The sequence below is a fragment of the Ostrea edulis genome, chromosome 1 (assembly GCF_947568905.1).
Source record: "Ostrea edulis chromosome 1, xbOstEdul1.1, whole genome shotgun sequence".
NCBI classification, from domain to species: domain Eukaryota; kingdom Metazoa; phylum Mollusca; class Bivalvia; order Ostreida; family Ostreidae; genus Ostrea; species Ostrea edulis.
In genome coordinates, this window is record NC_079164.1 from 91737147 (window position 1) to 91799888 (window position 62742).

At 35.6% G+C, this 62742-nt stretch overlaps 4 protein-coding genes across 12 annotated transcripts in view; 2 read left to right on the forward strand and 2 right to left on the reverse strand.

Moving 5' to 3' along the window:
• The window catches only part of LOC125674504 (bicaudal D-related protein homolog), a 16133-nt gene extending 9300 nt beyond the window's left edge, over nt 1-6833 (forward strand). For 3 of the 6 annotated variants that reach the window (XM_048911654.2, XM_048911685.2, XM_056165925.1), the window contains 5 exons: nt 1399-1599; nt 3076-3090; nt 4402-4541; nt 5035-5155; nt 6325-6833. In XM_048911654.2, coding sequence (XP_048767611.2) covers nt 1399-1599; nt 3076-3090; nt 4402-4541; nt 5035-5155; nt 6325-6471 — 624 coding nt within the window. In that variant the 3' untranslated portion in view covers nt 6472-6833. The remainder of the gene's footprint in view (nt 1-1398; nt 1600-3075; nt 3091-4401; nt 4542-5034; nt 5156-6324) is intronic. The other 3 variants (XM_048911661.2, XM_048911671.2, XM_048911678.2) reach the window with 3 other exon arrangements.
• An 11301-nt stretch (nt 6834-18134) lies between these two features.
• On the reverse strand, nt 18135-24102 carry LOC125664800 (uncharacterized). The gene is made up of 3 exons (XM_048897608.2): nt 24018-24102; nt 20894-21021; nt 18135-20699 (listed from the first exon to the last, which is right to left on the reverse strand). The coding sequence occupies exons 1-3, from the start codon at nt 24023-24025 to the stop codon at nt 19225-19227; spliced, it is 1611 nt and encodes a 536-aa protein (XP_048753565.2). The 5' UTR covers nt 24026-24102; the 3' UTR covers nt 18135-19224.
• A 2771-nt stretch (nt 24103-26873) lies between these two features.
• Nucleotides 26874-40621, forward strand: LOC125674456 (vacuolar protein sorting-associated protein 37B-like). 4 transcript variants are annotated; one of them, XM_056165930.1, is made up of 5 exons: nt 26874-26931; nt 32052-32255; nt 36285-36456; nt 37927-38009; nt 38856-40621. In XM_056165930.1, exons 2-5 carry the CDS (start codon nt 32100-32102, stop codon nt 39123-39125), a joined length of 681 nt encoding a protein of 226 aa, XP_056021905.1. In that variant the 5' UTR covers nt 26874-26931; nt 32052-32099; the 3' UTR covers nt 39126-40621. The 4 variants fall into 4 exon arrangements, with proteins under 4 accessions (XP_056021905.1, XP_056021906.1, XP_048767604.2 ...); XM_056165931.1 differs by having other exon boundaries at nt 26900-27020; XM_048911647.2 differs by having other exon boundaries at nt 26919-27200.
• A 5669-nt stretch (nt 40622-46290) lies between these two features.
• Nucleotides 46291-57360, reverse strand: LOC125674388 (mitochondrial 2-oxoglutarate/malate carrier protein-like). Its single transcript, XM_048911526.2, has 10 exons — nt 57086-57360; nt 54809-54870; nt 52342-52432; nt 50409-50492; nt 49476-49595; nt 48822-48912; nt 48192-48279; nt 47735-47834; nt 47557-47608; nt 46291-47246 (listed from the first exon to the last, which is right to left on the reverse strand). Exons 1-10 carry the CDS (start codon nt 57160-57162, stop codon nt 47070-47072), a joined length of 942 nt encoding a protein of 313 aa, XP_048767483.1. The 5' UTR covers nt 57163-57360; the 3' UTR covers nt 46291-47069.
• Between the last annotated feature and the right edge of the window lie 5382 nt (nt 57361-62742).

The following is a 62742-nucleotide window of genomic DNA, read 5'->3' on the forward strand; positions in this document are numbered from 1 at the left end:
AACAACATAACAAGAGTACCATAAATGGTACAACATATGCCCGTTAGACCTTCAGTGCAATATCTGTATCCATGATGAAAAAAGGTACAGAAAACTATTTGACCTACATGTACTTTTAGCCCTAAAGTAGATCACAGTGCAGCTATCAAGTTGAAATGTGAACTGAATGCATATTTTTCTAAGAGGGAGGTAGTGACAAAATTTTAAGGCAATTCCTGTATTCATAACAAAAAAAGATTTGGAAAACTGTTTGACCTACTTTTACCCCTAATGTAGGCCATGGTGCACAAATCCAGCTGAAATGCAAACTGAACTTATATTTTTCCGAGAGGAAGCTTGTGACTAAATTCAGGGCAATATCTGCATCTATAATGAAAACATGGTTTTTCTACTAAGTGATACTCTGATCTTGACCTTTGACCCCGAGAAACATTAGGCATCCTCTGCTTGGCATAAGGTGTATGTGTACCACTGGCAAGTTGGAAAGTCCTAGCCCCAACGGTTCGGTCTGTATCCTTCCTACAAGATTTTCCTACTAAATAATACTTCAACCTTATTCTTTGGCCTTGAAGAGCAAAAGGCCTCCTCCACTTGGCACGAGGAGTATGTGTACCAAGTTTGATAGTCCTAACCCCAATAGTTTGGTCTGTATTCTGCCTACAAGGTTTTCCTATTAACTGATACTATAACCTTGACCTTTGACCTTGAGAAACAATAGACATCTTCCTCTTATTATTGTGATCAAATATACCAAATGTAAGATCCTGGATCTTACGGTTCTGTCTGTATCCTGCCTATAAGATTTTCCTACGAAGTGATACTATGACCTTGACCTTCAATCTTGAAGATCATAAAGTGTCCTCCACTTGGCATGAGGAGTATGTGTACCAAGTTTGATTTTTTTTATGCCCCCTGGTGAGAATCAAAGATTCGGGGGCATATAGTTTTTGGCCTGTCCGTCTGTGGCAAATTTATGAAAAAACTTAAACTTTGGTCATATTTTTTACACCATAAGCACATGTGATATGTGTATTCCTTGTGGCAAGACCTTTCCATTGACACCAAAATCTTTGACCTGGTGACCATAACTTTGACCTTTGACCTACTTTTAAAAATTCTAATATAAGCTACTATATCTTTCAAATCGTAAGAGGTACTGCTTTTATATTTAGCATGTGCATTTCATGTGAGAAGACCTTTCCAACTATACCAGAATTGTTCACCTTGTGACCTTGACCTAGTTTCTGCAAATTTTCAACAAAACTACAATGTCTTACAGTTCCACTTTGTTGTAATCTGGGGGGATCAGTGTTTCACAAACACATCTTGTTTTCAATTGCATAAAGTGGGAAAAAAATGTTTATGCATAATTAGAATTTTTGTTTTCATTTTTATAAGATAATGGAAGAATCTCAGGTGTGCTTGGATGGAGAGGATCTTATTTGTGTATCAGAGCTCAGTAAACACATCTCTGATCTGAAGGATGAGCTGAGGGGTGCCCAGGGTGATCTCGATCATCTAAAACAGGAGCTGACTCGAAGGGACTCCCAACTGGAGCAGAAAACTCAAGAGCTTAAGAATCTCACAGGAAAGGTAAAGGTAATTCTTTTTCTTTTCTCAGGGTGTGACAGTGAGTGTCAGGGTGTGACAGTGAGTGTCATGTTTTTCACTATATTACATTCACACAAATCAATGCAGGTAACTAAAGTGTCATTTTGTCGTAATTTGAAAGTGACTCGGGGCCACAATGTGCACCAGAATACACTATACATGCAACTCAACTGTATGACAAACGGGATGATTTCAGCTTCTCCATCGTCAACTTCCCACATTTATGTAGCAATATTCCATTATCACCTGCATATGGTGTTTATATATCTCAACTGATTCGATATGCAAGAGCTTGTTCTGGGTATAGTCAGTTTTTAAATCGAGGTAAGCTACTGACAAACAAGTTGATGGTACAGGGATTTCAACAGTCTCGATTGAAGTCAGCATTTCGCAAATTCTATGGTCGTTATAACGATCTAGTTCGTCAATACAACCTCGCATTGGGTCAAATGCTGTCTGACGTGTTTCCTACCGATTGTTAAGCCGTTCTTGTCACACTGATTTTGACTGCAGATAACTCCGTTTACCTGATCAAGATATGGGGCTCACGGCGGGTGTGACCGGTCAACAGGGGATGCTTACTCCTCCTAGGCACCTGATCCCACCTCTGGTGTGTCCAGGGGTCCGTGTTTGCCCAACTATCTATTTTGTATTGCTTGTAGGAGTTATGAGATTGATCACTGTTCGTTATCTTCACCTTGCATGCAATACATCCTAGCGATCAGAACCATTAGAAGACAATTTTACCAAATATTGAAAGTATCCCTGTAGTTTAGCCAGCCACTTCCACCAATTTTGAATTTGATCATAGCAAATACTAGTAATCTCTGAACTGTCAGAGGCAACATGGCCATCTTTCAGATTAATTTTAAAATTTGGTTACTGAACATAATGTTTTAGAGAAGAGGCGAAATAGCAAAGTCAGTTTGAGTCTTCCTCAGGATGACTTGAAAACATTTTTGATCAGTTTGGTGTGATTGCATACTAGTACATGAACTGATAAAACATTTTTGGACACAAATATAACATTTGATCCAGGCTAGACATGAAGCTAATATGAATGAAAATGTTTTGATTTTGTCCATGGGCTATTCAGAAGCCATGATGACCAGTTTGAAAAAAAATAGCATCACTAGAAAAATATTTGTGCCAAGTTGGCATGCGGAAGTTGGATATAAGAGAAGATTTTCAAACAGACAGACAGGGAGTACATTAAATATCCAATCTAATTAAAATCTTCAATTGTGAGCGTATTCTAGGATCTGATTTTAATTAGATTGATTAAATATCAAGAAAAGCTTGCTTTTATATTAGTCTGGGAAGATAATTAAGCTGAAAACTGAATGAAGGACTGGGTTTCAAAAATGTTTGAACCAATTCCTTGTGGCCTATATTACATGTATTTGTAATTGAAATTGATTGTTTGAGGTATATAGGATTGTGAGGTCCTACTTGTTGTTATAGGTCACCATTTTAGAGGTAAGCATACACACCCTGTGTTGTAATCCATGTTTAAAATTTTGAGTTGTAGCCATATGTTGCATAGATCAATTGACAGATGGAACTATTAGTTATTTGCACTCTTATCGTTAACTCTGTGTCATACTTGAGATTTTTAATGTGTACATGTGTATTTCTTTTTAGTTTTGTGACTATTGTTCTCTTGTCATTTTTCAACTTATCTTACCTTTTGTATTCGCAATTTTTACATTCAGTGTACATGTATTATGATTCAAGAATGCTATTTAGAAAAAGGATCGGGGGTAACTAGTTTTGCCATACTAGAATTAACTTAAAATCATATAACAAATATATACATATTTTTGGCATGCACCACATAAAATTTGAAACTCATTTTTGTGAAAGACACAAGTCTTATCATGCACCTCTTACAAAGACAATATACAAAAGGCACAAATGAAGTCTCAGTGGATTTTTAGATAAATACCATTTAGAAAACGCAGTATTAAGTCTTCCCCGGAAGACATGTGTCGCCTGCTAGTTCATTCTATATGTAATATATCACGTATAATGTTGAAAAAGTAAATTATTGAAATGGTTTTTGTCACTAAACAGGAAGTTGATAAGCGACAGATTCAAAAATGTCTTACACAATACAGTTGGCCACAGTGATGCTCTGTGCCAAATATCAGGGAGTTGCCCCATGTGGTTCTTGAGAAAACTGTGACAGAAATTTTTTTGCTATAAAAAATTCTAAGTCCCGGCAAACAGGAAGTTGATAAGCGACAGATTCGAAAATGTCTTACACAATACAGTTGGCCACAGTGATGCTCTGTGCCAAATATCAGGGAGTTGCCCCATGTGGTTCTTGAGAAAACTGTGACAGAAATTTTTTGTGACGACGCCAGACGACGACGCAGGACGACGCAAGACGACGGATAGTGATCCCTATATGTCGCCACTGTGTAACGCAGGCGACACAATTATTGGTTCCTCAAATCAATAGTATATATATCTCTTTCAACTGGGCCCTTGCTATCTGGTCAGTTTAATAGTTTATTTGGATGTGTTTCCTTTGTCTGTATTAAGGAGGAACAGTACCGCAGCATTATATATAGTTGATGTTCTTCTATTTATAGATTAAAACTGAAACTGCTTTGGGAATAAAAAATTAAATTAAAATACAATCACGAAAAAATCGTTGGATGATTTCTGTATTTGAAATATAGAGACACGTACTGATAATTATGAAGTAAACCTGTAGTACAGTAGAATCTTTTTATGTTTTTGTGAGTGATATAATATACCGTTAGTGTTTCTCAATTTCAGTTGTCCATGCAGCACGATATGCTCGCTGATGTTCAGATGGAGCGGGATCGCCTACATAGGGCACTGCTACAAAGTGGACACACAACTGAACAAGAAATTGTTCAACAAGCTCAACAGGAAAGGGACTTTGCAATAGAAAAGTATGAAGCCTTACTGTTTCAGTAATGTCATTATAAACGAGGGAGGCTTTCCCTAACAACAATTAACGTGTTCTGTATCTCTTCCATCCATTTACCAGGGCTTAGTTCAAAATCACAGTGGCTACATAGTGCTAGATAATGAGTTAGTGGATGGACATTTACCAGAGCTTAAGTTCAAAATCACAGTGACTATACATGGTGCTAGATAGTGCTATGAAGTTGAACAAACATCTAGACTACCCCTATGTATGATAACAATTTTAGCGTCAATTTATAAGTGCGTTCAAAAGAATTAGATATCTATCCTAGCAGCTAGGGTTGCTGCTATAATCTTGAACGCCAACCTGATATATATATATAACTTTTCAGTATTCACATTTCAATGTGATACAAGGCATTAGTAGACTTGTTTTTCTGGTGTAAAGATATTTAAATCTGAAGATTGACAGTCTTTCCATGAGTGGATTATGATTTAATTCTTGGCTCTTTTCAGGAAAAACAAAATGGAAATAGAATTGGCAGAATCTAAGTTTGAACTGATGGAGTTAAAGTCTCAGTTAATGGAAGCTATTCAGCAGAAGATGGCATTAAGTCAGGAATTAGAACAATGGCAGGTATGATAATGATTATTGCAACTTTAGTGATTTATAGTTGTTATGCGGTTGCTAATCTTAGGAGCTGCAGCTTATTAATATCCCCGAAAAAAGTGGAGTGACCAGGTTGTTCAGCCATCCATCTGTAGATGGATTGGTTTCTAGGCTTTCACCTGGAGTCACTGTACTTAACATGCAGACTCACCAGATGAGGATAGTCCCTATTCATTTTGGGATTAAGGTCAAAGGTCTAGCATACTGTACAATAATATATAGATAAACAGTTTCCCAGCATCAAGTGATTTCCCTTTTCACCTGACATCACCATATTTGCTTTGGGATAAGGATGACCCCAATTGATTTGAGGGGGAAATGTTTAAGGTCACGCAAGTGGACATTGATATAGGGAAACTGGTTCATGTCCTAATCACCAAACTTCACACCCAGACTCCCCATGGAATGAGGAAGACCTCATCCACTTTAGGGTCAAAAGATCAAAGTTACAAACTTAACCTTAAGATAGGTTCACAGTACATACCTGTCAATAAGGCATAATCCATCTTCCATCACCACTAGTGCTTAATTAATGGGGGATATATCGGTCCAACTCAAAGTGCTCTAGTTTTAGAATTGGACATTAACGAAAAATTCTATCTTTGAGGATTGAGGACTTTTCATCTCTCCAGTAATTCACTTGCACATAACTTAGCATTTACTTGCCAATTCAATCTATTCATTGTTGATATTCAGATTTATTTGGAATGTATGTGTGTATATATATATATATATATATATATATATATATATATATATATTTGGTTACCGTAAAACAGCAGGCCATAGGGAGCAAATTAGGGACCAAAAGAGGGGGAGGGGTAAATCATAAAATCATACATTTTACACTTGTAAGTTATATAATAATACAAGAAGCAAATATACAGTATACAGCTTAAATTTCACTCCTGCTTATTTTCGTGGTTTCTAAAAACAGTTGTCATTATATACACCTTAAATGTAAATCAAAAATTCTCTGGGAAAAGAACTGGGTTGAAAGTTAATACATGAATCTACTGGGAGGTCCTTTGAGACTTAATCATGTGACAAATCTTGTTCATTGCCTGTGAATTTTTTAATCATATCTAATTTCTTAAAAGCTATGTGTAATTAACTTAATTTGTTTTCATTTTCAGAATGATATGGAACAATTGTTTGATGTTCATATTGAAAAAAACTTTCAAAGGGATGCTAAGGGGCAAGAACTTTGTCAAGAATTAAAGAAAAGTATACATGGCATGAGGAAATCCAAATCTGCATTAAATTTCTCCACCTACCATTAGCAGTGACTGAATCTGCTCAAGTACGATTTTAATTGAAGCTCAATACTTTGGTCCACCATTGATCTCTGGACTATTGTTATAAGAGAACCAAATGTCTTTCATCCAAAAAAGAAAAGAAAAATATAAAAATGTCAATGCATTTCCAAACTTTGTGAACTACAGAATTTTTAAAACCCAATAGAATCTGTATTGAAGTACTGGTATTTCCATATACTTTTTAGCATAGATCTGTCTGGAATGACGAAGTTGCAATGCCCAATATTGTTTTTATTGTGGTGAAAACTAATTTTGTTTTTATCATATACATGTACTTTTGCTTGCCATTTGTTTTGTTGCAATAATAAAAGTTAACATATCACAAATACCCCTTTGTTTTATATACATGTATGTATGAATAGCATATATATATATATATATATATATATATATATATATATATATATATCCAAAATTGAAATAGAGTCTCAGTAATCGGATAATAATATTAAAACAAGAGGCCCACAGGCCTTATCCGATCACTCACCAGAATAGTGAAAAAGTATCACTACTTCCATGGGCTATGAAATCTAGAAAAAATTTCCTGTTCTGAATATCTAAGCTAAATTCTAATCTTCAGCAACAGTATAAAACAAGATGTGTTCTTAAAACTTCACTGCCCTCAAAAGTGCATACACTGATGAAAGGTGTATTAACATTAAAACATCTGTAAGTATGCATTTAGATTTTATACAGTATCAGCAAACTTACACATAAATACTGTCACATTTCTGGGTTTGAAGATTCGGTTGCTCTGTCTGAGCAATTTGAGGAATAATGAAATAAATGATAAAGCTCTCAATCAAGTATTTTAATTAAAAATATGTACAAATATCCTATTCAGTCCTGGAGCACGTGCGCTTCCTAACTAAGTGAAACAGCATTCACACCTCTCATAATAAAAACAACAAAGTCTCGAAAGCCTTATACAGGCACGTAAGACTTGTTAACTAAGTTTGATTTCTCACCTAAGCTGTACACAGGACTAACTCTGGTCGACTTCAGTCTGGAACTGACTAAGAGCTCTGATGTCGCTGCTTTTATACCCTAATTAATCACGTGATCCCCGGGGATCTAAAGGGTGCAACAAACAGGAAGTACTTGCTCCACAGGCAGAATGGGATAAATTGATTTCGATTCCTACTTTTGTTTCATTACCCACGCCTCCAGGAATGCGTCCCGCATTTCAAATCATTAACAACCTGGGCTAAGAATATAATGCGTGGTATCTGACCAAAAATACAACAACAAGCTTAAGCTACTTGGCTTTCATTTCTATATGATTAAATAATGACGTACAGAGTATGCACTAAAGAAAAATCACTAACAATGCTCATTATTAATTTTCAAGGAAAAATAAAGTCAGAAAACAATCAACCAATGATTCAGAAATGGTGCAATCACCACCGATATCAAACATAATAATTACAAAAATACAATGGCAGAAAAATGATTGGCATGAGATTCTTCCTAAAACCAGTTTTCCTCCTCGTGCACTTCAACAACTGTTCTCCCGTCTTTCTGGTATGTCTCCTGCACCCTGTCTAGTCTACGCCGTTTCTCTCCCTCAGTTTGTGTACACATCTCTGCACAATCCGTAACTATCAGGGTACTGGCATCAACTAGCTGACGATATGTCTGTGTACTTGCTTCCTGAGATATACATGAAAATTATGCGGAAGGCACATTCAACTGAATTGAAGCGCGTTTCCTGGGAGTAGTCATCGGATGTTGGAATGGTGCTGGAACACATGGCGTCCGGGGGTCTTGGCATGCTATGGATTTTAAAACTGGCGCTGAGACCGGAGCTGGTCTTGTTGGCTTCCTCTGGCAGACTTCGTCAGCAGGACAGTTCTGAGATGTGCTCCCAACCACATCAGATAGGTTCCCTGGGTCCAACTGCTCCCAGTCATCTGTGCCGCTATCAGCTGCCGTCAAAACCATCTCACCATGTCGAGTGCGGCGATGTCTTCCCAAATCACTTTTCTTGTTTGTGGCATAGTCACAATCGACACATTCAAATTTCTTCTGCCTCCGCTGTCTACCACATTCCACCACATGTCTCTCCCACTCAGCCTCATTCAATATCCTTAGGTTACACATCGGACATCGATGGCCTTCTTTTCTAAAAGTCGTCTTGGTATTTACCATGCTCTAACAAAATATAAGGAACACTTCAGTTACTCTTATTTCAGTATTCATACGGCAGGTTTATATATACATATATACACATATATTTACACATAAGCACAAGTTAATCTTAAAGCTCTAAGCGCTGTAATCAATTTCATAATCCTGAAGCCATTTGGGCGGGATTTTACCGCGATGCGGTCTACTGTTTTCGCTTGTGTCAGTTTCCGAGCTTATTGTCCAAGGTATTTCGAATTCAGCCACTGGAACATCAATGGGAGACTGCTGGTCTCCATCTGGAGATTCATGCCTGTCACATACGTCTCTATCTGTTTCTCCTTGAAGTATTTGAGCATGGCTTTTTCTCATCCTATCACAATGTATGACAGTGTTTTTCCCTCGAGAACCGCATGCAACTGTATACAGTACATCTGATAGTTTTTTCTCGACTTTGTAGGGTCCCTTCCAAAACGAAGTCAGTTTAGGGGAGCAGCCACTCTTCTTGACTGGAAAGTATACATATACAATTTCTCCTGGTTTAAAGGACGACCATGACAATTTGACATGGTATTTCATTTGTCGCAGCATCTCCCCAGGCATGTTTTCTCTTACAATTGCATGTGCTTGCTCCAGGCGCTTGCGCAACATCCAGATCCACTGGTGTGCTGGAGTGTCTTTCATCTCTGAAGGCATTTCGTACATTAAATCAAGAGGCGTTGTTGCCTCTCTTCCAAGCATTAACATGTTGGGAGAAAACCCGGTGCTCTCATGTACTGTGGAGCGATATGCCATGAGTATGTAGGGAAGGTGCAAGTCCCAATCTCTCTGATTCTCTTGAATATAGGCGCTCAGCATTGATATTAAAGTGCGGTTGAAGCGCTCAACCATACCATCCGATTTTGGATGGTAGGGTGTAGTCCTTGTTTTAGTGATTCCCAGCAGCCAACACATTTCCAAAAATACTTTGCTCTCATACTGTCACCCTTGATCTGAATGGATAACGAAAGGAACGCCAAATCTTACTATTATCTGTTCCATAATCGTTCGAGCTATAGTTTCCGCCTCCATATTTGGAAGAGCAAAAGCCTTCGTCCATTTCGTGAAATAATCTGACACGACGAGAATATGACGATTCCCACTGTCGGTTTCTGGTAGTTCACATAAAATATATGGGGCTATCCTTTCCATAGGTACACCTGATGCTGTGATCTGCATTGGAGCCCGTCGCTTTGGGATAGGATTCTTTCTTCTTGTACAGATATCACATCCTTCTATGTACTGGTGGACATCCCTTTGTAATCCCGGCCAGTAATATCTCTGTCTAATTCTGGCTAGTGTCTTTGTTACACCAAAATGTCCTGATGTCTTGTTATCATGGCTCATCTTTAATACATTTCGCCTCTCTGAACTTGGAATGATAATCTGAAATGTCTCTCGATTTGAGGGGAGCAAAATCCATCGTCGTACTAAGAAGCCATCTCGAATGCTCAATCTTTCAAATTGTTTCCATAGTGACTTAATCACGTAACCATACTGTGAGACATTGGAAAATACTGGTCGTTTGCCTTCCTCAACCCACTGAAGCACTAAATGAATATCTCTGTCATCCTCCTGTGCTTCTAATAAATTTCTATTGTCTCTATCAGACTCCTCTTGATTTACTTTTGGGGACGATTGCACAATTCTCACTGACTGATTAGGTTGTTCTTCCCAGTTGGGGTCAAATCCACATTGTGTGCACGGAATTCTGCTGAGAGCATCCGCATTTCCAGGCTTCCTACCTGGACGGTGCTCTATCTTCATGTCGTAGGTGCTGATGACCTCAAGCCACCTAGCTAACTGGCCCTCTGGATTCTTGAATTTGAGAAGCCATTTCAGTGATCTGTGGTCTGTTCTAAGAAGAAATTGTCTCCCGTACAGATAATGCCGGAAGTGTTTTATAAAATGCACGACAGCCAACAATTCTTTTCTCGTCACACAATATCGTTTTTCTGCTTTGGTTAATGTGCGACTGGCATAAGCTATCACGCGCTCTTTTCCACCTACTTCTTGTGAAAGCACGGCACCAATAGAGTGGTTGCTCGCGTCTGTGTCAAGTATAAATGGCAAAGATACGTCTGGTAGTGCCAATATCGGTGCAGAAACCAATCTGTTACGAAGAGTCTCAAAAGTCTGTTACGAAGAGTCTCAAAAGTATCTTGTGTCTCTCTTGTCCATTGGAATTTACGTCCCTTTTCCGTCAAGCGGTGCAATGGCTTTGCTCCCAAAGCAAAATCTTTAATAAATCGCCTATAATAACTGCACAACCCGAGGAAGGAGCGGACATCAGAGACACTTGACGGGACTGGCCATTCAGCAACTGTTTTAATCTTTTCTGGATCTGTCGCAATGCCTTCGTTTGAAATAATATGTCCCAAGTATGATACTTCAGTGGCAAACAAGTTACACTTCCTTGCTTTTAATTTCAGACCCGCTTTTTGCAGTCTATCAAAAACTTTTTCGAGGTTGCTAAGCATATCTTCAAATGATTTCCCAATAACTATTATATCGTCAAGATATACCAGGCACAAATCCCACTGGAGACCTGCAAGGACTGTCTCCATTAGACGTTCAAAGGTCGCAGGCGCACAGGTTAGACCAAATGGCATCACCTTGAATTGAAATAGGCCTTTGCGTGTTACAAACGCTGTTTTACTCTTGTCCTCGTCGTCCATGGCCACTTGTCAATATCCGCTGTTGAGGTCTAGCGTGGAGAATAAAGCATGTCCAGACAGGTGATAAAATGCTTCATCTATATTTGGGAGGGGATACGTGTCCTTAATTGTTACTGCCTTCGGTTGCCTATAATCAATGCAGAAGCGCATCGACCCATCTTTCTTGCGCACTAGAACCACAGGTGAAGCCCAGGGGCTGTTTGATGGTTCTATTACATCTTTTTCCATCATTTCGTTGACTTGTTTATCAACTTCCTGTAAAAGATGCAATGGGATTCTCCGTGCTCTTTGCTTAATCGGTTTCTCAGTAGGACGAGTATTGATTTTGTGCTTTACAACTGTAGTTCGGCCAAGATCAAAATTCGAGGTAGCAAACAAAGTTTGATATTTATGCAGAAATTTTTCTGCTTGTGCAGCTTGTGCACACGACAGATTTTTCATACATCGATCTAATAATTTTTGCACATCAGATCGGAGTCCTACACCATGTTCTCGTACTGTTTCTGGTGTGTTCTCTTCATCAGCAGCTGTCATTTTAGCTATCATCGTTCCCTTGTATATCTGTTGGATTTCATCTGTAATATTCATAAGTCGCACAGGCACTGTTTCGCCACCTTTTACCAATGTTCTCCCAACCAATGCACAGCCCTTCTCCAGAAATTTTGCTTCTGGCTCAATTATGTAATCTGAGCTTCCGAATGTATTTTGGCCTGTAATTCTAGCCTCGGTAACTAATTCACTTCTAGGGGGAATAGAAATGTCATTAGCTGCAACGACACGGTAACAGCCCATGACTCCTTCACATGAAATGTGATATTCCCTGTTGTTTAGTCTCAAAGTGTTAGAGTTGAGATCTATAACGCCATTCCCTTTCTTCAAAAAGTCTAAGCCAAGGATACCTTCGACTGTGATGTCTGTTACCATAGCTGGAATAATTGTTTCAAACTTTCCTATTCGGATCTGATACTCTGCTTTTCCATAATGCGATAGTGCGTTTCCACTTGCGTTGAAAACTTTCTGCGCACTCTCTTTTAATTCAGGTCGATTTTCCTGCTCTATCATATTGTGCAGTCTCCTTGAAAGTAATGTTAATGAAGCCGCTGTATTAATTAACAGTTTTGTGTGTGTACCATTAACCACAGTCTCAATAAATATACCAGCCTCATTACTCATGGAGCTTCCACCCATGTGTCCTTGCATGCGTTGATTTCTTCGGCGCTTACTACGAATTCACAGGCGCACTCCCACTATTTGATTTCTCCGTTGGGCAATTACTGGTTTTATTTGTGTCTTTATTCCTTAGTTTCGGACAATACCGACGAATATGCCCCTTAATAACAAATCACCACATCGCTAGTTTTCTTTTCTTTCAATTGCGATGTGTGTTTTCTTTGCCTCCAACTCTGATCTTGGACCTGTTTTTCCAATTCATCTAGTTGAGTTTGCATCTTTGTCATCAGGTCTATCAGTTCTAATGGCTGTGCGGTTTTTACATGATCGCGTTCTGTACTCTCAACCATCCGCAAATCGCCTCGCCTCTCTGTTTTAGGCATCCAACTCTACCGCAAGCCGTATTGCATCATTAAGAGTTACGGGTCTACTCTGTTCAATGCGTAAGCGCATATCCGAATTAACTAACGCATCAATGAACGCATCTTTCCCCAATGTTTTCCAAACTTCCGACGGCGCTGTAGGGTAAGCTAGACAAGTTAGTCTACGGATAGCCTGTCCCAGTTCAGACAATGTCTCAAATGCCCTTTGTTTTCATTCTTTTAATTGCGCATGGTATAGCTCAGTCTGATTGGGTGGCGCAAAGCGTTCTTCTAGCGCCTTGACCAGCAACTCATACTGGTGTCCTGCTTTTTTTTTTAAACATTCCCAAGTACGCCCTGTGCCGTTCCTATTAGTGAAACAGCCAAGTAAAGACCTTTCTCTTTCTCTGACCAGTTGTTTATGGTAGCGCATGCGTCAAAATGGGATTTATAGTCCAGCCAAGAATGACTGTCATCAAATGTTGCAGGTTTGATATTGCACTTTGAACTTTTATTGGTTCGATCTATTTCATCCGTCTGCCGTTCAACATTCAGCGAGTTTCTGACACCTGCATCCAAACTCTGTGCCTGCTCGATTCCCTGTCTTGTATTTGGCGCACTCAGTAGTGGAGCATTGTAATCAATCGGTGCACTCGCAATCAACGGCGCATTTGCAATTATCGGCGCCCTCTCAATCGACGGCGCACTTGCAAATATCGGCGCACTCGCAGTCGGTGGCATGCGCGCAGTCTGCTGTGCTTCTACCATTAATCTATGCTCATTATCGTCAACAGAATAATTATGCAGTGTATCTGCAATTTCGGCTTCATTTCTGCAAGCTTTCTTTTGCGCTTTGGCAAGCCTCATTGTAACACGAGTCTTGTTTGTACTTTCCTCGATAGCGCATCCGCTTCGCTCATTCCTCTGCAATATTACTGTATCATCCGCTGTAGATGACTGTAAGTGACCCTGGCCTCCACTTGCACCAACCATAGTAGCTATTCCCGAATCGCGTGCTTGCGCACGTTTATCTAAAGAGGTAGAATACCTCTTTAATTCTTTGCGCAGTTGCTCGCAACTTTTCTCCAGGAATGAAATTTCCTCATTCACCATATCGTCCATTGTAGTTGTTTAAATGTATAAAACAAATATTCCTCACCGAATCTCGACGCTGCCACCAAATTTATGTAACGTTTCTGGGTTCGAAGATTCGGTTGCTCTGTCTGAGCAATTTGAGGAATAATGAAATAAATGATAAAGCTCTCAATCAAGTATTATAATTAAAAATATGTACAAATATCCTATTCAGTCCTGGAGCACGTGCGCTTCCTAACTAAGTGAAATAGCATTTACACCTTTCGTAATAAAAACAACAAAGTCTCGAAAGCCTTATACAGGCACAAAAATCTTGTTAACTAAGTTTGATTTCTCACCTAAGCTGTACACAGGACTAACTCTGGTCGACTTCAGTCTGGAACTGACTATAAGAGCTCTGATGTCGCTGCTTTTATACCCTAACTAATCACGTGATCCCGGGGGATCTACAGGGTGCAGGAAGTACTTGCTCCACAGGCAGAATGGGATAAATTGATTTCGATTCCTATTTTTGTTTCAATACTATATACATGTACCAATTTTGGTCCTACCCTTATGGATCGCCAAATTAACATAAACTCAAATAATTGAAGATATCTTCAATTATTTCAAGATATCATCAATTCAATTATTGCTCTCTTTAATTGAATTGTAGCGCGCATCAATTCAATTGTTGATATAATTAATTCATTTGAAGAGATCATTAATTCAATTAAAGCGCGCATCAATTCAGCTGAAGAATTAATGCTATCATCAATTCAATTAATGCACGCAATAATTCAGAATTGAAGATATCATTAATTATTTGAAGAGATCTTTAATTAAATTGTTGCGCGCATCAAATGAATTGATGATATCTTCAAATAATTGAAGATATCTTCAATTATTTGAGTTTATGTTAATTTGGCGCTACATAGAATTCAGTATTTAATTGATACAGTGAATATATCCAATAATAAAGTCAAGAAACACAAAACTCGAATAACATTTCACTGTAAGCACTTTTGGCTTTGCGCCACAACTGAAATATATCCAACACAGTGAATAGGCCCATGGGACACATCGCTCACATGAGCCACCTTGGCTCTACTGTTGTTCAGCTATTGTGATTTTTAAAAAGATTTTTTGCAATCTTTATTCCCATCAAAAATTTTGATTATGGCCCCAACCTATCCCATACAGTCATGGTTTAACTATCATGGTACAATTTCACAAGATAAAAAAAGACATGATATGAAATGTAATGTCTTGCCATAAGGAGAAAAATATTGTCACAAGGAATTTCAAATACGAAATGAGAGCCCTATTATTTGTACTCACCAATCAAAATTAGCTATGACCGAGGACTTGGGAACATTAGTTGAAAGGTTGTCATATACCATGTGATTAAACAAGATCAAAACCCTCCATTCATACTATCTTGCACACATGTAGACGATTGACTATGCACACCGATAGTATTTAAAAATAGCACTTAATTACTGCAATACACTTTATAAATAACAACTGTGACATATTACCATATAAAACTTTGATCCCATATTGTAGCCCCATCCTATTCCCAGGGGTCATGATATGAACAAACTTCAACCTACACTGCCTGGGAATGATTGCATATCAATATGATTAATCATGGCCCTGTTCATCTTCGCTAGCCAAGGGTTTGCGAACCACTTCTTGTAGATTAGTGGAGCAGATCGTAAATCCTTGGCTAGCGTAGACGGGCCCTGTTGGTCTTGAGAAGATTTTTCCTATATATCCCCATGTAAAACTTTGATCCCCTGCTGTGGCTCCACCCTTCTCCCTGAAGGCCATGATTTGAACAAACTTAAATTTGCACTATGTAAGGAAGCTTTTAATGTAAGTTTCAACTTTTTTGGCCCAGTGGTTCTTGAGAAGTTTTTTTTAAAATGAACCCACCTTATTTTTGCCCTTTCTTGATTATCTCCCCTTTGGAGAGAGCACGGCCCTTCATTTAAATAAATTTGAATCCCCTTTACCTAAGGATGATTTGTGCCAAGTTTGTTTGAAATTGGCCCTGTGGTTCTTGAGAAGATTTTCAAATGATGCCACAAAATATTACTAATTCTTAATTATCTCCATTTCAAAAAGGGCATGGCACTTCATTTGAACAAACTTGAATCCTCTTTACCCAAGCATGTTTTAATGTGGCAAGTTTGGCTGAAATTAGCTTTGTGGTTCTTTAGAAGAAATCGAAAATGTAAAGTTTAAGAACAGACAAACGGAGGCCAGACAAAAAATGATCAGAAAAGCTCACTCGAGCTTTCAGCTCATGTGAGCTAATTAAATATATGTACCATGATTGTATGTTCATCAGATGAAATTGACATGATTACAAAATTACGACAAGTCCTGTCTAGTGACGGGTCTACCATTACGTCAATAAAAGAGAGGACTCGTGAACTGGTGAAAAGATGATGGGTATTGTCTCCCACCTTAAAGTATGTAGAAAAAGATTCAAGATGAAATGGTACTCTGTACAATTCGTTGTGTCTACATGACGTTTTGGTCACTAATGCCTCGTTCACACTGATGCGCATTAAATTTTACTTCCCATTAAATTTGAAGCAAAGTAAAAATAATGTGCATTAAAATAATTTGAATCAAATAGCTTTCACACAGCAGCAATATTTAATGCAAAGTAAACTGATGCACATTAAATTCGTATGCAATTTTACCCAAAATTTTGTTTTTCACTTTTAATGATCAAAATCTACTGTCTAATGTGTTTGAAAGATTTCACATGAAAATTAAGGTGTTACATCATCACAGAATCTCATTTTAGAGAGTTTATTATTTGTTTTGTAAACAAAGATTGCGGTATGTTATTGTTTACCGAATTTTCAAAAGAAATGGATATCGATCTAAGTATTATCATATCCTTCACATTTCAAGCATTTTTGGGGTGAAATGTTTCATCTAAAAGTTGAAATTTGTTACTATGCAAAATTAAGATAAATCAATATTTTACTTGTTTGTTTGTTTACATAAAAAGACTCGAGTCTTTGTTTACATAACACATATTTAAGGCTAAAATATTACTTTTATTCTTGCATTCAGGTCAAAATTTTGGCTGTCAACATTAAATGAGCTATATCTCTAATGTTTAACATCAAAAATGAAAAATATTTTTATCAAAAATCGTGAACCAGTCCCTTTAATAAATATTGTGTGGATATACAGAATACACTATATATAGGACTACATGTTTACAATGTACATGTAACTGATCTACACACAAGGAATTTTATCTTGGTTTTTTTATGTTCCCAAGAAATTTGTCATTTCCTCTTTTGAAGTAAACTAATGCGCAATGAAATCTCTTTGTGAATGCGGTTCAGATTTAATTCACATTAACTTTATTTAATATGTTATATACTGATATAGAGGAAAAATCTTTAGTTTGACCTACTTTTAATGAAATCTTACTAATACAATATGTCCTGAACTATTTAAGATAGATCATTCATATCTTGTATATACATTTCTTATGACAAGACCTTTCACTTCATATGCTCTTATAACCTCTAACCTTGAAAAACAATAGGCATCTTCCTCTCAAGGTGATGAAAAATACTACGTTGCAAGATCCTGGAGCTTACAGGGGACGGACAGATGACAGTATAGTGTACCAGAATATATCCCTTCTTTGACCAGTGTATAAAAATGAAATTCATATCTTGAATATTAAATACTGTGACCGCACAGATATTTTTAATGATCACCCGTTTTCACAGTTGTGTCAGACTGTAAATCACATGATTAATGAAGTAGGCTTCTTGTTTAACAAGGAAGAACATGAAGCTTTTGTATATAAATGAAACTATTTTTCATCAGTCCATGAATCTAATATTCCAATACCCATGGAAGTTGACTAAGGTTTGAACTAGCTGCCCGCTTTACTAGCATGATGTTCCAATCACTTATCTGGTTTACTCAGGCAGAAGTATAAAATTACTTATACACATTTTTAATCCAATATCAGGTCATTGAAATCACAAACCATCATTACCCAATCTTCCTTCCATGAAATTTTACTGACATTCAAGAAACTGCATTGACTGTGAACAAACGGATTGTATTCAGCATCACCTGAGTGTAGGTAAAATTTATCATAATTAAAAATACACAGGTGCAATTTTCCAATACTATTTATTGAAAATAAAAATTCACTAGTCGTCAACTATCACTAATTCGCTATATAAAACTTAAAAGTCACAGTAAAAAGTTTTAAATTTATCAATAAATACACAAATGTATAGTGTAACCAATATTTAAAATCATTCTGATAACAGAATACATGTCGTGCATAAACAAACTTGAAGCATTTCTATTTTAAAATGTCCATCGACTTTAACAGCCACTTGACTATAACTAAAAGCCAATATTGTTTTTCATGACAGAAAATGAATGATTGTTGTATTCTGTCACATTCCTCAGACTTTTATTGAATATCAATTTATGTCCTACATCCCTGAAGTGACTATCATCAATTTCAACCCCATCACACAAAACCTACTCAATGATGCATCGTAGGACCACCTTCCAACAATTCTTTGTTTTGCAACATTTGTTGTTGTAACCATGACCCACCCCCGTTCCCAATTTTTAGATTCTACAATTTAATACTTTTCAAATAATATATCACATGAACACCTTTCTACTTTGATTTTGCACTCTGTGAAGTATCCTAACACCCACCCCTGGGATGACAATTTTTAAAGATATTTCCAATGACCCCCCCCCCCCCCCCCAAAAAAAACAACCCAACAATTTTCACATGGTAAAAAAAAAAATTAAAACAATTTGCACTCAATAAAGACAAGTCACAACATACACTTGGTTGATGAGTAGTGAATGGGACAGATCTCTATGCTCAGAATTGCTAAAGATGTTGTAAAAGTAAGATACCCTTATATTTCAATATTATTAGAATTTGCCACCCCATTCTCCTAGTCCAAAAAGGTCAAAGGCCATTAAATCTCACTATCTAGCCTCCCTCCACAAAAGATACTAATTAACAATTTTGTTTAACTATTGAACACATAGTTTTTAAGGAGTTAAACTTTAACATACACAAGATAGAGGCTTTGATAGAAATACGTGTTGGTCATCTGAGTGACTTTGATTTAGAACCTACAGTCATAAACTTAAAGCCTAAACAGCCACTTATGTGTATTCATGAGATCAAGAAAGATATTACAGTCAACTTGTCATTTCCTGTCTTAATTTCCTTCAAAAATCATCTTGACTGGTGAAATAAAGTAAGTATCCAAGGTTTCCCACAGACTTTTTCCAAAGCTGAGTCTCTGTGAACCTGATTTTGTACCACTGGAATCAGCTTTTGACATCTCCTGTAGTTTAATGTCCTCGGCAATCTCTTCCCTTTCAATGAAATGCCTGTCTTTGACAGGAAAATCTACTCTTTTTTTCTTTTCATGCATTTCTCCCCCTTTCTGACTTCTGTTGAATCTACTCAGAGGAGTGAAAGATGTATACAAATCTAATTTCTTTCCATTTCTGAATTCCTTGTCTGAGCCAACACATGGACTCAGAAAGGAATCTTTGAAGTTTAATTGCTGAGTTACATTACTAGATGGATCAACAAGAGAATTGTCTAAACTTGGTAAGTTTATGAGAGGAGCATCCGTGCCCTTGTACAAGTTAAGACCCCTTTTACGCTTGCATGATTGATCTACTACAGACACATTATCCATAGCTGTGGTGCAGTTTCTATCTGACTTCTTTAATGTGGTGCCCAAGATATCGGCAACTTGACCCTCTTCTTCCTCCAATGTATCTAATGCTTCTTGGTAGGATTTGCCCACTACCATTGTCTGATCTCTTTTTCTGGTGCAAGTTTTCTCAAGAAGACTCTCATTATCTCTCTTTCTTTTTTTGACCGATACTTCTGTGAGTACTCTAAGAGGAATATCCCCTGATGTGTTAAAATGGGTGTCCGGTGACTCTACAAGGACATTTCTAGTTCTATCCAACCAGTCTCGACTTGATTTGGCTTTTGCCCTTCTGTTTTTCCTTCTCGAACACTTTTCCTCATTCTCAGATTCATTGTTTTCATCCTCAGAAGATGAAGAGATCTCATTCTTATCAAAACTCAACACTGACAACCCTTCGTCACAAGAAAAATTTCTTTGCATTCTATGCGGTTTCTTTTCTCTAGATGGGAGTCTTTTCAGAGGCCTCTTTTGTTTTCTTGATACTGAAGAATACCTTGTTTCATTTGCAACTTTGGTGTCTCTTGCATGTTTGTTCTGCTCTTCAGAAGGCTGGTTAGATCCATTCTGGACTCTCTGAGAGGAAGACCTTGTTTCAAGCCGCGAGGAAGATCTTGTTTCACGCTGTGAGGAAGACCTTGTTTCACGCTGTGAGGAAGACCTTGTTTCGCACCTTTCTGTTGTGTTGGATTTTTCTGTCATGATGTTCCCTTCCAATGCACTATTATTTTTATCTTGCTGTTTTGTACAGTAGCTTTTCTTACATGTCAAAATTACTTCAAAGAAAAACGGACACACCTTCATGATTTTCCCATTCTTCTTGAATGTGATTTTCCGAGATATTTTCCATGGCTTTCTGTTAAATTTTACCACAAAACGATCACTGCAAACAGTCTTGAGGATCTGATTTCGCTGAGACAGATATATTAATCCTCTAATAATTTTGTCAATGTCTTCTGCAGCATCTGAAAAATAGAATACTCCAGCTGTTCAGAATTCTTCATTTGCATACTTTTGAAATTGAACACTCTTCTTTAGTATTTGGGGGAGAAAACACATTGGTTATACATGTATTACTAACCTTTATCAATCAGAAGTTGTTTATACATGTATTACTAACCTTTATCAATCAGAAGTTGTTTATACATGTATTACTAACCTTTATCAATCAGAAGTTGTTCTAAATTTGATTCACAACAGCCAGAGTCATGATGATGAAAGAATTTAATTTTGTACAAATGATCCACATGTAAAATCAACTTTGTTTTATTGTCGGCAGTCATGTTCCTAAAAAGAAATACAAAAACAACCTTTAATCTTAAGACAATATACCATATACAGCTTGCATAATTAGCTTTCCAGTTTCATTCAACTTCTTTCAAATATAGTATTTGCCCCCAATAAATTCCCAAACAATCAAATAAAAAAATGAAAAAATGATCGGTTTGCATCTTTGTGTGAATGTGTTGATTTGCAGAAAATCAGTGAATTCCACTATGTTACAATTCCAAATATAACTACCTTGGGCATGTTCCATGGTCACAGTTTGTTGTACAAGGACATCAATAAATACCAAACTGCTAAAATTCTAAGCTGTAAACACTTACTACAGGCCATCTAACATTAGACAGAAAGTGACTTAGAACTAGAGAGTGCTTGCATAAATAAAAGTACAAATTTCAGGTTGTTTGAATATACTGAGCAATCACCCTCCTTAGTTTTGAAAAAGTTGGATAGATTTAAAAACTTGGAAGGGCTTTAAAACAGTACTTTGGTTGAACTATCATTTCCTACTTTAATGTTCAAAATCATTTCGGGAAATGCACAGATTTTTTCTGTATTTATTTTTTTAATTTGAAATATATATATATTATATATATATATAAGAATTGTCAAAACTAGGCTGATCCCTATCAATTTTGATAGGTATATATCACACCATATACAATGGTCCATGCATGGTACATGTGTTTCCATCTAAATCTATCATTAAAATAAATTGTATATATTATATATATAGTATGCGCCAGTGATTTTGATAGTATAGTCTATAAGTCACCGAAATCGCTCCTACATGTACGCAAATTGCATCTAGGCATATAGAAAAAGAAAGTCAATCGTGCGTATATAATGACTCGGTGCAAGTGTAAGATGAGGGTCATTTGTTGATATTTACTATAGTATGGTGCTTTTATAATCAATCACTCTGTGCAAAAAAATACTGAAACCCAACAATATGACAAAGGTTGATACTTTTGGTCAAATATTAACGTCCATGCTAGGAATGTTTAATTTCCTCAAGCATTTTCATGTAAATCTAAGTATGCTTTATATCTCTCTAACTATTTTATACGATTTCAAATCATTTTTACTAACTATACGAAACATTGCTGCGGAAATGGTAACTAATGTAAAAAATATGACACACGTCGGAATGTATGCGAAAAAGAAAAAGGTGCAAAGTCACAACGTGTGCGACATATAAATTCCTTGAAAAATAGCATGGAGACGATCAAGTTAAGCGACACTAGCTACCATGGCAGCAGAAGTGCTGTTGATCTTGTTAACAAAGTAGTAGATCATATTGACGTTAACTAGATCTAACCCCGTGGTTTGAAGGAAGACGAATTGTAGAGCTAGATGTTTTGTCCGAAGCCATGTAGTGTATACTATATGCATGTATATCTAAAAAAGAATATTAAAATTTTAATTTTTTTCATTAACTCAATTTTTGTTCAATAATCATGAAAATTCTAAATATTTCAATAGGTTCAAAGTAAATATAGTTTCTAACTATGTATTCCAAAACAGGCACGAAGTATTAGTCCCCACCCCCCCCCACCCCCCCACCTTTGACAATGAGCTTTTTTTTTTTAATATTTTGTAGTGCAAATAAATTGAGACTGTCCCCTTCCCCATTACTTTTTACAGTAGTTGTAGATGAATAGAATATAAGCTTGAAAGTTATTAATAAAAAATATTTCGCCAACCCTAAGTGAACATATCAATGTATAACTTTGAGGACGCCTACCTCAAAATCAACATTAGCTTCATCCCTTCATACTTCTACAGGAAGTTATTTATATGAATAGCTTTTAATTGCAGTGTTTGCAAAAAAAAAATTATTGACAGGTTTTTGAGCAGTGCTTCATTTAGTATCTGGACTACCCTGTTTTTGAGTACTAATTTCCACCCCAAATACTTAAATTTTCCCAATTTCTTATTATGTGGTTAATGTTATTATTTATTTTATATTCTGCATGTATTCTAAAGATTATTGTAATATATATATATATATATATATATATATATATATATATATATAAATATAAATTCCGTCAAATTATTTTCATGAATTGAAAATCGGAATGTTTTTGTAAAATTCATCAATTTTCGAAAGGGGGGAGATTCAAAGCTTATTACCTCCCTTGTATATACTTAGAAAGTTGCCATGAAATTTAAACACATTGTAAAGGACATCCTGATGGTGCTTCATGAGAAAAAGAAAAAATATTTATTGACTAGTTATTTTTGGTCACATCGTCCCGCATGTCCTTAATTCAGTTATTTCAAATCTTTTATCAACTTAAATTTATAAAAGCATAAAAATCAAATTTCTGACTGAAAACATCCTTGAAGTCTGTACAACACATTGTAAACAAAAATATCTAAAACTACATCCGAATTTTGATTAACAATTGTTAAATGTTTAGGATAATTAAGTTGATGAGCAACAGTTATCCAATCTTCAGAATAGACTGATTCAATGAGGATCAACAGAAAAATGGATTGGCAATCAGGTTATCCATTGTAAAGTCATCATACTTTTCTATGCTTCAATGAACTCAGGGTATTGGACAGTTAAGAACACAAAAGAAATCCTCTTTTCATGAAAAATCTTAAAACGACGTAGAATTATGAACTCATAATTTATTTTTAATTAGAATAGTGTTGTGGTTAGTTAGTATAAACACATTAAAAAATTATGAAAGTTTTTGGCTATACTAGCCACTGCACTTAGGAAATTCAATCTAATTCAGTCTAAACTATTTTCATCAAGCTATTTCAAATAGCTTCATAAAGCTACATAGGCTAGCTAACTCGAGAGATTGTGCTAGACCAGGTATGACCTAATGAAAAGATGTCCGAGATGAACTTTGTATTCCTTGCATGCCATCTAGGCCCAAAATTGGAAATAAATTACTTACTAACTGTACCCACATCATAATCTATATTTACTTGAACACAATTTTTACCATTTTATCAATTCACTTGTTACTTACGAAGCCATTTCTCAATGTTAGGCTATTTCATTTTTCATATATTCAGCGCGTCTCCTCCATAATAACACGGATCCGGAAAAATGATAATTTCCTGATCCGGCAAAAATTGAATATTTGATAACTCGCGTTATTTTTACCACAGTACCAGTACACCTTTCATGAGTAATTTATATGTAAAATAATCATGAAAAGTTTTTTTGTCTGTTGCTGATAGTGTTACAACACAGTACAATTACAGATGTATATGAAATTATCCCATACATTTGATGTGGTTTACTATGGGTACATTTTTTGTATCTCAACTGTATGACAAACGGGATGATTTCAGCTTTTCCATCGTCAACTTCCCATATTTATGTAGCAATATTCCATTATCACCTGCATATGGTGTTTATATATCTCAACTGATTCGATATGCAAGAGCTTGTTCTGCGTATAGTAGGTTTTTAATTCGAGGTAAGCTACTGACAAACAAGTTGATGGTACAGGGGTTTCAACAGTCTCGATTGAAGTCAGCATTTCCCAAATTCTATGGTCGTTATAACGATCTAGTTCGTCAATACAACCTATCATTGGGTGAAATGCTGTCTGACGTGTTTCCTACCGATTGTTAAGCCGATCTTGGCACACTGATTTTGACTGCGGATAGCTCCGTTTACCTGAACAGGATATAGGGCTCACGGCGGGTGTGACCGGTCAACAGGGGATGCTTACTCCTCCTAGGCACCTGATCCCACCTCTGGTGTGTCCAGGGGTCCGTGTTTGCCCAACTATCTATTTTGTATTGCTTACAGGAGTTATGAGATTGATCACTGTTCGTTATCTTCACCTTGCATCTATGAGTATATATGGGTATCGAGATGATACTGAGGTATCTTTTACTAAGGCGTTTTAACCTTCTAGCAAAATAACTCATTTTTACGATTTACTTAATAATTTTTCTTGGATCAATATTGGATTTATATAATAAAAAAATTAAGAATAATTTCGATCCACGGGTAATAGTACTCGTGGCTGTAATTCTCCCCCCCCCCCCCTAACAAATCAATATAGCAGGAAAACTAAAGTTAAATTATACAACAGCAATGTAAAATCAGTACTAATGTATGGAAGTGAATGCTGGAGAGTCACCAAAACAGACATGAGATCATTATCAAGTTTCCACCACAACTGCCTGAGACAAATATGCAGAATAGTTTGGCCAAATACCGTCTTAAATACAACCTCCTGAAATTGACAGATTCCTCCTGCATTATCAAAGAAATGCGACAAAAACGACTCCGATGGCTTGGACACGTCTTGAGAATGGATGGAACAACAATACAAAAAAGGGCTCTACACTACCAGGCAAAAGACCAAGGGGAAGACCAAAATCAACCTGGCGAAAGACGGTCGAAAATGAGCGAAAAACAGAGCTGAGTGGCGAAGTCTTGTATTGACCTTATGCTCCGACTGGAGCGAAGAGGATAGGTAAGGTAAGGTATATAAGAAATCAGAACCCTCTTAAGTTTAATGTTCCATTAGCTGAATCCGCCTCATATATGAATAGCTTTATACCGATTTCCTAACTCGTAGAAAAGATTTATTTCATTTTCTCCACTAGGTTAATAGCACGAATACACCGTCGCAACAAGCAGTTTGCACTGAAACGAGTTTGTGAAAGAGGAAAATATGTAAATGCGGATCAACACTGGGTCACGATTTTGTTTTCTTTCGATCTGTTAAATGTTCCGTCACGTCTGAAAAAGGCATCCTCCAGCCAAAAGTAACACAACACCTAGCTGCGGATCTGTACACCAGAGATTTGATCCGTCCCAATATCCCTCCAGAGAGCTACAGATACACCCCCTCCTACCCACACCCAAAAAAGTCAAGTTAGGCTTATAATCCATAATTTGTATAATGCTTCATGATCAAAATAAAGCTGTTAAACCCCTAAATCAACAGCTGTTTCGCTTTGCTGTCTATGCTAAAGACAAAGGCCTCAGTATGCTGAAAAAAGAATAAATTTCGAGGAGGGGGGGGTTCAGTTTTTCCATTTTCGCATACATGTTTTCACCGCCTTCAGTTTATGGGATTGAGTTTTTCTGAAAAAAAATAACGAACTTTGGAAATAAGAAATAACGCAGTTTTGTGTTTGGGTTTTTTTTCCCCTTGAAATTTTTGTAGAGAGGTAGTCTGGATCATTCCAATGTTTGTGCATGCATACTGCCCATAAAAAAAAGGGGGGGGGGGGTTACACATCGAGACTAGTAGAGAAATACCGGTCGGTGGAAACGCCATACGTCAGAATTAAAAGGACAACTAACGGTACTTATACATATGTCATGTTTTAATTTGTTATGTGTGAAAAGGGGTTAATTACGATGCGATCACCACAAGTCCGGGAATTGACAATATGTGAAAAGAGTTCTTTTTACCGGTTTATAATCAGGGTACGTAACACTTTAGCATCTTGTACTATGAATAGTATTATATCGTTATAACCAGTTTTTGTGAAATTTTTATAATGCTGTTTAAGGAAAATTGCAATTTTCGGACGTTGCTTATGTATGTCTCATGCGATGACCTAATATATTTTATTTGATGATTTATTAGTTTGAACTCTAATTTTTTTTAATACGTTTATTAGATAACAATGCGAGTATGGAGTTGCCTTTTTCTTTTTACCGGTTTATAATCAGGGTACGTAATACTTTAGCATCTTGTACTATGAATTGACATTGCACTCTTTTCTACAATGGGCTGTGAATTCCATGTGATTTTTATTTATTTAATTTTTATAAATATAATAAAATATATTAGGTCATCGCATGAGACTTAACACCCCCCACTCCCCAAAATCATAAATTCCAAGTTTATCCGTCTCTGGTATTTTCAACAATTTCAGTCCGATTTATTATGACAGGTCTGTGTAAGTACTAAAGTAGGAAATATTCTCAGTGGTGTCATTTCCATTTACTTAGCATTTGAAGAAAATGATAACAAGTGATATTTATTAATGTAATTATACTTCTAAATATCTGATGAATTTCATAATATATAAATATCATTGACTCGTCTCGGACGGTGGATCATACTCAGATAGTCCTAGTAACATTGATCATGGGACTGCCGGGTTATTCTCTGGATATATCCATGAAGGTTACGTCTGTCAATTTCTCTAAAGAAAATAGGGACTGGGTAATATTGTAAATTCAATGTCATATTACGTCTGTAGAATCTCGTACATGTATGCAGTGTGACGCAGATTGTTATGTTTACTTTGACTCATTTCAAAATGACTTCACGCTGTAATAGATCTTAGACACTTACAAAATTGAGATGCTAGGTTGGTAATCCTTAGAGTTCTTGGAGTGGATAGCAGATTCATTTATAACTAATTAAAAAAAAACAATTCACTATAAACTGTTAAATTTGGATTGACTGTGTGTGGTACTTTGGCTGATGCTTCAAGATATCACAACTATTTTTGTATAAACTGAATTTCACTAGCACTCAGCTTGTTTCAGAAAGAAAGTATTTAAGAATTTTGTCTATAGTAGCGAGGTCTTTACCATACCACCCTCTAATAAAAAACACATGTTTTTTCGTAGGGAGTAGTATTGTTTAGACCCCTGCTATTATTACATTCATTTATAACTAATTAAAAAAACAATTCACTATAAACTCAGTGAAATTATTACACTACAGACAAAATTACTGATTCCTGTGTTTATATTTTTACAATTGTAATTTTGTTGTTGTTGTATATATTAATATTTAATTGAGTCTCGTTTCATTTAACATATGATATTCAATAACGTAGTATTGATATCTTTATTAGCAGTGGCGGATTTAGAGGGGGGCTGCAAGCCCCCTCTAAAATTTTCAAATTTAAGGTAAATCGTGGTATCTTGTTTCAGAAAATGTACTAAACGATAAAAGAAGCAATGATTTCTTCACTCCCGGAGAAATAAATGACAAAATCCTTTGATTTCTTGAATTACTTTATTGGAAGAACTTAATTTTTTCCAAAAACCCCTTAAAATTTGGGTCACTTTATTAATTTCACCTGGAACACCCCCCCCCCCCCCCCCCCCCCAGGGCTTTGCCCTGGACCCACTGCCTCATAAAGTGGCGCCCCCCGTAACCACAATTCCTGGATTTGCCCCTGACTAGAATCTTAAACATAAGAATTGGAGCATATGTACCATTAAAGTTTAACATTGGTACATGTATATATAGGAAAAATCTTTAAAAATATCTTCTCAAGAACATACTTAATATGATATACAAGCATATTAAGGTAATGCAAATTCATAGAGGATCAAAGATTTACATGGGGGTATATTGGGGAAAATATTTTAAAATCTTCTTTTCAAGAACAAGGCTTTGATCAGTCCAATTAATTAAATATGCAAGCATCCTCAGAAAGTGCAGATTAAAGTTTGTTCAAATCATGGATGGGGGTTGTGGGTGGGGCACAATAGGGGATCAAAGTTTTGTGTGAGAATTTATAGGGACAAATCTTCTCAAGACCAGCATAGCTTTGCATGGTTAGTCATATCAATTATGAATTCTAACCATTCTCAGTTATTGCAGATTTCATTTTATTCAAATCATGGTACTGAGGGTAGGATTGGTCCCTAATAGGGATAAAATTTATGCATGGTAATAATTTTATGTAAAAATCTTCTCGAGACCAGAAACACCATGATTTATCATCATTATTATGCAAGCATCCATGGGTACTGCAGATTCGATTTACTTCAAATCTTGGGAAGGATGGGGCCTCAGTAAGGGATCAAAGTTTTACATTGGAATATTTGTAATGTTTGAAAATTTTCCTATCAAGGACCATTGATCAGATATATATTAATATGCAAGCATTGCAATGTAGTGTAGATTCATGTTTGCCTAGGGTTGTTTTAATTAGGGAATCAAAGTTTTACATGAGAATATATAGGAAATTTGAAGAAGAAAAAATATTTTTCACTGGTAGCAGGGCCACACTATTGACCAACTTGGACTCGAAGTTCAAAAGTCACAACCCCTTGCAGCTGGGGTCATGGGATTAAAGAGGGAAAAGATCTTTAAAAACCTTCCTCTGAAGTTGACTCAGGTGAGCATTGTGGCTCATGGGCCTCTTGTTTAACAATGCTCACACATGTGAGTGGTGCAAACTGCAGCTGTCATTTGGGTCAATGTTTTGCCAATTATTATCAGTCATTGCCAATCCAGCTGGTCCTGCTGGCATGACCAACACTTTTCCACAGCTCTGTGAACACAGATTGCAATCAAGTGCCACAAATTTGACTAATTCATCATTCCCCTCTCTATTTCTCTCTATAAAATAATTAGGGCGAAAGCGGTTGCTCCTGCTCCAACGACCTTTCTTATATTGGTGTGCCAGGCCTTGGTAGCACATTATCGAACTTTTCAAGAAAAATTTTAAAACTTACTTCTTCAGACTTGCTTATCACGATTTTATGTAAGCCATTTCCAGTGACAGTATTAATATTCTTTTTTATGAAACCTTTTTGTATGTATTTTCTGTAGTTTAATCATGATTTTGTGTAAGCCAGTGCTAGAATTCATATTATTTTAATAAAATGACTATTTTTTTTTTTACACTGTTTTAGATATGTTCAATTTTTAATTGTAGTTTATTGTTGTTTTAATGTAAAGCGCTCAGAGTAATTTTTTTTATTATATAATGCGCTATATAAATACTGTAAATAATAATAATAATGATAATATTTGAGAACTCATACGCAGCTCAGTTAAGGTTATTTGAGAATCATACGCAGCTCAGTTAAGGCTATTTGAGAAAAATCAGAGTGCTATTATATATGTACCTCTGTGCACTTTGCACCATATGACGTCATAATGAAAAAATACGTCACAACGTACAGGCTATTATAGTTGTATCGTGGAGAAAGTGTCATAATCAATCTAATTAGAATCAGATTTCTTAGATCCGCGCCGTATACTTTGCGTAAGAAGATCTGACATAACCCGATTAGGGGTCATATTCATGTGAACTTTATGTTGACCAATCAGCGCATCGCCTATGAAGTCGTCGGTATTCACAATTCAAGGAAAATGGCTGTGATTGTTTGGTTTGGAAAAAAAAATATAGCAGCTAGAGGTGACGTCACAATGCACCATTTACGTCGACTGGCATTGTATTCCTTACATTTGTTAAGTAAACCATCTTGAAAACTATTCAAATCATACCCATCCCTATTCATACATAAATTGCAATTCACAATTAATTTAATTTGGGTGTATTTTATATCGTACATTTTGTTGTTTGTATGAATGGAATAGATTTGGCATTATTGCGGAAGTTTAGAATTCCTTATGTGAGAACAACAATTCTAAAGTGTGCAATAAACTTCATGGGAAAGCGATTACTGCAACTTGTTTACGAATTGCCGGGAACCGCCTGAATAGCCATCATTGTCTGTACATGACGCAATCTTACTGGCTGATAGTTCTCATGAATATTCCAAGCAAAAGGTCATGTGGACATGTCCCCCAATGGGATTATGTCAGATCCTATTATAGCGATTGTGAGCGTATCCTTGGATCTGATTTTAATTAGATTGGTGTTATAATATTTTGTTATTTTCTACCGATCAATGTTATCAAGATAACCTGTATAAGTGGAACAATTTTCTTGTTAAATGCATGCCAAAATAATGATACATGTATATTAGTCCTTTTAATTTATGATATCATATCACTCTCCAGTTTTAATATATAGTCAGCATGAAGGTGATATTCATATTATATTTTGACCTTGAAATCGCCCCAAATCTGAATGATGCGTTTAAATATTCACTTATGTGCATAAATAATCTCATTGTACATTTACAGTGGCAAAGTTCAGATGCATTTGCTATAACCAGCAATATGAATTTATCCGAGATATATTCTACGTATATTCATGCATTTGAAAGGTGCTGGGAGCAACTTTTGTCTTGTATATTAACGGTATGGTATCTATAGGAATGTGGATAACCCCGGTAATCGGCTGATGACTGTTGATATGTTGTTAGATTATAACATGTTTAGTTTGAGTATTCATTTGCTCCCAACACTTTTCATGTAAAGGATTTTTATTTCTGAGTATATCAATAAAAATTCATCTGGTAACCCGCATGCAACTAAAGTTTTGTTTACAAGTAGGGCGTCTTTATGCTTTCCAAAAATAAAGTGTTACGTGATATTCAACTGGAGTCATGGGAAATTACCATTAGGGGGATTTACGGTAGCTCAGTCACAGTCACCATATGGGTAGTATCGTTTTGGTGTTTAACCGTAACATTTGTAATGATACTTGTGAATTGGAGGTGTAATTTCACCCCATAATTATTTTGCATTTTACTATGGGGGCCCTATATCTAGTTGAGCACTGTAAGTACTTGTACATGTATCATTGGCATAAAAAGTAATGAGGGCTAACAAAACTTTGAAAACATTGGACTAGTGTGTAAATTCAAATTAAAGCCGTGTTCTAGTGGTAACTCTAAACTCTCCTATTGCATTTAGAACATTTCAGTGATCTCAAAGTAATTTAGGACAGGGACTGGGGCCATTATTAAAAAAAAGGAGACATTTTGATTGGGATTGGTTAAAAGTAATTAAACTTTATAGGAGCCCTATATTTGAGTATATTTTTCAAAATTTAAAATGCCTCTATCCAGAAGTACAATATTATAGTAAAAATTTGATCATAACTATATTTCTAGACATCAGTCTTGAACTTTGTGTTATCCCCTTTTCTGTGATGATTTTACTTCATATATCTATCATAATATTATGATCTCCATGAAAATTAAGCAAAACATGGCATGCTTACAAACTACAGAACCGTGGGATGAAAACAAGTCGTGCAATAAATAGTTTTAATTTTTCTGTAAAGGTTTAACATGAAATTCTATGTCTTCAGTGTATTGCCCCAACCTCAACTCCCTCACACACACTTCATTAAGATTGAAAATTGTAATGCAGTCATATTGAGTTTTATTTCTTATTTTTTAGTAGTAACATTTAATCTGACCGAGTGATGAATGAGTGAAGCACAACACTATGACCTCGGCAATGAGTTACTCCAGTGAAGCAAAGCAACTGGTGGTGGATGAAGCAGCAGCCACCGGAATACTCCAGCATCTGAACAAAGATGATTTACAGAGTCTGCTGGATGACAATGCCAAGTTAGACAGCTTAATACAGGATTTACAGCAGGCAAGTCTTTGTTTTTATTAGACAGCTTAATACAGGATTTACAGCAGGCAAGTCCTTGTTTTTAGTAGACAGCTTAATACAGGATTTACAGCAGGCAAGTCTTTGTTTTTATTAGACAGCTTAATACAGGATTTACAGCAGGCAAGTCTTTGTTTTTATTAGACAGCTTAATACAGGATTTACAGCAGGCAAGTCTTTGTTTTTATTAGACAGCTTAATACAGGATTTACAGCAGGCAAGTCTTTGTTTTTATTAGACAGCTTAATACAGGATTTACAGCAGGCAAGTCTTTGTTTTTATTAGACAGCTTAATACAGGATTTACAGCAGGCAAGTCTTTGTTTTTATTAGACAGCTTAATACAGGATTTACAGCAGGCAAGTCTTTGTTTTTAACTTTCTTTTTACACTGTATAAAATTCTGATTTTCTAGCAAAATGTTGTAGCAACAAAGAAAAAAAGCAGGGATTTCTTGATGCTTACCCATGCGATTAATATGTATACTAGTTGATTTTGATATGTTTAAATCTTGTCACTAGTTATTAAATGCAGCAATGCAGACTTCAGGTATCACACACATTAAAAAATGTAGGTATCAAGGGTTAAAAAAATCAAGTAACTACACTCTGTATGTATTTGTGTTTTGTTGGAGCTAAGAGAGGATTCTAATTTATGATATTTAAAATAATGTTTCAAATAACATGTAATAGATTGTCAATTAAGTAAGTTAGCTCCTCGGCTTTTGAGCACAATTATGCAGAATGCTATAGCTTCAATACTGGTCCTATTGGTCCAACATATTATACATCTATCCAGCTGAAAAAAATTGTGTGCATTCAAATTTATAAAGGGTTTGGCAGGGACTACATTTTGTGATATAAGGATTGTTTTAAAAAGGTAGTACTCTACATCATCATAATGGCTGATTTCCTTTAAAAACATGGATGAAAAAATCGATATCAGCAATATATGACTTTTCCTTTTCCATTTAAATACCTAGCCGAGTAGCTCAGTAGGTTAGAATACCAACTGCTGAACTGTAGGTCGCAGGTTCGAGTCCAGGAGGGGTTTTAAATTTTTTTCAGATTACCTTCTACTATAACTGTATTTTTTGACAAAATAAAGTAAATTTGAAAATTTTCAACTTCAAAATATTGTACATATCCTCCACTATTCATCTACATCAAATTTCTCTGGTGTAGCATACCTCCTTAAAGGAAGTGATTCACGATTTTCCACAAAATTTTGTTGTTCACTTTTAACTATCAATATCTACTGTCTAATGTGTTTAAAAGATTCCACATAAGAATTAAGGTTATACATTATCATAGAAGCTCATTTTAGAGAGTTTATTATTTGTTTTGTGAACAAAGATTGCGGTATGTTATTGTTTATGAAATTTTCAAAAGAAATGGATATTGATCTAAGTTTATTATATCTTTCACATTTCAAGCATTCTTAGGGTAAAATGTCAGTGACATCTAAAAGTTAAATTTTGTGACTATACAAAATTAAGATGCTTTATACACTGTATTACAAAATTAATATTTTACTGGTTTGTTTGTATACATTAAAAGACTCGAGTCTTTGTTTACATAACACAGATTTAAGGCTAAAATGTTGCTTTCATTCTTGCATTCAGAAGGTCAAAATTTTGGCTGCCAACATTAAATGAGTTATATTTTCAATGTTTAACATAAAAAATGAAAAATATTTTTTTCAAAAATCGTGAACCAGTCCCTTTAATCAAAAAGTTCTAAATTTGCATGATTTTAGGTTTCTGCTTTATCCAATATATTGCCAATTTTTATACCCCTATGATTGTATTTCAGTTTTATTATTCATAATACAAGTAGTTGAGACTTGAAACTAATTCAAATGTTGTAATTCATTAATTTGGTTGATATATTTTCCAAGCAGAACATAGATTCTTCGAATTCTGTATATCATAAATTTTCCTGTATATCAAATGCAAAAAGGTAATTTATTTCCAAATCTACTATTATTAAACTTTTTTATGCCTGTGTTGTTAGAAGACATGATAATGTATCTATTTGGTGTAGTAATTGATCGATTTGTGTTGACACCAACAGACAAATCAAGTTTAAATGAATAAATTTCATTAAGGTAATTTTAAGTGCAAAAAGTTCAAGTTTAAAACACTCAGCTCAATAACAAGCACTATAACCCCAGTTCCTAATTCCCCTTCAATGTAGAAATAAAAAATACACTTCTCTAAAAATTGACAATACCACAAAACTAAGGTGCGAATCTCTTTAAATTAAAAAAAATTTCAAATGATTCAAACTTTGAAACCTTGTCATTTCTATCTCTTAGCCAGTCAATCTATCCAGTTGTCTGTATAATTTAAAGTAGAAACATTAGCCCAAACCTTAAAATTACAATTTAATCAACCTATATTGAAATCAGTTATTTTGAAATATCGCTTATTTTAAAATGAAATAATTCCCCAACAACTTTTTTTTTTATCTTTGTGTCAAAATGTTGATTAAGGTAGTACTCTACATCGTCATAATGGCTGACTTCCTTTAAAAACATGGATGACAAAATCGATATCAGCATTATTTGACTTTTCCTTTTCCGTTTAAATACCTAGCCGAGTAGCTCAGTAGGTATGAATACCGACTGCTGAACTGTAGGTCGCAGGTTCAAGTCCAGCAGGGGTTTTAAATTTTTTTCAGATTATCTTCTACTAAAACTGTATTTTTTGACAAAATAAAGTAAATCTTCAAATTTTCAAATTCAAAATATCTTTGTACATATCCTACACTTTTCATCTACATCAAATTTCTCTGGTGTAGCATACCTCCTTAATTAGAAATCGCATACATTGAAATATTGCTTAATTTGACGTAAACTAACAGTTCGCTGAGATAATAATGAGTTGTTTACATAATGGTGATATTGAAGTCCTGTACATTGGTAGTCATCATGTTCGATGAATCCATAATCATGCAGGTAGATAGGTGTCCCAAGACCATTACCTACACCGGAGATGTTCATTGCATGTTTTTATAATAACTGAATTCTGGAGGGGCGTCGTTCATTGATCACTGTCTGATTTTGACTTAAACATGGCAGCAGAAAAATGAGCCGTGATCATGAAAGTACCACAATATTCTGAATTCCCATTCTAATCATTGCCTTGGCTCAACATACTTGTATATATACATGTAAATTGAACTTTAGTTATTATCACTTCATTTATGGACAGTATTTTCAAAACATAATATACTGGTCACAGTAGCTCAGTGGTAGAGCGTTTGCTTCGTAACTGGGAGGTCATGAGTTCGAGCACCGCTCGTGCCATGGCCGCATCAAACCTAGTAATTGCTCCTTTGCTCAGCATTTAGAAGTGAGAATCACAGGTCTTTCAGATCACAGGCACTTATATCGCTTGGGGCCTAATTACTATATATAAGAGTACTCTTATATTTAGTAATTAGGCCCCAAGCGATATAAGTGCCTGTGTTTCGGATATGACCTTAAAAACGGAGGTCCCGTGTTGCGGTAGGCGTTGGCAGGATGAAGAACCCTTACTGCTACCGTCCTGAGCACTAAGCATAGGTCTAAATTTGTAGTACTTCACCTACAGCTGGTGACGTCTCAATATGAGTGAAAACTTCTCAACAGGACGTGAAACAAACAAGCAATCAATCAAAACATAATAAAACTGTAAAACATTATAAAACTGCAACTAACTAATTCTGGTTTGCATAGGTTTATTAGATTGGGATTGAAATTAACAAATTATGTTTTAAAATGGACAAAAGTGATCAATTTTGTTTATTTTGAAGTTTGGATATATTGAAATCCCTGGATTTCAATTTATCTGGAGTAGACTGTATTTTGATTTCCTATTGATAGTACTTGCAGCGTATGCCTGAAATGAAATGATGCCTGAAGTGATGGGCAAATTTATTTGTGTTGTACTAAATAAAATGGAAATTATTACATGTAATTCTATTGTGTTGTGATATATTACACTTAGTTTTCATTTGTTATTTTAGGTGAAAAATATTCAGACAGACAGAGAAATGATGTTAGCCAAAAACAAAAGCATGGCAGAGATGAATTTGTCATTCCAAAATCGGCTGGAAAACACAAAGAGTGAAGTAGCGAGGGCATACGAGGATGCAAATAAGATGAAAATCAATCTGGCACAGGATAAATCTAGAATAGGTATAGAAATCAATCTGGCACAGGATAAATCTAGAATAGGTGTAGAAATCAATCTGACACAGGATAAATCTAGAATAGGTATAGAAATCAATCTGACACAGGATAAATCTAGAATAGGTATAGAAATCAATCTGGCACAGGATAAATCTAGAATAGGTATAGAAATCAATCTGACACAGGATAAATCTAGAATAGGTATAGAAATCAATCTGACACAGGATAAATCTAGAATAGGTGTAGAAATCAATCTGACACAGGATAAATCTAGAATAGGTATAGAAATCAATCTGACACAGGATAAATCTAGAATAGGTATAGAAATCAATCTGACACAGGATAAATCTAGAATAGGTATAGAAATCAATCTGACACAGGATAAATCTAGAATAGGTGTAGAAATCAATCTGACACAGGATAAATCTAGAATAGGTGTAGAAATCAATCTGACACAGGATAAATCTAGAATAGGTGTAGAAATCAATCTGACACAGGATAAATCTAGAATAGGTGTAGAAATCAATCTGACACAGGATAAATCTAGAATAGGTATAGAAATCAATCTGACACAGGATAAATCTAGAATAGGTGTAGAAATGTTGATCAGTGTAATATATGTATTACTCAAACTTAAGAATAACCAGGTTTAATATAATTTAGTCTCCTGGACCCACTTGCACAAAGGTCAATTAACTTTAACTGAATGTTAACTTGCCATGAACTTGGACATTCATATAGTGTTAACTTGAAGTTAACTGTCAGTTAAACTTAACTAACCTTCATGCAACTGCCCCCTGGAATTGTAATCTGAAAGTCGTTTTTAAATGGAAAAATACCTACAGTATATCCATAGTTTTAAAAACAAGATATTTGGTACAGATAGTATGAATAACACAACATGTTTGAAATCCATGTGTGGTACATTGTATATGTATCTGTGATTTAGTCAGGTGTGTATGAACACAGTAGGAGATAAGAAACGTGAAATATTTCCCGACATATAATTAATGATGGTACTCTGTCCTTGTATTGACTGTGTATTTACTCTCTGTTACAGACTCTCATCTCAGTCGACTTTTGCCTAACACTGCTCTAGCCTGACTGTGTATTTACTCTCTGTTACAGACTCTCGTGTCAGTCGACTTTTGCCTGACACTGTGTAGCCTTGTATTGACTGTGTATTTACTCTCTGTTACAGACTCTCATCTCAGTCGACTTTTGCCTGACACTGTGTAGCCTTGTATTGACTGTATTTACTCTATGTTACAGACTCTCGTGTCAGTCGACTTTTGCCTGACACTGCTCTAGCCTGACTGTGTATTTACTCTATGTTACAGACTCTCGTGTCAGTCGACTTTTGCCTGACACTGCTCTAGCCTGACTGTGTATTTACTCTCTGTTACAGACTCTCGTGTCAGTTGACTTTTGCCTAACACTGCTCTAGCCTGACTGTGTATTTACTCTCTGTTACAGACTCTCATGCCAGTCGACTTTTGCCAGACACTGCTCTAGCCTTGTTGCAGACAGCTGCTGCCTCTTCAGAAGAGAGTGCTGAGGTATACTTAGAACACATTGTACAGATGTACACTTCAGTGAAATTTTACCTTGGGTCATGTAGAAGAGATTGGTTGTTAAGTGAACTGTGGATTTAATGTCTGATTCATAATTCGCCCCAGGAAAGTTTTCAACAAAGGAAATCTGCCACGGCAGAGAGTGAAAACACTTGTTTTACAGTAAATGGCATAGGAAATGATTCACCAAGATTTTTGAGAAATAATAAGTCAAAAGTACTGCCTAATTATTGCATGTTCTTTGCATACAAAATAAAGCAAAACAATATTTCAGTCAAGGTTCTTGGTGAGAAGCTGTTTGAAACAATTACTTGTCATAATCTAGGCCTATAAGAAATTTGTAGATCACTTGACAAAATCTGGTAAAATAAAAAAAAATAGGTTTCATATTTAGAGCAATGGGGCTTTCTCTTTAAAAAGTGATTGGCAATGATTTGTAATTAAAAAAAAAAGACATTTGTTTCAAGTTGAATAATTTGAACTTTTAGTATATAGATTTGCAATTAGATTTTTCAATATTTCATTTATCTAAAATATGAAAACTACTATTATATGTGGAATACTTTTAAGGCAGATAATGCGGTATCATGGTAGCAGGGTCAAAGATGAAATTGTTAAAGAAAAAAAAATATGCATGCATTTTGAAAATACTGTAAATTTGCATTAATATTAGGTATACTTTTATTTGAATATTTGTTACAAAAATTGAATTATGTTAAAGCCAACATTTTAATTGAGTGCAGTGTTGTAATCTTACTAAACAAATGTGAATTTGATCAGCACTGGTTTAAATATTTACTATTCACACATATATGTCTTTGTATATTTCAGCAATTTGCAGAGCAGTTTTGTGATAATAAGATAAATGTAGAGTCCTTCTTGGAAAATTATTTGCCTGTAAGAACAGTTGCTCACCTAAGACAAGTAAAAGTAAAGAAACTGTCAGAACTAATGAATTCAGGGCTTTCGCAGAGGACAGGGCTTTCACAGAGGACAGCTGTACCAAATAGCCCCTCAACAAACAGTTTCTCCAACGTGAGCAATTTGCCCTATCCCAGTGGTAATTTTGCTATGCCACAACCAGCAATGTATCCAAGATAATGATTGTGAATTGTAAAACCAAAGGGCATACAATAAAACTTTTCTACACCCATTCATTCACAATGTTTGCTGTAAATTAATGGATATTTTGCCATATGAAGTGCTGACACTGAACAATGCAAAATTAAATGTTTTATATTCTGTTGTGGTCTGATGTAGTTGAGCTTTCATAGAATAGTGATCTGCCAAATTAGGAAAACATGCTTATAAACAGGATTATATTGCAATATTTATAATGACTGATTTAAAAAGTGTGGGAGAGGTATAACCATTTATATGAATTGTCAGGTGTCTGTCCAACTTTGTGACCAGGCAATAACCCGGGTAATTCTGTAATGGAGAAACTCATGCTTAACATGAAGGTTGCACATGACCTGAAGGTATGTCATGGCTGGTATTCAAAGGCTGCATTTATGATGATAGTGGCTCAACAAGCTGCTTTCACAAAGATGTTGGCTCAGCAAACTGCTGTCTTGGATATTATACATACTTGTATAGATCTTTATTGAACAAAACACTTGATTAGCCTTTACCCTTCTGGTTATAGATAAATCTCCCTTACAAGGAAGTTATAGATAAATATCTCCCTTATAAGGAAGTTATAGATAAATATCTTCCTTACAAGGAAGTTATAGATAAATATCTCCCTTACAAGGAAGTTATAGATAAATATCTTCCTTACAAGGAAGTTATAGATAAATATCTCCCTTATAAGGAAGTTATAGATAAATATCTCCCTTACAAGGAAGTTATAGATAAATATCTCCCTTACAAGGAAGTTATAGATAAATATCTCCCTTACAAGGAAGTTATAATTAAATGTGAATTCAGGCTGCAGATATGTTTATGAATATATTCAAATACATTTGAATTTCGGTACCTCGAATACCATATTTCGAAGTGAGTTGGAAGTCCTACTACATATTCTACATGTATTTTAACCCCAATATATCAAACCCTTAGATATCTCGAAGTTTTTCCCGGCCCCATTGAGTTAGAGATAATGCGGTTTGAATGTAATTGAAACACATGAAGAAAACGGTTCCGAATTATGTAGAAATGTGATGAAGTGAAAGTGTAACCAAGGTTGCCATCGTGCATAACAATTACTGGTTTGCTTTCCTTGTGAAGGGGCTAGGCTAGATTATCATTCAACTTTGTAGCACTATACCTGACCTTGAGGAACCACTTCGATCTTCATGCGGCGTTAGTAATGAGAATTTTTCAAGGTCAGATATGTCCAAGTTTGAACATGACTTGTGGGGAAATAAATCTTGTTAGGACAGCTCTTTTGAAAGTACTGGTACTCTTAATTAACAAATTAATCAAGTACATAACTAACTAAAGTACTGGTAAAATACTGTTATTTACACGACATAATTCTTGGTGATAACCGTTTTGTTTTATTTTTATTACAAATTATATACACTTATTTCTCCAATTTATACAAAGCTACATTTTTGTGATGTCTTAAAATAAATATTGTACAAGTTTGATTGAAGTCTTGTGTAGTTTTTAGCTCTTGAGCTTTCAGCTCAGGTGAGCTATTCTGATTACCCGTTGTCCGTCTGTCAACTTTCACATTTTTGACTTCTCCAGAAACACTGGGTCATTTTCAATCAAACTTGGCACAAAGCATGCTTGGGGCAAGGGGATTCAAGTTTGTTCAATTGAAGGGCCAAGCCTTTCTCCAAGGGGAGATAATAATGAAATAGCAAAAATACACTGAAAAGTTTTAAAAATCTTCTTCTCCAGAACCACTCGCCCAATTTCAATAAAACTTGGTACAAAGCATCGTTAGGTAAAGGGAATTCAATTTTTTTTTTCAAATGAAAGGCCACGCCCTTCTCCAAGGGGAGATAATGGCAAAATAGTGAAAATACATTGACAACTTTTAAAAATCTTCTCCAGAACCACTGGGCCAATTTCAACTAATCTTGATACAAAGCATCCTTGGGTGAAAGGAATTCAACTTTGTTCAAATAAAGGGTCAAACACCCTTCAAAGGGGAGATGATCACAAAAATGCAAAAAAAATAGGGTAGGGTCATTTAAAAATCTTCTTAAAAACCGCTGGAACAGAAGAGTTGAAATTTACATAAAAGCTTTCTGACATAGTGCAGATTCCAGTTTGTTAAAACCATGTCATGAACCCCCCCCCCCCCCCCCCCCCCCCCCCCCCCCCCCACAAAAAACCCATTGGGCCAAAGAATTTCACATTTACAAGAAAGCTTCCTGACATAGTGCAGATTCAAGTTTGTAAAATTCATGGCCCCAGGGGGTAGGTTGGGTCCACAATAGGGATCAAAGTTTTACATGTGAATATATAAGGAAAATCTTTAAATATGGGCCAATTAAGGTATCTCAGGTGAGTGATGTGGCCCACAGGCCTCTTGTTTTTCCTGATCTGTCATTTTAGCATTCATAACAATACCAGATACATTTGAAATTAAGGTTTATTTTATATAATTATTAAAGGAACACTTCTTGAAATTCCTGTAAAAAATGTTAGCTTAGCAAGCAACATTATAATGTTTATTACAAATGCATTATTTGTGTATGGCATTTACACATACGGAGTTCAACAATTCAGTGAAAACTGGGTGAAGAAATCATTGTTTAAGAAGGTACATTTCTCTGATTTACTGAATTAGATTTAATTGGAATTGACAGGTACCAATCTGATTGATTGATTGGCGTTTTCCGCCACGCTCAACAATTTTTCAGTTATTTGGTGGCGCCCAGTTTTTATTGGTGGAAGAGAGAACCCAGATACAATGTACCTGGGAAGAGACCACCGACCTTCCGAAAGTAAACTTTCTCACTTACCGGTGTGATCGGGATTTGAACCCGAGCGGACCAGAAGTGAGAGGCCGTGTGATATTGAGCGCAATACTCTAACCACTCGGCCACGGAGGCCCCAATCTGTTGTGCACATGGAAAATTATCTTGATCTATAAGTGTAATATTTTAAACTGGTATTCAGCCTATAGAGGATAAAACATCATTTGATATTTGGATAAAAAAGTCAAGGTCAAAGAATTATGCCAGAAAATATTAACGGTGGTTGTCATCTGGAACGGCGGATGCAGGTGCCAAACACTGGGGGACGAAGCTTCCCTGAGCAAGGGGGAGTGTAGTGGACAATATAAGAGGAAACTAATATACCGCCTCCCTAGTGAGCTAGCTTTTCTAGCGATGTGGTAGAGTCTCTCTTGATCACGCAAGTTAAGCAACGGCAAGTGATCAGCACTTGGCTGGATGACCGCTACACGTTGCAATAGTCAGTTTTTCCATTAAAAAAAAGGGGGGTGTGTATAATGTTAAAACAATGCAAGATGTTTTGATATGCAATGATAAGCATTCTCCAATGGATAATTTTAATTTGTTTAGAGGCTTAACATTTGAGCATGTGTACTTCTTGTGTGAATAATTATTCAAGTTATTATGGAATAAAATGGCATTTCAATTACTAGCATCATTATGTAATGCTTTATATCAAGTTAATTTATAGAGGGACATCCCATACAAACTAATGGTCATCTCCGCAAACCTAGCATGGAACTGGACCAAACTTTGTGCATGACCAGAGAGCAGCTTACGATTCTAAACATTTGCCACAAACTTGGCTGAAAGGATCCAACAGGACCAGAATGTACATATCATGATGTTAAATGTAAACAAAAAGCCCTTATAGCAATTTTGTCTGGTATTGCACAATCCACGACTACATAAGTATTCTAGTCATGCACAGTTTGGTCACAAGTTCCTCTATACAAACTTGTTGGCCCAGAGAAATATTTGTTACTTTTCTTCTCTACATATTATGAGCCTCTATGGTTTCTCCAGTGGGGCTATATACCCTGTTTGTGCACTTATTTTAGCTTGCAGCTGTTTCTAAAATTCTGAGCTGATACAATATTCAGCAAAATCATAAATTAGTGGTTTTGTGTGTAACAGGAAGGAGAAAATGCAAAGGACCACACCAGCTAGGATTCAAACCCAGGTCCCCTGAATCCCTAGTCAGGTGCTCTACCAACTGAGCTATCTTGTCACTGGTGATTGAACCTGGCTGACCACTACATTCCTCCCTCCTTAAATCGTCTTCGAAGACACAACCCAGATTCTTTTTCCCCAGGTAGGACTTTCACCTGCATGTCCAGGGGTGGTCTACAGCACTAAATGTAACAGGAAGGGAGAAATGCACCGTACCAGACCGCGATTCTAACTAGGGCCCCTCAATCTCTAGTCAGGTGCTCTACCAACTGAGCTATCTGGCCATCTGGAGCGATCAAATCTGGCTGACTGCTACATGTGCATGATATTGGATAAAGATTTCCCTATTTTAGCACTTGCATTCTGAATCAATAATTAACACAATATGACCTATTATACCCCATCCTCTGATCCAGGGGCAATGAAGAATTTCAAATTTTAGTGAAGACATGCCCATAGTTTACATACCTTTTAAGGTTTACCTGTTAGATTTCATAATTACAAATGCTTGAACATCAGTGTAGGACCCAGAACCAGGGTCATGCATTTAATAACTTAGTAGAGTACCCCATGCTCATTAGTTGTACCCATTTTGTCTGCCAGATGTTACAGTTTTGGAGATTCAGTCTGGCTACTAAGCCACATCCTAACTAGGGTCTGAACCCTTTTATTTCAGAAGTGGCCAGTATGTTTAATACTAGGTGAAAATGATTTTTAGAGATTGCATCAGTTTTAGCTCAACAGTGCAGAAGGCTAGAGTTCGATATCTGCTCAAAATTTGTTGCTGTTGAACTTTTCACAATATATCCCTCCCCACCCCCTAAGGCCTACTGTAACTTTCCTTCACTGGTATAATTTTCTGCAAATAAACTGAAAAATCTTTGAATTCTTAGCGATTGGTTTCTGTTAGTCATGACACAAGTTAATTCTGACTTCCACAAGTTTACCAAATCTAATGAAAATTCAAGATGGTTAAATTCAGTGGCATTAGGGCCAGGGTGTATGGAGCGCCAAATTAACATAAACTCAAATAATTGAAGATATCTTCAATTATTTGAAGATATCATCAATTCAATTATTGCTCTCTTTAATTGAATTAATGCGCGCATTAAATCAATTATTGCTCTCATCAAATGAATTAATGCGTGCTTCAATTCAATTATTGCTCTCATCAATTGAATTAATGCGCGCATCAATTGAATTAATGAGAGCAATAATTGATTTAATGCGCGCATTAATTCAATTATTGCTCTCTTCAATTCAATTGATGAGAGCATTAATTTCGTAGAAATATTGCTTGCAATAATTGATTTAGAGCTCGGTATAAATAATTTGATGATCTCTTTAATTCAATTGAAGATACAATGTGTATCTTTAATTATTTACAATGCTTTTGTATAAGGAATTAATGCGCGCATCAATTCTTTTAAAGAGAGCAACAATTCAATTAAAGAGATCATTAATTCAATTGTGGATATGTTGAATTGAAGATATCTTTAATTATTTAGTTGCTCTCTCTAAAAGAATTATTGCTCTCTTCAAATGAATTAAAGATATCATTAATTCAATTGAAGAGAGCAATAATTGAATTAATGCGCGCATTAAATCCATTATTGCTCTCATCAAATGAATTAATGCACGCATCAATTCAATTATTGCTCTCATCAATTGATTTAATGCACGCATTATATCAATTATTGCTCTCTTCAATTGAATTGTAGCACGCATCAATTCAATTGTTGATATCATTAATTCATTTGAAGAGATCATTAATTCAATTAAAGCGCGCATCAATTCAGCAGAAGAATTAATGCTATCATCAATTCATTTAAAGCGCGCAATGATTCAGAATTGAAGATATCATTAATTATTTGAAGAGATCTTTAATTAAATTGTTGTGCGCATCAAATGAATTGATGATATCTTCAAATAATTGAAGATATCTTCAATTATTTGAGTTTATGTTAATTTGGCGCTCCATAAGGGTGAAATACAATAACGTAGGAATAGATAAGAAGTCTACAAATTGTAAAATTACAGTATATTATGCTTATAGCAAATTCCATGGGACAATTTTAATTTGTTATAAACATATTACGTTTTCAAACTACAGGGATTGAAAATCACTTCGCTGTAAGTGTGAATTCATTATAAGCATGTTCGCTGTAATCATATCAAAGTCTGTAATATGCAAACATCCTCATGTAGTGTAGATTCTAGTTTAGTCACAACATCCCCCTCCCAATCAGAGTTTTACATTTGGAATAAATGGGGAGATTCTCTAAGGATTGTCATATTGATATGAAAGCATTCTCATGTAGATTCAAATCTGTTTACTCCATGATCCCTGGAGTTAAAATAGGGGTCAAGTTTTACATTGAAATGTATTTAAACTTTTTGTAAAATCTTCCAAGTACAACTATGAATATAACACCCTAGAGCAAAGTGGGGCCACATTAGAGTTTTAATGAATGAAACTGCTCTGGTGGCTTAATGTTTTTCCTAGGCCTCTGGTGGCTCAATGTTGTTCCTGGGCCTCTGGTGGTGCGATGTTGTTCCTGGGCCTCTTGTTTGAGGTTTTAGTCCCATTACTCAGAGGCAAGGAAAATGAAATTTTAAATTTTTGTTCCCCTTACCTCTTACAGATGTTGCAGGCAAAATTTGCCTGGCAATATCTGTATGAAAGTTGAAAAATATGTAGATGCACATACAATGCACAAAAAGGGTCATAATAGATCATTAACACGGCTCATCTGATCTACAAAATTATACTATGTACATCACCATGTAGCTGGTTGCTTGGGCAAAAATGTTGACCATTATAACAATATTCTATGAACAGATTCATTTATTAGGGATATCTTTTATAGTAAAGCTCTATGAAAAGAAAATCGTATTTCGCATTGAACATGAATGAGAAACTACTAGTACAGTGAAGCTTGTTTAATTCAGATGTTGTGCAACCCGAAAAACTGCTTTACAATGTACTGGTGTTCTGTGTTGTTTAATGCGAGTTTAACAAACATGTAATTCACACACCTAAAAATAGTTGCACAAGGTTAGCTTGGTGGCTAAATTGCCATTGACTCTGTAAATTTATATAATGTTAACTGTCAGTTAAAGTTAACCTTTAGCAGCTGGGTCCTGGACACTGCAGTGACAACAGGAGACAATTCTGTGGATACTTTATTTGAAACATTATCACAGATACATCAACAAAAGAGGTCGTCTACAATGAAACTTACAGATTCTGTTCCGTTCAACACCAGAAAATACTTCTACAATGAAACTTACAGATTCTGTTCAACACCAGAAAATACTTCTAATTTCAGCATATGTTGTTACAAAATTGTAGATTCTAGAACAATTGTTTGCAAAAGTATATACCTGATATCTTCAAACTAATTTTCAGCTTCACAGTCTTAATTAAAACATTAATTATGCATTTCTAAATATAGGAGAAAAAGCTGCCCTCAAAATTTGAAATGCCATCGTTGTCTATACTGCAACTATTATGACTTGAAATATCACTTTACCGTACATCATAGGACTGAGGAATAGGACCAATAACACCTCATAAAGTTATTCATTGTGAACAAAAGAAAACAGCTGCACTGGTTTTTATTCTTAGGGTATTTAAAAATAACTTAGGAGAGTAGATTATGAAGACAATGTCTTAGAGGACACATCATCATTGTTGACAATTTTACCTGGCACTGTCCATTCTTAACACAGTGGAGATCATGTTTTAAGTTAGAAATAAGCCTCAAAATGTCCATTCTGTGAGAGAAAGAATCTTCCTAAGGACCTTGATCAGTTGTCTCTCTCACAGAATGAACAGTTTTTGTCTTATATCCTTTACATAAAATGTTCATTACAGCAGGGATAAACTGTCTTCAGCTGCTCTTAACTTTGTTTTCTATAACAAACTCTACAATCTCTACTGGAGTTATAAACCTCTTGCTGCAGAAGGATCCTTGAGAACAACTGTTGCGTACATCTTATTCATCTGTTCAATGAAAATAAAAGTCAGAACTGTGTGAGGTCCCAGGCGGAAATAGTATGGCAAGAATCCCTTCCATAAACTGAAAAACCCCTCCTTCTTTACTGTCCTTAGAAATACATCCTGCAATGAAATAAACCAATTATATGACTATACTAAAGGATGAACCAATAATTCTCACAGTCTCTGCTCTGGGAAATTACAAAATGTTTTTTTTGCCCCGCCCTGAAGGCCCCATGGTAGAAGGAGTCCTGAAATTTACAGTTCATGTCCCCATTGTCCAAAAGATGCTTCATGCCAAATTTGAAAAGAATTGGAAAGATAGTTATCAACAAGAAGTTAAAAATGTTCAATTGTTAAAGCACAGCGCCAGACACAGGTCAATAGCAGTAGGTCCCCTGAGTGACTCAGGTGACCTAGAAGTAATACTAACGGTTGCTCCCTTGTACTCTTGTTTTCCTTCGGTGGTTTTCATATTCTGTATTCTGTGAAACAAATAATTGTAAAATAAAAGATGCAGTTTATAACAGCATGTTACAAATGCTCAATAAATCTTACATTCTACTAAGAGAGATCACAGTAGGATTGTCTATAAACGTATTACATCATACCTTGTTTTGACAATATCCACAGGCATTGAAAACAATGTTGTTATGAAACCACTGATCATGCTGCTGACAAAATGTAACAACAGTCCATCTTTAAATTTTTCTGAAATGCAATATGTTTCAAAATGAGAACAAATATTAATTTTTCATTAAATGTTTCCAAAAAATTTATTACCCCTAACTTGGACTTTAGGGTCATTGATATTTTATTTGTTATAAAAAATTGTTGATGCACTGGTACTTCTCTTGTTTTGGGCTAGTACGAGCTAATTGTCCTTTATTATACAGTTAGCCTCTTGGAACTGTACATATTATTTAGAAAGACAAAGTAGAGTAATTAATTACCGAGAAATTTTCTTTTATAGATCTGTGTGTCTCTTAACAAAGAGGCATAAATATGTTTTCCACCCAGAATACTGTATGGCATTAAAATGTCTGCTGTAAATCAATGTATACATACTATCCAAGAAAAACTGTTTGACTTGTGAATAAGAGGATAGCTGGGATGCATTCACTACCATTGCTCTGCCAATTGTGGGACCACTTCCCTGAAATAAAACAATGCTCATGGAATAAAATGCTCACCTGTAGCTAAATGCTTTTAAAGCAAACAGACTCTCAAGTATGTTGGGCTTCAAGTTGAGCCACAGTTACGAACAAGTATGACTTAGCACAATACTTGACCTTTGACCTCAAAATAAATAGGGGCCATCTACTTCTTGTGGTGAAGCTTTGCATCAAACTTCAATAGTTTCACCCTTGACCTTTCACTGTGACCTCAAAATCAGTTGGGTCATCTGTAGTGCTTTTTATTTATTTTAGGGGAAACCAGAATAACAAGTTTGATGTCTGTCAAGCAAAGGGTTCCTTTGACAATAAGTGGACAACACTTCGTCTACCAACTAAAAGACCGGTGCAAACCAGTATGTCCCCTTTTTCACAATTTTGAGATTATTCACAAAGTTATCTAAATCACAGAAAAATATATGGACAAAATCCATATCTACCTCAAAATAGCACAAATGAGTTAAATTACAAACTATACAATAACATTGCATGTCTAATGTTAAGACTATTTGTCTGTACATACCCTGAAGAGAGATCTAAATCCCTCCTCTAACCACACTCTCCTGAGCGCATCAAACACATTTTTGTATCCTCTCCTCTGTTCAACAGGAAGACTGGAAAAAAGAAATTAAATCACTTTAAATGAACTCCTACTTACATATAGTTTTCTGCATTTTTTTAATATACATGTGGATATTTTCAAGTATGTAAAATATAGATATTATTGACCTGTAAGTTATTAAAAAGTAACAGCTGTAAATCACTTGATCTTAACTTGTCTCAATATTTGGTGATGATTTCCATAAAAGTTTGGAATGCTGGTAAAGGGAAATACTAGTAGTCGAAGATAGACAAACTTTAAACTCATAAAATAAATCATCATATAATATAATATCATTCTTAATTCAAATAAAATGTAAAAAATAAACCAAACATATTTTCAAACAGTTTCAACAATATTGCAAAATAGGTCATAGAGTTCGTGGAATGTGTATATTCAAATGCGGAGAGATGGTACTAAAAAATCGGATGTAACTAGATTGAAACAAAATGCGTCTTTGTTGTTGCAAATGACAAACAGCAGATTGCAATAGAAATTAATCAGAATACACATAGTGAATGTAAAATTGTCAATATTGATTTATGACATGCTTATAGATGTACTGTTTTATCTTACCGTCCATCTGCTGTCATTCTAATGAGGGCCAACTCTGCAGGAGTTCCTACAAAAGCACCCACACCTCCTGCAAACACGCCTATCAATACCTTTTTTATAAAGCTTGGAGGTTTACCATTTCTGTAAAAATAGACCCAGAATTTAGTTATCAATACATGCACAGTAATATAAATTCCTGGATACTGCATTACAATAGATTTCAAGAGAATTCAAACTCTCAATGTTTACTAATGTAGCATGTATACACAAGCACCATAATATACTATCAAATGTAGTAAATATATATACACACACAGACAAGTATTTACCAGACAAATTTGTAGATAAACGAATCACATGCCCCCCCCCCTCCCCCCCAATTTTCAATACACTATATCCATGCACAGAGGGTATGTTAATCACTGGGTATAAGACTATGTTCACATGGTGTCCAAATGATAAATATCAATAAATAATCATATTAGAAAGTAGGCACACATAATGCTAAGATTTTATGACCAAATGATAAATATCAATAAATAATCATATTAGAAAGTAGGCACACATAATGCTAAAGTTATGAAATCGTTCATTGTATATCATATGGATATACATAGTTTATCCTGTTGTTCATATCTTTAACATGTTCTGATAATGTGATTACATGATATTAAATGTAATATATGTATATGGAGTTCAATTTGTTCAAACTGAATATTTAACAATTGAATGGTATTTATTAATAGAACAGGTTATTGAAATCTGAACATTCGCCTCACCCAACACAGATTTCCACTCCACACCCTGGATAACTCCATCTTATGTCTCAAACGGACTGTGAAACTAATGGTTAAAACCGACTGTGTAACTAATGGTTAAAACCGACTGTGTAACTAATATTACAAACAAACTATAATGGTGTTTCCATTTGGAATTCTATTTTCTAAACCTTACACACTAAATTTTTCGAAGAGTGACGAGTATATTCCCATTCTTGTTGTGGTGTATGTTGCCTGCCGCAAGAGACCAGCTGAAAGTCTGAAATGGAAATAAAAAAATTGAAACAAATATTGATCTTAAGTATATATTCTGCCTGAAAATTAGTTGATTTTATGTATAACTGAAAAATTCACCTTATGTGCAACAAAAGTATTGTATTATATAGCACAACACATCATTCTTTTATGATATTTGAAATTATAAGATACAATGAAATTGTATGTGGTTATCATATATATGTTATATCATTATTGCAAATCCTACATATATACATGTATACCAGGGCTGTCAATCTCTTTGAATTGGGTCCGATAAACGGACTCTTCCCAATTGGGAAAATTAAAAGCCCTCAAAATTCCCAATTTACTTATCTAGAAATTCTCAATATCACAAACTGTTGTTACATTGTGTGTATAAAAAAATGAAATCGTGTTAGTTTCGTTTGTCCCTATAACTTCTCATGCATTTTCGACAAGACCTGAAAAGTCAAATTTCCCCATTTGACCCAAAACATAGATAATTTCCCCATGAATCTATGGGACCCAGACCCTGTACCAAAAAGGACAGTGACAGCCCTGTATACCATGGACACAAAAACATTAAATAATGACATAATAAAATTTGCTACCAGTAGTTTGTGATTTGCAACCATTAACACTGATTTAATGGTTGTAAAGAGTTTTACTGGCAACGTGTCAGTAAAGCTGGTAAAATGGTAGTCGGCAACTGTTAAATCAGCATTAACAGTCACAAAAAGCAAATGAGAAAATATCTATTCCCATTCTAAAGCAATTTCCCATTTTTCTTAATGATTACACCATTTTTGTTTTAGTTTTGCTTGTTTGTTTTGTGAAATATGCAATGAAATGTTTACGTTTTATGCTATGTTTTCGTGTCATTGTATCAACAACACAATGGAAAGCTTTCTTTTTCAGTATTGCTTGTTTAACTGCCTCAAACCTCTCACCAATCACTTCCAGACTTCTCCAACAATGCAACCAGAGAACCACCAACAACACAGATTGTGTCTGTCATCAAGTAAAACCAAACACAGCAGAAATAATGTATACATTATCGATTGTTTCTTCTTACACATGAAACACTAGCTTTATCATCATCAACCATGACAATTGTGGAAAATTATGCATCCATGGGCCATCAATCTGGAAAACTTAAACTGAAGGTATAAATCTTCAATTTCCATTCAACCAATCACTTCAGTCATGACCTTTGACTCTTTGACTTGAAAACTAATGCAGGGCCACCACTCTCCTCAAAGTTAGACCAAATATTCGACCCAACTTTGATCCCCTATTGTGGCCCCATCCTACCTCTGGGGGCCAGGATTTTAACAAACTTAAATCTGCACTATGTCAGTAAGCTTTCACATCAATTTGTACTTTCCTGGCCCAGTGGTTCTTGAGAAGAAGATTTTCAAAGATTTTACCTATATATTTGCATGTAAAACTTTAATCCCCTTATATTGTTGCCCCAACCTACCCCTGGGGGGTCATGGTTTTAACAAACTTGAACCTGCACTATGTCAGGAAGTTTTCATGTAAATTTCAGCTCTTGGTTCTTGAGAAGATATTTAAATGACCCCTCTCTAGTTTTGCATTTTTGTGATTATCTCCCCTTTGAATGGGGCATGGTACTTAATTTGAAAAAAAAACAAACTTGAAAGCCCTTCACCCAAGGGTGCTTTGTTCCAAGTTTGGTTGAACTTGGCCCAGTGGTTCTGAAGAAGATGATGAAATTGTGAAATCTTTACAACAACAAATAAGATATACAACAGAGCCTTTGGTTCACTGAGCTGACAGAAGAATCTAGGAAGGGGTTGGGTTTACCGGTACATACAAGAAAATGGAAGTTGCAATGTAACTCTTACCCAGTGTAGATACCAGTAATGCCCTCATTTCTCAGTACCGTGATTAATGCGTGACCACTGGATTTATACTGTCGACTTTGTCCTCCCTCACCTATAAGTAACAAGTATTTTATCATCCATAGAGCAAATTCCATGTACTAACCATACTACACTGTTTCTCTAACATGTATTTGATAAATACTAGAGGTATCAATATAAAACTACCAATATAGTCAAACACGCTTATAGCAAAGTGCTGGGGACAGAATATTTAGATTCATTATAAACAAAATTCATTATATCCAATAAGTTCATAATTTGTTTTAAACTACAGGGAACGAAAATCAATTTGCTGCAACTGAGTTACATTTTTTCACCGTTTCCCAAGTAGGCATTAAATAATTGTATAAGGATCTAGTTCAACCATTTTTTATTCTAGATCATATTCGTGAATTTCTGGTGGTAAATTTCCAGTTATAAAAGCTTTTGACAATGTGTTGATTTGCTGCTAACCGATTTTTATATTTATGCAAGAAATTTCCCTGGGATTTGCAAGCAGCTTCAGGTTATTTGTCATCATGAACCTTAATAAACGTAGCCTCTAAAGATAAGCGATTTATATGAACCAGTTATTCAGTAATAAACGTAGCCTCTGAAGATAAGCGATTTATATGAACCTGTTATTGAATAAGTAATAAATGTAGCCTCTAAAGATAAGCGATTTATATGAACCAGTTATTCAGTAATAAACATAGCCTCTGAAGATAAGAGATTTATATGAACCAGTTATTGAATCAGTAATAAACGTAGCCTCTGAAGATAAGCGATTTATATGTGATATCATTATCAAGATTCTTCATTTATTTTCCATTTTTCAAAGCTCATAGACAAGAAGATTGATTGATTGGTTACATATTGTTTTACGTCCCTCTTGAGAATCTTTCACTCGTACGGAAACGTCACCACTGCCGGTGAAGGGCTGCAAAATTTAGGCCTATGCTCGGCGCTTAATACCGCCTTTGAGCAGGGAGGGATCTTTATTGTGCCACACCTGTTGTGACACAGGGCCTCAGTTTTTGATGTCTCATCCAAAGGACTGCCCCATTTAGTCGCCTCTTACAACAAGCAAGGGGGTACTGAGGACTTATTCTAACCCAGATCCCCACGGAATACAGACAAGAAGCATTATCATTTGCAAACTTAAGTTTTCCTGCCCCTGCACTTGAAAATCTCTTGAGAAAATCATAAAATAATAATACTACTCATGCACAAAAAATTATCACCACAAATCAGTTAGACATTTTGCAATCAAAAATTGATGTATGAAATAGTTGGATCTTAGTATATTTGCATACATGTATATACATTTACACTTCATCAAAATTGGTCTGCATTCATGAACATAATAATTGGTTTGTGGTGAAAAATATTAAAGTGAAAGTGGAAATCCTGAATCTTGCAGACATTTAGGAAAATAAAAGCTGGTTTGTAGCCCCCATCTCTGTGAAATATTATTTGTCCAAATTAATGTTTAAAGTAAACTCTCTCAATACAAAAAGATTATTGTCGTTATCCTAAGGTAATTAGAATACTTATAGGTGTCTACTCGCCCACTTCTACAGCAGATTTTGCCATTTCACTGTCTGAATATTTTGTGTTTGTATAATACGGAAATTCCGAGTTCCCCAACAGTTATTTCCCTTTATCGAACTCTTCCGTAAATTATGACGTAAAATATGATGACAGTGGGTACATTTGCTAATTACTATCATTGTATTATTTCTTAAAAGATGATATCCAGAGTTTCTGAGACCATCCTATCTCAGGGGAAAGGCAACTTTAGTGAGTTTATGAATATTGGATAACAAAATGGCTCAAACAAATATTGTTAATTGCCATTTTTCTTTGAAAAAAGGGTCACTCATGTAGAAGAGGAAACGAATAATGATTTAATAGCCAATTTGATGATCTTATTCAAACAAATTATGCTTGATATGGCCAGAATATGCATACCAGTGATTGATATAAACAAAAGTTACACTTTCATTACATTAATCGTACGTAATCGTTATGTACAGTGCCAGTCTACGATATAATGTATACATTGTGTACCCACCATACGTCATAAAATGCGAAAGAGTTCAACAAAGGGAAATAACTTTTGGGTAACTCAGAACTTGCGTATTGTATACCTCTACTGTTGATTGCTAATGTGGGAATTGTGAAAAAGGTTTGATCCACTTGGACTAACAATCTTTTTTAAAAGTACTAAACAGTTCATATCAAAATGTAACAAACTGTTTAATGCATAAAGTTCAACATATTTTCTTCTTCAAAAAGTGAATTTCAGTATTAGTCTAATCGCACTATAACAATGAATTATATAAAAATTGCTAATTCCGCCTTCCATCCCAGCTATCAAAGAAGATACCCATAATCATCTACTAAATATATGTCAATATTTTGAAATAACAAACGTAAACTTTACCACTAAGCTGCATCCTATTCTTAACCAAGTCCAGAGGCTGGACAAACACTGTGGCACCCATCCTGGAAAAACAACAACATAAAAACATAAGATATCTGCAGAGTACCAGACACTGGTCAATCTAGCAGTAATTTCCAGTATACATCAGACTATATGGTACAATTACCAGCTGATTTAATCAACTAATGACAACTCAGGGCTGTCACTGTCCTTTTTGGTACAGGGTCTGGGTCCCATTAGATTGGGAAAATTATCGACGTTTTGGGTCAAATTGGGAAATTTTACTTTCATACAATTATTTTAAAAAAACTATTAGCTTTTTAGCGAAACAGCATTTGTATTGATGTCAACTTTGCCCTACATTGGTTACTATCACGTGACCGTGGTGTATAAATGACAAATAAAATTAGTCATTCCGGCACATCCCAAAAGTTCCGTATTCAAGTCGGCTGATGATAGTGATATGCATAATTATCATCTATAATTAAAAAGTAAATTTGCCATATTGAACAGTATTTTTTCAATGTTGGAAATCTATGACTAACTATGAACAATAATGTCAGACAATTTATATTTTAACAGAGTACAGGTCTATTCAATGCAAGGGAAAACAGTGTTTATAAAAGAGTGACTATTATGGTTGATGTGTGAAAGCACATGGAAAAATATTTTTAAAAACATCACCATTGTTGCAAGCCATGGCTGATTTTCCTAAAAATTTTGTTTTTCATTTTTAATGATCAAAATCTACTGTCCAATGCGTTTTAAAAGTTTCAATGACAAAACAAACAAACAAAAATGAAGGTTATAAATTATGACAGACCACATTATTGTTTGTTGTTTGAACGTGTTAAAGGGACTGATTCACGATTTTACCCAAAATTTTGTTGTTCACTTTTAATGATCAAAATCTACTGCCTAATGTGTTTGAAAGATTTCACATGAAAATTAAGGTTATACATCATCACAGAAGCTCATTTTAGAGAGTTTATTATTTGTTTTGTAAACAAAGATTGCGATATGTTATTGTTTACGGAATTTTCAAAAGAAATGGATATCGATCTAAGTATTATATCTTTAATTTTTCAAGCATTTTTGGGGTGAAATGTGTCATCTAAAAGTTAAAATTTGTGACTATGCAAAATTAAGATGTATTATATTATAAAGTCAATATTTCACTTGTTTGTTTACATAAACTTTGTTTACATAACACATATTTAAGGCTAAAATATTGCTTTCATTCATGCATTCAGAAGGTCAAAATTTTGGCTGTCAACATTAAATGAGTTATATTTCTAATGTTTAACATCAAAACTGAAAAATATTTTTATCAAAAATCGTGAACCAGTCCCTTTAAACAATGATTTAGGCAGGGCATGAAGCTAACTTTTTATGTCGACAAGTCCAGCCGGACTGATACTCATAGGGTATGATGATTTTAACCAGTTCGCAGAAAAATTTACTAGTCCAACAGAGTTTTCCAGAAGTAATTAAACATATATATCGTTTAATGTTATTAAAAAGAAATAATGGAATCTAACTCGATCAATATGCCTCGGACAATATTGTAACACTTATGTGAGATTTATATTTACTAACTGGGTTTGTCTGATATCTACAGAGGAATGCCAAATGCATGTATAAGATTCCATAAGTATATTTTCCAAAATGATACTTTAGAAAATTAACCAGTCCCATCGGACTGACTAAAACAAATGTATATGTTAGTCCGCCAGACTTTTGACCAGTCACAGACTGAGGGGCATTAGTTAGAATAATCTAACTGTGTCTCGGGACAGGCCCTCCGTAGGACATTATCATTTTAACGATAGAACATTCTATCTAGAGGGGCATATGCTAATTTCGAGCCCTGATTTTGGTATGTTATTGTTTACAAAGTTTTGAAAATGCCTAGTTATGGATCCAAGTTCATGATACATATCATATAATTTATTGCTTAGTCGACTGATACAATCATTTGAATCAATTAAAAAATACATCGGGCTCAGGATTTGGGTACATTAACATTTTTAAAACATTACACGATTACTAACTAAGAAGAAGCTTAGTTTTATGTTCATTAATAAATTTCCTTCTACTATCAATTTTTAAAAAAAATGTGATTTTGCATTCCTTGTCCTTTGAGTGTACGCTTCTATGCATCCAGTGACTTGAACAACTGCATGTTCCGTGGTGTCCTTGGATCACTCAGACTGCACGTGCATCGGTGTTTCTTTCATAATAAAAACAACAATATTTACAAAAAGTTTAACTTACCCAGCTAGCCCACCGATTGTAAACTTCATGTATTTCGGTATGCCCACAGCGGGCATTTTGTTCGATTTCTCCGACATCCTTGGGCTTTGCGTTACGAAACCGGGCCGGGTGCTTCAGTGTCAGTCAGATTGGGTCACACTAAAAGCCGGATTAGTTCTGCACACTAATAGCGATGATAGTTTGATTTTTTTTTAAAATCTTGCAGTATTGCATGATAAATAAAGACCAAAAAAGACAACTGTATCATCAAAAACCATTTTCAAATCATCATACTTTAAACAGCTTAAATCCTAGTCCGAATTATCTTACGTTTTCATGGCTTTTTTATGATTTTGATGTTTACCGTGCCAGGTTCCAGATATTTCGGACTACTTGAATCCATGTATCCTCCCCACGATTCAATAAACATTTTTGTGAAACACTGATCTCCCACAGGTGCTTGGGTTCAATTTAACAATTAACAGGTTTTGATTTAAATCACTCAAAATTCAATCTCTCTTCGTTATGCATTGATTTTTTTGTTGAAAATCTCTCTTATGCATGTCTTGCATACCTCCAAAGTCCAAAATAACTAAAAATAAGCCCTTTTAAAATAAAAAATAAAAATGCTCTCACTGTCCGGGAATTATAACAATTAACTCGTGTAGGTTATTCGGGGGAGGGAGGGGGTCCTGAACCCAAACACCTGTGATATGTTCATGATTTAACTCTTCAGAGTCAAGTGTCACTCGATATACAGCGGACTTTTCTCAGGTTCGATTCCCGATCCAGACCAACATTTTTCTCCTCTCCTATATACTCAATTGGTACCGCTGAACACCCCTGCACTGCAATCTAATTAAAATCAGACTTCTTAGATCCGCACCGTATACTCTGCGTATTGCAGCGATTGTGAGCGCATCTTAGGATCTGATTTTAATTAAATTGCCCTGCACTACAGGAAGGAATGTAAGAAATCGAACCCGGGACCCCCGCATTACTAGCGAGATACTCTAACCACTGATATCCACCGTCCTATTTCATTCCCTATTAAATGTGGTGTACGTCAAAGTGACAATCTCAGTCCAATTCTCTTCAAGGTGACTTCATCAATGACTTACCAACATATTTAGAAAAAACTACTGATGCGGTCAAATTACAGTATAAAATGTAGACTGCCCAATGTATATGCAGATGACATTGTAATATTTTCTACATCTCCAGAAGGACTCCAAGAAATTCAACTTACTCTACTGTGATGGTAGGGGATTAAAAGTTAACTTACATAAAACAATATCTTACTTCATTACTTCAATTAATAATTACAAATACAGAAGGTCAATTTGTAGATTCGGAATATCCTCACATAGATTTTTATTGAAACTGGTAGATATTACAATGCTCCTAGAAACCTACGCGTCTGAAAACAAAAAATGTAATAGACACTCAGCGAGAGGGAGCTATTCAAATTTTTTGAAATGTTTACAGTGAACAAATTGGAATTATAAGAAACAAACATTCTTTTTGAAGAATTTATCGTTGTGTAAACTCCGGACATTTTACTCACAAACTTAACATAAAAGTGCTTCGCACTCTTATTCAATTTGTAAGTAAAATGTCCATCAATAAATTCTTCGAAAAGAATGTTTAATCCTATTGTATGTTTTGCTCCTGATGTCCTGTTTGGGCTCTGAATAAGAAACAAATATACTCTATTCTTTGCTATTCGAGAGCCCTTTGTCCAATGATCATCAGTTTGTAGATTACATGGTCATTGATAGAAGATTCAGGTAAAAAATAAATGAAATTAGACTTACAAGTACTTTTTTTTTTTGCTTCTCTACCAGTGTATCATAGAGAAGAGGAATTTGTAAGTCTAATCAAATACATAATTATCAAACTTCATATAGGGAAAGGAACAGGTCATGTGTAGACAACATCTTTTGCCTGAAAAACATAATTGAGCTGAGTTTGGAATGGCGATCCTCATTGTATATTAATTTTATAGACTTTGAGAAAGTGTTTGACAGCATACATCGGGCCACGCTGTGGAAAATAATGGAGGGATATGGAATCCCCAAAAAAGATCATATAGGCATTATAAAAAACACACATGTATAATGGATTCCGATGCGCAGTGAGACATGAAGAATCAACATCCGAATGGTTTCTGATAACATCTGGTGTGAGACAAGGGTGCATCATCTCACCATTCATGTTCCTTCTATGCATTGACCAATGAACGGACATAGAAAAAGGGGGAGCGAGATTGAAGGTTTGGTTTTAATCAGACTGCATTGACGAGATGGTGGGACGAGTGACACAGGAGTGACACTGGAAATTTACAGCGAGACTAAAGAATATAGATTTTGCAGATGACATCAGAATAGGAAAGGCAGCTATATAGCTTTTCAAAAACTGAGAAACATCTGAAAATCAAGAAAAATCTCGAGAAAACCCAGATTAAGCAATGATGGATCAGTGCTATTATATGCTACAGAAACATAGAGGGCCAACAAGGAGGTAGAGAACAGACTGAGAGAGTTTGAAGGAAGATATTGAAGATGGTGGCAAGATCGGGTCAGCAATAAGGAGGTGCGGAGAGAACTGGAATAGGAGACATAGACATGGAGATAAAGCGCAGAATGCGGAGATATCATTGTTATTTCGGATTTCAAACATTTCGGTTGAGCATCACTGAAGAGACATTATTTATCGAAATACGTATCTGGTGCATCAAAATTGGTACCGTATAAGTTTTACATTATGACCCCTGGGTCGAGGCCTCTGCTGGTGGACTGTTAGTCCTCGAGGGTCTCTACAGCCCAGTAGCTAAGTACTTCGTTACTAGCTTGAAAATACGGATGTATATTTAATTGCTGTTATAAAATTTAGAAATTCATTTCAAAATTAAGGATTATCTCCCTCATGCATAGCTCTTATCCTTAGACGAATTTGACTCCACTTTTTTTGGCACGCTGTTTTTCCCTATAATAGCTCTAAAACTTCATTGTTATTTCGGATTTCAAACATTTCGGTTGAGCATCACTGAAGAGACATTATTTGTCGAAATGCGCATCTGGTGCATCAAAATTGGTACCGTATAAGTTTTACATCTGGGACATGTACTTAGAATGAAGGAATACAGCATTGGAAGAAGAGCTATAAAACGGGCACCAATCCATAAGAAACTCTGGAGGAATTAGGTTTATAGCAGATTTGTCTTGTGTTGTGGTCCCAGGATAGTTTCTGATGGATTGTGACCCCTTGCTACTTTCATTACTTTTAACTTATGGTTATGTGCATGTATAGTATAAGGTAGGAGACTCTTGATTGGGAATGTCTACTGGTGGTATGTAGACCTTGTCACTTTGTGGCTGGAATTCCATGAGCTACGGTATGAAATCACTCTCCCATTGTGGTAATGAATCTGGGTCATGTTGGAGTTGACTTGCATCTAAAGGCATTTCATCCCTGTAGAGATTGCACTCCTCTGAGCAGAGTTTCACTGTTGTTAAATTGGACATCCACGCTGGTAGATCTCTGAGGAATAGTAGAAACAAGATAGGACAGAAAACGCTGTCCTGTGGCACTCCTCATTCAACGGATTCTGATGCGATGGCTTCTAGCACCACTCACTATTCCCGTCCATTCAGTAAGGCAGATTGTTGCCTCTGATGCCATAATGACGGATCTTACGCAAACCCCTTTGGTGGGCTACCTCGTCGAATGCCTCTGAAAAACCTAGCAGTATTGCATATGTTTGTCCTTTATTGTATGCACTTCTAGCAAGGTATTGGAGAATACTGAAAAGTTGTATCTGATAGGATCTGGATCTCCCTGAAGCCATGTTGGGCATCTATCAGGACGTACTGTCGATCACAATGCCCCGTGACTCGTGCTGCTTGACTTCACAGACAAAGGATGTTACAGGGACACTGATCTATAGTAAGGTACGCAGTTTTTCATTCCAGTCTAGAGGTATTGTACCTCGCTCTACTGACGTTTGGAATAGGATAGTTCTGTGACGTAGTCCTTCAGTAACCACGTGGGGATTCCATTAAGACCACTGGCTATATGGATGTTAAGTTTGTACAGATATACAACAGTTTCTTTTTACACCATTTTCTCAGACGTATGTCTATGTTTGGCACGGATATGATGATGATGTTTTCAGGCTCCTTATGGTGGGTGGATCGTCAGAGGAGTTGAACACTGGTGAGAACTGGCCATCTAGAATGTTGGCTTTCATGACTGGGTCTGAATACTGAGTGATTCCATCACTTGCATGAAGTAGCAATACATAAGAATTTTTAGTTCTTTTGCTCAAAATAAAGCATGATAATTGGTATTGTAATCATTTTGTGTTCTTGTCGCCTTCTTGAGAAGTTTGTATCACCGTTGGTCCTTCGCTGATTTTGCCTCATTTACCTTCTTGAAGCATTTTTTTTGGGGGGGGGGGGCGAAATTCTTAATTTGTCTATTATCCATGGTTAGTCAAATCAACTGCTGGTCACTTTGGATGGAACAACTTTGTATGAGATGGCGGGTAGGTTGGAGTTGATTTCAGTTCACATCTTGTTAACGTCAGATGTTATAACTAAACTGTTGATGAAGGTCTTTTCAGAGGTGGTTATTTCATGCTGTTAATATCGGTATGCTTCAGATTAAAATATTCCTTGTTGGTTTACATCTGGATGCATAGATCGGTGAATAAATGCGATATCATGATCTGCACTCTTTGTTGTTTGGTCTTGAAGATGTGGATGTGGATGAGCTGTGAAGTGGTAGTCTAGGGTTAGTTGGGCTTGTAACACCCACGCCTTCCACATTGGCGCCTGGGTCAAGGATATTACACTATAACCCATATGAATGAAGAAAATTCGAACCACGAATAAATATTTCTTTCCGATCTATTGTGTCTCTTTTTACATTTTTTTTTTCATGTTTCAGGAAGCTTAACTACATGTGTCATTACCACATAACACTAAGTTATCCTCGTTTTAAAAAATGTCTTATCCCTATATTTCCTCCCTTGTTTACATATAGGTTATAGTGTAATATCCTTGACCCAGGCGCCCATGGCCTTCCAGTACCTAAAACCTTTTGGTGTTTGAGTCTTAGATAAATGATTTAAGGCAGACTGATAGCAAACGTTATCAATCCACAGTTATGTCAGTATCACGAGATGTTGTTTAGGCACGTACCGGTATAATAGCCGATTGATTGATTGTGTAACGTCCCTCTCGAGAATATTTCACTCATATGGAGACGTTACCATTGCTAGTGATGGGTTGCAAATTTTAGGCCTATGCTCGGCGCTTACGGTCTTTGAGCAGGGAGGGATCTTTATCGTGCCACACCTGCTATGACACAGGACCACGGTTTTTGCGGTCTCATACGAAAGACCGCACCATTTAGTCGCCTCTTACGACAAGCAAATGGTACTAAAGACCTATTTTAACCGGGATTGTTGACATTTGCAGACAGTTTGCATGAAACCATTCGCAGGCAATACCCTTTAATTTCCATGTCCAAAACCGGAAGTTTACTATTTGTTTTGAGTAAATGTGGGAAGAATGACTATAGTACCGGGATTGAGATTGGTTCGTTTGGTCATGCAGATACTGGTAAAACTTACTGATTACACTTGGATTTCCGCAGAAAATAAGGACAGT

Excerpts from the sequence above, each read along its gene's own strand:
- LOC125664800 (XM_048897608.2), bottom strand. Across the intron at positions 20,700-20,893 it reads ACAACTTCTGATTGATAAAG|ATGCTGCAGAAGACATTGAC; the intron begins GTTAGTAATACA and ends TCTATTTTTCAG.
- LOC125674456 (XM_056165930.1), top strand. The coding sequence starts at position 32,100 with ATGACCTCGGCAATGAGTTACTCCAGTGAAGCAAAGCAACTGGTGGTG. Across the intron at positions 32,256-36,284 it reads TAATACAGGATTTACAGCAG|GTGAAAAATATTCAGACAGA; the intron begins GCAAGTCTTTGT and ends TTGTTATTTTAG. Across the intron at positions 38,010-38,855 it reads CTTCAGAAGAGAGTGCTGAG|CAATTTGCAGAGCAGTTTTG; the intron begins GTATACTTAGAA and ends TGTATATTTCAG.
- LOC125674388 (XM_048911526.2), bottom strand. The coding sequence starts at position 57,162 with ATGTCGGAGAAATCGAACAAAATGCCCGCTGTGGGCATACCGAAATAC. Across the intron at positions 47,835-48,191 it reads CAAACAGTTTTTCTTGGATA|AAAAATTTAAAGATGGACTG; the intron begins GTATGTATACAT and ends ATTGCATTTCAG. Across the intron at positions 47,247-47,556 it reads AAGAGTACAAGGGAGCAACC|GATGTATTTCTAAGGACAGT; the intron begins GTTAGTATTACT and ends ATTTCATTGCAG.